Raw genomic sequence first — 72,089 nt, forward strand, 5'->3', positions numbered from 1 at the left:
TTGGAAAATTTTTACAGTGAAGAACGTAGGATAAACGTGATTTTTAAGTGGAGCACTCAAATTGAGGTTTAAAATGAGTTGACGGTCATCTAAGAAATTTAACCCAAATTTCCGACATAATCTACCCACACGTATATACAATCATTTCATCTTCAGTTCTGTACTAGTGACCCGTGAGTGGTGAAGTCACGAAGTGTCGGCAACATTAACGGTAGTGTAAATCATTGACGTCTAATTACTCGGGGACAAATTTTAAGCACTAGGCTTTCCTATCAAATATGCCTAAATCTTACTTGCTAGCTAGATAAACCTTAATTTAAATGGTCTTTTCATTTCTTTTCTCAAGGAATCTCTCTTCAGATCCCCAGTCATTGGAAATATATATACTACAATACAATGTATACTATAATATGTTATATGTATAAGGCTCCACAGAATCCACCAGGAATTTGAGACTTCTGTGGGGCTCGTGTACTATGGAGCAGTACAGTATAAAATATGGCGTCACCCATCGACTAAGAATATATTCAGTCAGAACCTTGATAAATAAATATATATATTCAACATTCAAAAAAAATTATTCAGTTATTCAAACTGTTCATTTATTGGTGTTGAGAATGTAGTTTCACTATAAATTGAGACCAAATAAGAAAACTTATTTGCCGAAAATTAAGATTATTCTATCATGGCTGCAAGAGTTTACTCAGTTAGTTAAAAAAAAAGATAATTATCCTCTTGGTCATAGATTCCAATTTCACAGGAGAAAAATTTATGACTATACTTTTTAAATCAGAGCATGTCGTTTAATTACAGTTTATCTTAGTTCACGTGATTTGCAGGCTATGGCGTGAATATGTGGGGTTTACCCGGTGCATACCGAAAGATAACGGCTGCGAGTTGCCTACGACTGAAAAAAGAAGAAGATTAGTATATCATATAAAAAATAGAAAATGTTTCTTGGAAAAAAAATTTGGTACAAAATCATGTGTTAAATTTTGAATGAAATAATCCGCTATATTTATAAAAATAGCATTAATTAAAATATCACATCTCATTTATCGTGTCATTTTGTGCACGTATCACTGTTTATAAAAAAGAAGATGGAATTTGAGTCAGGTTTAATACATAAACTTGGCAAAGTAAATGACAGAGTTTTTCTTCATTGATCTGATTCATTGATCTAATTGCACAACGGAGATTTCGTATTGCAAAAGCTTTGCAAAATGTGTACAAGAACTTTATTCTGCCTTTGGTACATTTTGATCAGAAGTTTTGGTCCGTTCTTTTCGATCCATAATCCTTCTTCTCATATTTTAGTCATTCTTCTTAAGTTGTCCGTCAATGTTAAACAAACACATACTATAAATCTGTATAGTAGAGCGACCTTTTGCTATGCTTGGGAGACTAAAACACTAAATACATACCTACATGCCACTAAACTCATTTTATTAATATGTTATAATGTGCATGCTACTACTACATATATAATTTGTTTGTTTCGTAAAATTCAGCTACAATATACCTGCAATACAAAAGTAAAAGTAAAAGGTAGTATTTTATAGTCCATGTCAATCTCTCTCAGCCTTAAACTAATATTTTAATCAACCGATCATAAGCCTAATTAGAGCTCGCAATTTCGTTTACGACATGATTAAAACGAAATGATACGATGTAAATGGACGTGTGTTCAGCTTTTTGGTACACAAATACGAAAATACACGACACGAAAGAATACGAAATCTAAACGGGTACGGATTTATATTATATACAACACGACACGAAAGTACACGAAATAATAATTTATTAATAAATTTATTAATATTTATATATTCATTAATATAAATATACATATTACTATAATATTATATGTATATATACATAAAATTCATATATATTTATAAAATTATATCCAAAAATATATTGTCATATGTATATATATATATATATTTAGGATATATATAAATATATATATGTAAAATTATATCCAACTATATAATATTTTATATATTTATTAATTAAATATTTTATTTATTTTTAGACACGAAATTTACACGAAACGAACACGAAACGATGAGTTACGGATATGTGTTTACCCTCAAGTAAATGAATGCTAAACGGGTCGGATATGTGTTTGTCATTCACTACACGAAACACGAAAATATACGACACGAAAGTATACGAACGACACGAATTGCCAGCTCTAAGCCTAGTGCATCTCTAACAGACTTCTAACTCACTTTTTATAAATAATATATAAAGTTTTAGCTTTTAGTAATAAAATATGTCATCATGTCCAACAATACTCTTTAAATTGACTTCCTAATTTTTTTATTATAAAAACATCTTGAATTTATAAAAAAACAAAGGTAAATGGAAAGATAAAGAAAGTGTTATTAAGAATATATAATAAAATAATAATTAAAAGTGAAATTTAGCTCTTATAATTGAAAAGAGAGATTAGACTCTTAAAATTAGGAATGGATTTAAAATATCTATTGGAGTCCGACGGAACCGGAAATTATCTTCCGGGGGATACCAACCATATTTTGTGACTACAACATAATATTTTTGAATTTTCGGGGGGTATTTTTATATATTTAAAAAAAATTAATGATAAAAAAGATAAAATTTTATTTTAGGGACCGTACCCCTTACTAGATTCTCCCCCTGATTGGAGCAACATTATAATTCAAGAACTTGAATTAAAAATGTGTTGGAGATGCTATCATGAGCTAGCTAGTTGTCATGCATCCCTGCAAAGTAACTCTCTAGTTCATACTTCTTCATTTCTAAATGTTGGAAAAACTGTGTGAAAATAAAGATATTTATATTTTGTGCAAAAAACTTGTACTGCTTTTTATATATATAAAACTCAAAATAAACTAGCAAAATTATATAGGTTTTACAAATATATTAAAACTTATTAAAACTAATCACCACTTAAACTACTCCACAACTCCACTACGCCACTACTAAATAATTCTAAAATAATATTAATCTATTACTAAATATTTCAAATATCTAATAATTAAATATAATTAACTAAATAATATTTGAAGTATAAATCTAACACACCCCCTTACTTCGAATATTCCTAAAAAATACTAGTTTTAAGCACTTCTCTTCAATTTTGTGATTCCCTTCTCATTATCAACATTTTTTATACATTTCTCATCAATACCAAATTTTTAATGAAGCACTTATCTCCTGATGCACATAATCACCCACACTTCTAAAATAAAATCTCTTCCACACCACTTCTGCCATAATTTCTTTCTCATTATCTTCAAAACTGCAATTCTTAGCAATATGCCCAAATTTCTGACATTTAAAACATATCGATTTTCCCTTGTGCCAACAATTATTTTCTTCATAACCAACTTTTTGACAATTGTGCAGTAGGGAGATTTTCCCTTCCCCTTTTGATAGAAAGACTTTGCTAATAGAGCACTTTCAACATTTGCATCATCTTCATTTCTCATGTTTCTCCTTTGATCGACGGCATAAAGAGAATTGATTAATTTTGAAATTGTTAATTTTGAGATATATTTAGTATCCTTAAGTGAAGAAATTTTAGTCTCATATCTCTCTACAAGAGCTACCAAAAACTTGTCCACGACTCTTTCATTTGAGAATTCTCCATCAAGTAATTTGATTTGATTGACAATAGACATCAGCATACTCCTATATTCTTTGACATTTTCATTAATTTTCATACCCGTCATTTCAAACTCCCTCTTGAAGTTGAGAATTTGCATAAGTTTGGTTTGTTGGTTGCCTTCAAATTTCTCCTTTATTTTTTCGTATACTTCTTTAGAGACTCGCAGCCTTGATTGTTGTGAAAAAATTTCCAGACACCTTCAAATAAATACATTAAAGTGCCTTTGGCTTTCTTACCGGCTCTTCTTCGTGTTTCTTGATCTGGAATAGTGTTGCATTTCATGGAAAAGGAGTGGGCTCAATGTCACTCTGAATAACATCCCATAAACTAAAAGTTTTCATTACCTCCTTTAAATGTTGGAATAGAAATGGACTCCTTTAAATGTTGGAATAGGGATGGAAAAATTGTTGGAAGCCATTGAATATAAAATATAAATAACTTATATGTGTATATACATTAAAAACTCACAAGTCCTATATTACACGGTTCTGATGTCATGTTGGAAAAACTAGTGTGAAAATAAAGACACCTGCATTTTGTGCAGAAAACTTGTACTGCTTTTCTCATATATAAAACTCAAACTAAATTAGCTATATAGGCTTTATAAAAATATTAAAACTAACCACTTTTTTCATATATAAAACTCAAATTAAATTATCTATTATATAGGTTTTATAAAAATATTAAAACTAACAACTGCTAAAACTACTCTGCTACCTCACTACTAAATAATTCTAGAATAATAATTAATCTATTACTAAATATTTAAAATATCTAATAATTAAATACAATTAACTAAATGATATTTGACATATAAATCTAACACTAAAGGTGTTCATAATTAAGATAAACCAATTTGCAAATTTTATTGTGTAAGGCGCACGAAAATATCTAGAATGTTTGTATCTTGAGAATGGTCAAATAGCGTTTTAAAGATCCCTGATTTAAAGGATCAATTTTCGATTAATTCTCTGTATGATATATGATCGATTCAATTTTTTAATCCGATTAATTCTTATAAGTTTTTCTTTATCGCAGTATATACAGTTATTTATTACAATTAAAATACAATATTTATTTAAATATGAATAATCATAAAAATTATGGTAAATTAAATATATATATTTATTAATAAATAATTATAATAATATTAATAATATTATTTAATATTATAATAAATCCGATTAATTTTTTGATTGATCTTTAATTTTTAATTAATTCTTTTGATTCCCGATTTTTACGCGACTTAGAAAAATTATCAAATAGGTGTGGCCAAAGATTAGAGCTGTTTAAGAGATGATGATGTCAAGCTTTTTTGCAATCATGCACACGTATACGAATGTTACAGGGTTTTAATTATAATTTTAAGTCAAATAATTAACAACTTTCTAAAAGAAAAAGCTTAAATCAAAAGTGGAAGTGGGCGGGGCGACCTCAATATCCTGCAGGTGCCTGGTGTGCTGCTCCCCGTGCCATGTGCCAAAGGCCAAAATCAATTTCGATAAACATTCACACGCAAATTTTGTATTTGAATTTCAAACTATTGAAATATTAAAGTGTCTGAAATATTTAGTGTTGGTACATAGATGAGGTAAAACACATGATAACTGTTAAAAAAAATCTCCCTCCCTCTCACTAAATTCATTAGATTAGGAGACATGGAATCCATGCTCATTTTAAGGCTCTCATGCTTCTTAAATAATTTTAAATATTTTTATTTTTTAAATAAAATATAATATTTAAACTTTTATACATTAAAAAAAACTCCAAAAATAAATAAAAAAATTATATTTTATATTAGCCCTAAAATACGTATCAAGTACGAGAAAAAAATATATAAAGAATCAGTGGGATGGAAGGAGTATAAGTTTTTGCTTGGGTTTTTCTGTGACATATTCATATTTTAGAGCTATGAATTACTTAACATTAAATCATAACTCAGTTTTGAGAGTAGCCTTGCAGACTTCAGTTATAATGAAATATATAATGTTAAAAATATAATATCTTATTCGAGAATTTCTCTACCATCTTAATATTGGTTTTAAAACATTGGTTACTTAATAATAATAATAAGCCGGATGAAATTACCAAATTTTAATCTTTGTTCTAGCTTGAAACAAAATTTTCTAGATTATAGTCCAGAAATGATCGTTGACATGGATTCTTTCTGCTGTGGTGTATAAAAAAATTGCAAACAACCAGCTGGTCTTAATTGTTAAACAAAAATAATCCATATTCACTCTTAATACATAAAATGAGATTTTAGTATAGATAATGGATATTATTATTGTTAAAAAATATAAGATCATGTTCGGTCTTTTTTCTACCATTTTTAGGTTTTAGTGTGACCGGTTATTTAATATGGTATCATAACTCAATTTAAGTATTTATTATTGGCATGAGTATTGGAATTAGTTATATTTGTTGTTGTCAATTATAGCGCGAAAAAAAATCTCCCGATTGAAGATAGTATGAAAGAGTATAAGATGATATTCGGAATTTTCTCTATTATCTTAGTATTTTAGTGTGACTGGTTACCTAACAATTATTTTTCTTACGTGATCAATGCACGAGCAGGTTTATCAAATATTTAAGCAAAGTTCAGCTTCATTAGTTGGACCAAAATAGGATTATATATGCGCTTAATTGATTGCGTCTCTCAGACTCCACTCACCAAAAAGATTTAATAAAAAGAAATCTGGCCGTATCTAATTCTAAAAATCTTGTCTGTATGTGAAGAGTTGTAAACTTTGGTCTCTCTAATTGTTGTTAAGCAATGTAATCAATTGGTTAGTGAAAGTAGTGGTGGGTAGATTAACAAGCAAGTAGAAAATGAATCGGTCACATGGCGATTGGCGCCTCTCTAATCTTAGTGGACGGTTAAAAAGCCTGGTTCTTACTTTAACTTATTTGATTGGGTTAAGACTTAAGAGAGATACTAATCATATTTAACGACCATAACCACAGCCACATGTAGTAGATGCAGTTATATGATTTAATTTAATGAGATTGTAATCCAACTATTTTTCGCATACAATTGATCTGATCATACAGCACTATGAACGTAATAATGTAGTAGTACCACTTATCGTGTCATGACAATGAGAGTTCTTAAGGTCCGTCGTTATCTTTAATTTCTTGTTAGTTGCTAATTACGTGCTTTAATTATCCACTAAACTTTGTAATCCCTAATCACACAAAACACGTTGTTGCTACTTGACAGTTGTAACACAAAACAACAGATATCCGAAGTTGCGGAACAAGAGAGGGGCTAGCCTATGGCAAAGCCTCGAATCAATTTTAAGGTTAAAAAAACACAGTAGAAAATGAGTTCCTACTGGTAGGGTTTTTCCTACAGCGTGTAGGGTTTTTTCATTGTTTGGTAGGATATGTTCCTACTGGCACTATGGCTCCTGGGGCTGGTCATACATCAAACAACAGATATCCGAACTTGTGCGCTCACACCCGAGCGTTTCTACATAATAAAAAGGGGTGTGTTTAACTAATTAAGATGCAGTGGCGAGCTAGCACAATGATGAACGATGCAAAAACCAAACACTCAGTTGAAGCAATTCAGAATTGGTATCAACATTGAAAGCAGAACAACAAAGATAAGCACTAGCCACTTAATATTACAAAACATAAGGCATACAAAGTACCATGGACAAGAATGAAATAACTTGTTGAGGAAGATGAGTACTCAATATCCAAATTACATATATACCAGGGCATACAATAAAGATCTGAATATTGTAATTGCTAATATTTTTATCTCCTGTAGAATGTTTTAGTCCTGTGTGGTATTTCCTTTGTTATTGCAGACTTGCAGTATTAGTATATGTGCTTCTCACTGTTCGGAAATGTAGTTTACTTTTATCTGTTGGAATGTTCATTTTGTTTCTTTCATTGCTCTAGAATCGAGATATGATGTCTATAAGATCGCTTTAAGATTGAAATCCTCTTACGCAAATACATTTTTTATGGGAATTTACCGTTAATAAGACAAGATAGGGTGTAGGGCGCTCTCTTGTGCACCCATTTTACCATTTTAGTCATCTTTTCGCGGAAAAAATCCAGAAAAGGAAAAAACAACAACATTTGACCATATAATTTTCTAGTTCTTTGATATTTACATTTTAATTATGACCTGGTTTATTATCTACTAATGAAACTTTCTCTCATGTATCAGCTGGATCTCTGTCGAATAGCTTTGAACCTATCTGGGGACAGGGTCTGGGAAGACTCAAGTTGCTGTTGTACAGTTATAACTAGAAAGACATATGCAGTTGATCTGGTTGAGCAGGTGACCCAATCTTCTTTCTGTTATCTGTCATCTTACATCTTCTTATATATTAATCAACCATGCCTGATCCAGATATTAGTAAACTGTGTATTTGATATGAAGTTATAATTTGAAGCACGCCAAAGTCATTGATGAGTCAATTGACGTCAAAGTTGGGATCTACAGTGGGATTTCTAATTAAGCAATTCAAGTCCCATGCCTATTGGGAAAAAGCATGAGGTTTTGCGTCGTTTCTATGTTAGCACCTTTTTATTCTCCCAATTTTCATTAGAATGGTCTTTTGGAAGTTACTTTATAACAAAATTTTAGGGGCTTATAAAAAAAAAGATGTGGTTGCTAGTGTTGTCAAACTTAATCATAAGGTCTCAGAGTGTATAATCTGTTTTTGAATGCCAGCTATAGATGGAAAGAGCATTTTGGACTGCTAAGAGGATGCAACACAGCAGTATTCCAAGGTGGTGCAGTTTCTGTGTCCCTTGTGGAGTTCCAAACAGTGGAAATCTTTACCTGAGTTGCATTATGATTGTCCCAGAGAAGCTTATCATGCTGGTGAAGATGGGCATTTCCTATGATACAGAGTAATTCATTCACTCGCGTGTGATTAGATCGTGGGAGATTCCAACATCGATTAGTAATGAGTTCACCGATTGTGGCCATATCAGAGATTCCAGAAATGGAAATTGTGAGCCTATTAAACCTCTCAATGTTGTTTCCTCCCTGACTAGTAAAATCATCTTATCCATAAAAGGTATAACTGAAATTTTCACACTTGAAAGGTTCTGTCCACGGATCACATCAATTGATTTAAAATGTGTAATGAAAGTAATTAACATGTATGAACTATGTTTCAAAACAATTTGAAATTGTGCCACCTTTGACTACATATAGTAATCTCAGATTTTTTATACTAACCATCATTCAAACCAATGGTGGAGACTTATAAGCCAATATTGTCATGGAAAGGATAACTTTGTTATGCTAAAAACTGACTTAAAATTAGATAACTTAGCCACTTCAGGGCATACATTTGTAGTAACAGTTACACATCCTCCAAGAGTACATGAAGATACCATAAAAGTTACAAGGACCATTATTGAAAGATCTCTATCTACAAAACTGGGTTCTGGTCCAGGGATAAGTTTACTGTATATGACTATAAGTTGCTAACAGAACTCCTGTTTTGCGCTTAAGCTGTCATTAGATGACTTGACCCTTTAAAGGGGAGCATGCACGAGTAGGTGACATATTTAACACTATCCAACAGCACAACAACAAATATCCTAGAGATGGACTTTGTCCCAATAGTACCATCAACATCAGCATCACCGACCTCTCTTGGATCAACAAGAACAGAAACAATCATTGGGGAAACTGAACTATTTCTGTGCAACTTCTCTTTCTGTGAATTACTTCCGTTGTTTTCTTCGCTGATGTTGCTGGCAGATCCAGTCAGAGGAACAGAGAGGCCATGGAGGATACGTCTGTTCCTTCCTTTAATTAGGTGTGTAGAGTTTTTTCTTTCTTCCGCGGACATGTTCCTACTGCCGGGAGTAGCTGGAACTATGGCTCCTGGGGACGGTGATACATCAAACTGGAATACTTCGGTGCACATACCGGAGCTTAGCATTGGCCCTACACAAATGGAAAAGGAAAAGAGTTTGTTTAAATAAGATATACTGAAGTGCTAAATTAACAAGAAGAAAAAAAGATCTGTTGTGGGCCTGTGGCTAGTAGAATGAAGAAAGATGCAAAAACTGAACACCAGCTCAAGAAACACCCACATAAATTCTTTACATTGTTTTTCCTGCTAGGACCATGCATATATTTAGGCATATTCTTTCTAACTACTGGATAATCTTTTTGACTTCTAAAATTGAGGAATCAATTATACAAAATACTGATATCACAAAAGATTCATTTGACACGTTTAACTAAACAGAAAAACTAGAGCCCGCGAGAATTTAACTTCAACACCACAGAAAGTAAAAAAGACAGCTTACATCCTCAAGGGGATCGATGGTAAACATATTACTAAAAAGGACACTACACAGAATAGGTATTAACATTGAATGCCACACAAGAACAAGCAGAGTATAATTTGATCACTCATTACGTGTCAAACAAGTTTAAACTAGAGCCTGCGATAATTTAACTTTAACACCACGGAAAGTAAAAAAAACCCCTTACATCCTCAAGGGAATCGAGAGTAAACATATTATTAAAAAGGAGACTAGACAGGTATTAACATTAAATGCCACACAAAAACAAGCACAGTATGATTTGACCACTCATTACGTGTCAAACAAATTTTCACAGGACTCAAACTAAGAAGAAAATCATGTCTATAATTTCAAAGCACAGACCAAGGAGAATGGACGAACTCCTTGAGGAATACAATTGTTATATAGCAAGGCATACAATAAAGACCTGTATATTATAATTGTCAATGCATATTACACCGTGGGATAACTACTACATATGCATGACGAGTAACAACAAAGAAAGTTGGGGCAGCCAATATAAAGAAACTAGAATACCATGCATTTAAGGTTGTGACTTGTGAGATTAAAATGGATACTAGACAATAATTTGGGTGAAGCAAGAAAGGTTCTGAAGATACAACTATGTAAGCACAACCTAATTACATGCCTGGACATAATAAGATCCAAGCCCAAATGTGAAATGGACAAATAGCTAGCAGGTATGAAAGTTTCCCAAAAATAGTTAAAATTACTAAATGTAATATTATAACTTTAGCCCGTCTTTCAAACAAATAGTATGCAAAATTGTTAAATTTGTTTACTGCGCCGCGGATATGGTTCATGAGGCAAACAGATAAGGATATTACCATTTACCCCCACATTAATGCAAATCTAAAATAAAGGAACACAGAACAACTTAAGTAAGCCAATATATATAGTAAGTCTAACCTGCAAGACCTTCCCGGAACCATTGTTGTAATTTACCATTGGGTGGCGTCGACTTCAAATTATCCTTACCCCCGGAACCTGAGGCAAGAGCCCTTTGTTGTTCGATTGTACTGCGGTATATATGTGATTGTCTTTCATCATTCTTGCCTGCTCCTTGAACAGATACATGAGGGGCCAAATGCAAGGCCAATGCCAAACTGGTCTCTCTGTCACTCTTTGCCTTTCCATCTTGATGTGATGCCTTGGCTTTCTCACTCGCTAGAACAGAATGAATTATTAAATTTCCATCTATCTTCACAAGCTTGTCATTTCTTGGAACATACAATGATGCAACAAGAGGGTCACTAGCATTTCCTGAACTAGCAAACTCATCAGAACCAGACTGCTTCATATTTGATTCTGCTCCTCCAACACGATCCTTCCGAGCATCAAACTTCTTATCCGGACCTTTAGCGCCATACTCGTGATTAGTTCCATTGACCATCAAAATCCTCTCATGACGCTGATCATAAACCCCGTTTCCAATATATCCAGAACCACCAGAAATCACATCTCGAATCCCTCCATATCTAACATTTACCATAGGAACTAGTCCTCCAAACAACAACATAAAAAACAATATACCAAGAAAGCTAACACTTGCAACCTTCTTAGTTTTACTTTTACCTACATTCTTCTTACTACTCTCTTTCTTACCAGGCTTAACAGCCGATTGTTGAGGTTTCAATCTCGGAATAGGAACTAAAGGCACCTGTGATCCCTGAGGCTTCAACATATAAGGAGGGCACGGCATCCATGGATAACCCATGGGAGCCATTGGCGGATGCGGATACATCCCCTGCATTGGAGGAGGAGCCACACCCACACCGCCACCACCATTCATCTGTTGCTGCCTTAAACTAGCATTTTCCGCAACAATAAAGGAAATCTTAGCATTCAAATCTTGTATGGTAGAATGCATTGATCTTACCTTATCCTCTAACTCCTCAACATAATGCTTCTTCCTCTGTCTCGAAAGCTGAGCACTTTCACGGTTCCTCATAAGCCTCGTCTTCCTCTTTTCGTCATCATCATTCATTTCACTAAAAACATTCGACTCATCCGTAGTAACACCGCCACCAGCCCCAGGACCATTAGCTGATCTCCTATACTTAATCGTCCTCGTAGACTCGGAAATAACATCCTGGTCCTCTTTCTTCCTCTTCAACACTTGACTATTCTTACCTGATTCCTCCACCTTAATCTTCCAATCAGTCACATTATTCACCAAATTCTTATCCAATTTCATCGACGAACCAACCGAACGCTCACAATTATCCGAACCCTGAGACGACGTCGGTCCAGAACACTCTGGCTTTCTAGCTTCAACCTTGGCACAATTGGAATCACCACTCACATTCAAATTCTTATCCTCAATTTCATTCGACCAATCGCGAGAATCTGAACACGAATCATTCACCTGACTCACATCACCACAAACCCTAACAACCTCAACCGAAACACAATCCGATACCTTCTGAACAGATTCCGATGAATTCTCACCGTCCACATTAAAATACCCGGCAACGTTGAAATTGGGATCATCAGACAACCGAGTCAACTCGTGCGACTCATTATTCGACCCGGACTCGTCCGGATCCGAAATAACATTCACCGGAACAGAATCAGGATCCGCGTAATTATCGGAAGGGAGGTTAACGACGTCGTCGAATGTGAAGTCAAAGTTCAAATCGTCGTCGTTGTCATTGAAGAATAAAAGCGAGTTTTTGATGTCGTCGGAAAAGAACGAATCGTCGAGCGGAGGAACGGCGAGGCCGTCGAAATCGGAGATCGGATCGGCGGCAATTGGGTCCGGCATTGGGTGAATGTTGTTTTATTGGGGTTTGTGAAGCGGATCAAGGGTTTTGACTTGGGTACTTAAAATAAGATGTGAAATGAGTTAGCACAGGGATTTTGGATAACGAGGGTATTTATTACAATCTCGCTCATTAATAACAACTCAATTCTGCCTATCTTTTGGATTTTCAAAATCCATTTAATTTTGTTCATATTCGATTTATTTATGATTTTCTACATTTGACATTAATTTTATAGATTTTAATAGATTTAGCTTTATAAATCTCTACCGAACTTGGATGAGATGTTTTTTGATTTCCCGTAAAATATTATTGTTAGATATATTTATGATTTCATGTCTAATAATGATTTGCGTTTAGTTTTCAGATCTTGACTAACATGACAAATCATGACTTAACTGAAAATCAGTACTTATACTGAAGTCAGAACTTAAGATATCAGAACTTAAGTTATCAGAACTTAAGATATCAGAAGATATTCATCAGAAGATAATATCAGAACTTAAGAAGACTTTCAGATATAAAAGCCGGCTGATTGAAGTAAAAGAAGATCAAGACTAAAACAAGAAGAGATATGCATGGAGAAGAATTCTATGAAGAATAAAAGACTTGGAGGAAAAGATAACTAATTGATATATGTTAGGATACAGAATTATATTCGATATCAATTAGAGATTATCTTGTAACTGTGTGGTATATAAACACAGCATAGGGTTTACACTAGAAGTGTTATCATTATCGAGAATATTATTCATTGTAACCCTAACAGCTCTCGTGATATTTGTTCATCACTGATAGAGAACGGTTTCATTGCAATACTGTTTTATTAATAAGATTATTCTTTGTTACATACTTGTGTTCTTAATTCGATTTGATTGTATTATACACTGTATTCAACCCCCTTCTACAGTGTGTATGACCTAACAAGTGGTATCAGAACTAATATGTTAACACGTATACAGTAAATATCCAAAACAATCATGTCTGAAGAAGAACAAACTTCAATCAAGCCCACCAAAATTTAAGAAACTCCAAAGACTCAAATTCACAGTCGATATGAGACTATTAGGGTTCCCATGCTGAGACCTACTGAGTATCCCATATGAAAAGTAAGGATGGCTATGTTTCTAGAAGCTACAGATCCAGAATACCTTGGCAGAATTAATGAAGGACCACATAAGCCAACCAAGCTCTCTGTTGTAGTTACAGATCAGCCAGCAAAGACTGTACCAAAGGAGAAAAGTGTGTATACAGGTGAAGATATCTCATATGTTGCCAAGGATGCAAAGGTAAGATATTTGTTATATAGTGTCATTGATAATGTCATGTCAAACAGGATAATTAACTGCAAGACTGCAAAGGAGATATGGGATGCCTTGGAGACAAGATGCCAGGGAACTGATGCAATTAAGAAGAACAGGAGGACTATACTCACTCAAGAGTATGAGCACTTTAACTTAAAACCTGATGAGTCATTAACTGGTTTATATGACAGATTTGTCAAACTCTTGAATGATCTGTCACTGGTGGATAAGGAATATGATCTTGAAGATTCTAATCTTAAATTCCTTTTAGCTCTTCCTGAAAGTTGGGATTTGAAGACAACTACTATAAGAGACAACTATGTTCTTGATGAAACTACTCTTGATGAAATTTATGGTATGCTCAAAACTTATGAACTTGAGATGGATCAAAGAAGCAAGAGGCATGGGAGAAAGTCAAGAACAGTTGCTCTTAAGGCTAAGGAGGAATCCCCCAAAGTGGCCGCCTCAAAGAAAGGCAAATGAAAGGCTCTCATTATAAAGTCTGATTTAGATTCATCAAGTTCTGATGATGATGATGAGTATTCAGAAACTGAAAGTCTATCTGAGATGGATGCTGATGAAGAGATGATGAAATTGTGTGCTCTTATGGTGAAGGGTATCACAAAGATAGCCTACAGGAAATTCAGAAAGGGAAATAAGGTTTCCTGGAAAAGTGGAAGTTCTGATAAGAAGAGTTTCAGAAAATATGAAGGCAAAGGAGGAAAGTCTGACAGGGGAGATTACTCAAATGTTAAATGCTATAATTGTGGTGAGAAAGGCCACATATCTCCTGATTGCAAGTAAGGAAAAGGTGACAAAGGCAAGGCACTTGTCATAAAGAAGAAAAGCTGGACATACACTTCAGATTCTGAAGATGAGTTGAACTATGCCTTGATGGCAAATGCTGATAGCAGTTCTGAAGCTGCTGAGTTAAATTTACCTCAAACAACTTATGCTTTTCAATCCAATGAGGATAACTGTGCTAGATGCTGACCTAGTAGTCTCTAATATACTAAAGATCTCATGTTTGAAGTAATTGTTTATGTGGAAATCTTTTAACACAAGCAAATTCTGATATTGAGCTTGGATAGGTTTACTTTGTGTATCTTATTACTAAGTCAAAAACTAGAATAGTGCTTCTTATCTGTTAAGTTCTGATGTTAGTAAATCTTATGAATATACTTAGTGCTGATAAGCCTCACTTATCAAAAGAAAAAGTAAAGAAAAGAAATAAATATCAGGTACTCCTTTGAGATCTAGAGAAAAATGTATGTGGAAGGGAAGACCCAAGTGCATTGCTGGTATTAAGTAATATGCATTAGAAAAGCAAAATAAAGTTTTCTTGGTGACTTTTCACATTCTCTGATTACTGGAGAAATACTCTGATAATAGTATAAATTCTGATAAGCAGTTGTGACTCACTTACACTGAGGAGCTCCTGTGAAAAAGAATACCAAAAGATGCACAAAATGAGCACAAAACAGTTGAGGTGGACTCATGCATGAACTCATTCTATAGTAGACTTCAGACTAATGACAAATTTTAAGCAAAGTTCTTAGTTATGTCTTATTTTTAAGATGTATTAAAGTAAATCAGACTTTACTCTTTGTATGATATTTAGCTTAAAGCACACACTTACACTCCATATGAATGAAGAAAATTACTGTGGTGATCAATGTTGTTTTAGATGAACAGTTTAACTGTCAGTTGCATAAATTCCGAGGACAAGTTCTGATGGAAATTCTGATGATTAAGTTCTGCGGAAACCATATCAGTATTTGTGTGAAGAATTACAGAAATAAACATTCACTTTTTGAGATCAGAAGCAATATTCTGATGACCTTTAAATTCTGATAATAGTCAAGTTCTGATGCTTACGTGGCAGTATTTATTTACTTTATTTATTTTTGGGTCAATACTTAAACGGTTATATTTTATCAGAATATTGGTTTAAGTGAGATAAAGACAGTCATAATTACTTGTTTAGTGGGAACATTTTTTTTTGAAAAACTGCATTTGCATAGTAATCATTACTTATTTCCCGTGCCCATTAACTATTGTCTTAACTACTGAATGGCTGACAGGTGTAAAGACTGTTCCAATTCGTCTTAACTGCTGTCAAGTGGTGTGTATAAGTAAAAGAGAGAAAATATTTTAAATCTTTTATCTACCTTTGTATTCAATACTCTCTTTTTTTCTCTTATTCTCTCTATATTCACTGACGGTTTTTACACAGGCATCTTACCAAACACCTTTCAGGCATTTTTATTTCTCACTTCTTTTTCAATGGTACCCAAAGATCTAATCTTTAATGGAGCAAAGTTCGTCCTCAACAACTACACTGCCATTCTAACCAAGAGTGATGCTCCGTCGGAACTTCATTTTGTTCAGGACTTCTTGGCTCACAGTGAAATAGGATTCGCTTTGACGCAGCCATCCACTTTATCTGGAACTCAAGTTCTGACGTTCTGGCGAACGGGACTTTATGATGATGGTGGTAAGGATGGAACTCCAAACATCATTTTTACAGCAAAGGAAGTGGAGTACGATGTTACTCCGGCAACAGTAAGGAAAGCTCTACATCTACCTGAGAACTGCCAGTTCAGTTCTGCTGTTGAGGAGCCATTGCTACAGCAAATGATGGCTAATTTAGGGTATGAGGAGAGTTTGGCAAAGTTGGTCCAACTTAAACGCCCACATATTCGAAGAGAATGGAGCTTTTTCTTCGATTGCATCACCAAGGCGTTCGCAAACAAATGCTCAAATTTTGACGCCATTCCGATTCTGACTCAACAAATTGGGTATGCTCTCCTAAACCAGTCTCACTTTGATTATGCCAAGATTGTGTTATGTTTTATAGGAGATAGAATGAAAGAGGACAGGAATGTAGTTTACTTTGCTAGGTTCTCTCAGTTAATTTACAGTTACTGTACATCAGATGAACCACAACTAGCAGGTGAACACATAGAACCTTTTAGGTTAACAAAAAGGGCTTTTACTGACCTTTTAACTGCTGATAACAAAAAGAAAGTTCTGAGGCCCCTTAGAATTCCTTTAGCAGTAAAGCAAGCCCTTGTAAATGTTGATGTTGCTACTTACTTTGTATTATATCCTGATGTTCCATAACAACAACAACAACCACAACCACAACAGCCATCAGAACCTACTACTGCCACTCAACAAACACACACATCAGAACATGCCAACCATCCATCAGCACATAATCAAGTTAAGCCTTCTTCTTCTAGAGCAAAGAGGACTAAGACAGCACCTCAGGCACAACATAAAAGAAGGAAGATGATTTTAAGAGATAAGTCTGATGATGAGGTACAGGTTCAACCATCAGAACCTGTTGCTGAAGTAGCTGAGAAGGTCTCTTCTCAGACAGCTCAAGAAACTGGGAGTTCTAGGCCCCTAAAAAGGCTTAGAAAGCTAAACTCTGATGATCAAGCTCCCAGGATGCATCTTCCTCTCCAGGACTTCGAAAAGGCACTTTTGGAACACCAATAGGCATGAAATGAAAGAAAAAGAACTAAGTACTAGATTTCACTTTGATGTGGAAACGTAAAATGTCCTTTATCGTATTTTATTCATAGATTAAAAAAATTCATAAAGAAATACAGAATTAATAAGAAAAAATTTCTTACGAAGATCAAGGAGGGCTGTAGAAGAATCAATCTCTGAAGAAGGAATGGAAGCAGCAGCTGTGGAAGGGGGTCAGGAATCTCTGATCCCACAAGAACCTACTGTAGTTAAATCTCTTCCAAGTGCTGATCCAGAACTTCATGAAGCTCACAAATCCCCAATCCAAGAGCCAGAGACTACTCCAATGCCTACACCTCATGTGTCTCCAATAAATTCTCCAGTACATGCTGAAAACCCAGGCACAATTGCTGAAATTGATATCAACAACTTGGATGTGCCTTTGGTCTTGTATCTGGAAGCTCCATCCACTTCACATCTTTCTTAGCACACTCCACCAACAACTCCATTGCTAGATGCTGATGACCATGAAGATGAATCTTCTATTGCTTCACATACAATCATTCTATCAAAAGATGCTGATACTCAAGATTCTACAAGTTCTATTGAAGAAAATACTGGTGAAGCTGCTACAAATATAAATGTTGATGCAGCTGGTCCTTCTGGACATGCACCTCCACAATAAATTTTAATTTTATAGATTATTGTCAGTCATCAAGATTTGTTATTTGCATTTGTTAAACCATGTACTGAATTTCTTTTATCTAAATTAAAAATTATTATAAAGTTAGAGATATTCAAAATAAATTAAATGCTAAGGAATTAATGAAAACATGAATTTTATTGAAATTTCAAATATTTTTGAAGTTGTACTCGAATTTTTATTAAATAAATTTGTTGAGTTTAAATTCAGTTCAATGCAATTAAAAGAAATTTAAAATTTACTCTTATTTTAAAATGTAAAAATTGAATTGTTAGTTAAAAATTCAATTTCAACCTTCGTAAACTCTGCATATTTTAAGTAGGCAAAGTTTCTGTTTTGCTTTTTTTCAAAAAAAAGGGTAAGTTCAACGTTTACTCACTAAACCCGATGGTTTTATGAAAACCAATATTTACTGACATTTAAAAAATTTATTTTGGTTTTACTCAAATTTGAAATAGAGATGTCATTTGAAATAAAGATGGCAACGAGACGGATTCGAATGGGGTATTAGAAACTCAAATCCAAATTTAAATATTTTCAGATTTTTCAAATTCAAATTCGTCGGATTTTGGGCGGGTCAATTTTTTTGGGCACCCAAATTACGAATAATTCAGTCAAATTAAATATTATTTATACATACAAACACCACTAATTACATTTATATAATATCTAAAATTAAAATATATTAATTAATAAGTAGCCAAACTCATTATACTGCATGAGTTGACAAAGTGATTATACAATCTTACATACGTTGATAACATTAAATTTAGTATTCCATCACAAATAAATTTTTATAAATATATAAAAAGTATAATTTAAATAATAAAAGTTGATATTGAAATAGTAAATAGTTAAAATTATATAAGTGTTGACAATCCTGATATTGATCTAATCCTACTCAAATAATATAATAAAAATATGTAAATTATATGTTTTACATTTAGAATATTATATATTAATATAATACATTTACGTGTCTGATTTTAATCGGGTTTCGAGTTTGAATTTTGAATTTTGAATTTCGGATTTTGGATAGAATATCAGTTCGATATCGTTGAAATGTAAATCCAAAACCAAATTCAAATTCAAAATTTCAAATTCGATATATTCAAAATTTTGAATTTTGAATTAAATATTTTTCGGAGTGAATTAATTTGTCTATCTCTAATTTGAAAAGTTAAACTCATGTCTTTGTATATTGTTGCACTTTGTCAAGGAAAGCCAGAGGGCATCATCCTTTCATCCATCAGTAGGTAAACTCGAGTAATTTGTCTGTTTCAAAGCAGATAAATTTTCACCTGTTTTTTTTAAAGAATAAAAATAATGTCAAACACAGCCTATTCTTCTAATAGAACATTGTTGGGTATTTTGATCAATAAAAAGAACTAGACTGGGTCAAATAAAAGGGGAGAAAACAATTAAGACTGAATAAGTGAATATATAGAGTATAATAAAAGTGGAGAAAAAAAAACAAATAAACACCGATAACAACAATTTTTTGTTAACCCCGAGTTTGAGAACAGTTGGATGCAATAATATATTTTTTATTTTCTCTCTCGCATGAGAGTCGGCCGCCCTAACTTAATCAAACCCTAGCGCCCTACCTTCTTCTTCACCCTTTATACCCATCTCCATCTCAATATTCATCTACATCTTCTCCTTTTATTCACTTTTTCTTTAATAAAATCGAGATTTGTTTTACAAAACTCGAAAAATCCATTACAGTTCTTCACTTTAGTTTTCAGATCTACTAAGGTAAGAGTCTGGATTTTATAATAAAATTCAGTTTTTGGATTCAAAATCTGCGGTCTAACAACATATTACAATTTGGTGTTATTCCGAGATTTTTGAATTTTGGGTTTTTTTCGTATTATTTTGTTTAAGTTATTATTTGTGTGTTTGATTGTCTCACTTTATGCGATGTGTCTCGCTTTGTGCGATGTGTTGGTTGTGTTGAAAATGAATTGGATGGTGTATTGGGAGATCTTGATATCTCGCATCAACAACACTTTCGGCAGGTCTATAGCTGGTGTCCGGCAGGTAGATAGCTGGGGTGCGTTTGGAACGGTGGTGAAAATCACATGTGCTCACCTCTCACAAAAAATATTTGTTCATAACATGAGGCCTCTAAACTCAGTTGTTGCAACTGAGTCCTCTGAACGTTGCAATATCAATCGAATTAATGTGAGGGTCAATTGTGAAACTACTGTTTTCGGGGGAGATGCGTGCTGGATTGTCCGGGAAACCATTACCTTCATTTTTAATTTTCAGAATATGTGTATTCAGTTTGTTAAGCAATCCGGAAATAAAACAGCTAATTATTTAGCTCTATTTGTTTTTCAACCTGATTGCATGATCAGTTGGGGGTTTGTCCCGATTGAATCTCATTCAAGTTATTAATGAAATCTGCTTTAAATTTAGAAAAAAAAACACCGATAACAACAGCGGAGAAGAGGAGACTAGAAAGAAAGACTTAAGCAGCATCAGCCACGTGTACTTAAAACGAATGAAAGGAAGATTGAAGGAAATTTCCTGGATCTCGACGCAAGGGAACAGGTACCGCACGCCATCCTCCCCACTACAAACCTTACGTTTACGCATCCTCCGCGTGTGCTAATCATTTTCCTTTTCTTTCTTTTTTCAGAAATGTATTAAAGAAAAACAATAACACTTTTTTAAATTAAATGACAAGAATGGCTATTTTTAATATTTTAATCATTTTGATCAATTGGTATCTCAAAAAGTTTTACTTTTTTATTTTATTAAGTAATATATATGTATTTTAGAGTTGAAATACCCCGTGATATTTGGGTATATATCTCAGAATACATATTTTAGTTTGTTTAAAAAAATTAAAAATAAGGCCAAACACCAGGCCTGAAATAACAAGTCTAAGAGCATCTACAAGGCTATTAGCTATCATTAGCTAAAATAGAACAAAATAGATATTATGTAAAATTTGTTGAACCTATAAGTAATTTTACTTTAATCAAATTAGCTAAAATGATTAGTTATATTTAAAAAGAGTTTTATTGTTATTTTTAAATTTCAAAAATTATATTAAATAATTTTTTTAACATATATAGTTGTGAATAAATTATTAATAACCAATTAATTATTTTTTTTAGTGAATATAAGTGAAACTAAAATATTAAATTGATTAAAATTTAGCTGTCACCTAGGTTTTATTGCTAACATGTGCATCCCTTTGAGATGCTTAGACATTTTTGTCACATTTTTCAAATTTGTTTGGCCATCATCCCTTCTAAAACTAAAATAATTTTAAAAGATGAGTTAACATTTTTTAAATAGTTTATATGTGTAGCATGTTCACTGCACACATTACTTCAACATGATATTATTATTTTGTATAAAACAAAATGTTATATAGATATAAATATGTATTTTAATCCAATGATTATACTTTTACGACATAAGTGATATATTATAATTTAATAGATCTTTGTTATAGGTAAAGTTTGTAATTAAAAGTAATGTCCCAATTATAAATAAAACCCAAAATTTATAAACCGGTATATGTTTAATATTGGAGATCATAAAATCTATTAAGTATTTATCAGGGAAAATACTAAGATAGTAGTTAGTTCATTTTTCAACAAGTACTACAATTTATCATTACTAATTATATTAGTAAATCATAATTTTTCATGCTAAATATGATGTTTGGTACGTAAAATCTATAATATATTATTATAAGCGAAACATGATTTCGTTTGATGGGTTGATTAACACATTCCTAAAGAGTATGTTAACACATTGCAAAACAAAGTTTAAAAAATATTATTTAGTTAAAAAAATTAAATCATATATATAATATAACTACATACTATGTAAATTATTATCCAACTTAATTTTTAATTGCACTCAACTTTTTTTTTACCTCCGGAATCAAATACTTTAAAATTAATTTTAGCAATTCAAATTATAATATAACAAAATAATTAATAAATCAAAAAAAAAATAAATAAATAATGTCATATTCAAAACACCTAATTTCCTACAGGCTCTCTACCCGCGCCGACCTATTTGCTGTAGTAGGAGGACAAATTAAGATTTTAATAATCTAAATTTTGAATTCATCAATAATATAATATATGTCAAATAATATGTAAATATTTTAATTTCATTAATCTCAATAATATGTTATTATTTTTTTATAATTTATTTATATAAAATAATAAAATAATAAATATGCAAATATTAAAGTCAGCCCGTGCATCGCACAGTTATAGGCTAGTATGAATTAAGTGAAAAACGGCTAATAGGGGTCACAAATTTTGTGAAAATTATATTTTATTATAGTATAATATTTGATAGGTCTTTCTCTGCTTCATATCAAGAGACTTATTGTTTTTTTTAAGTTCCTGCCTCGTTCAGCTTCGATTTCCCAGTGTTGTCCTTGGATTATTACATTGTGTTTGTTTTTAAAAGTTAAGTCTATGATTGGTCCGTATTTTGTAAAATTTTATCAAATTTTTATTAGAGGGATAATCATGGAATTGGACTAAATTTTTTAAAAAAATAATTCGTCCTTAAAATTTGAACTAGGATTGTTTTGCCCGCGCTACGTGCGTGCCATTATTTTTGACATTGTAAAATGAGAATTTTTGTTGTTTATTTGTTATTGTTTTTAAATTTAAAACTAAATGATAAAAAAAAATTCTAAGAATATCTAATAAAATAGTTTATTTTAGATTTTTGCCTTGTTCTCTTTGGTAGGTAATTTTTTTTATTTTATGTTTTTGTTATTAGCATATATAATGTTGAAAATATGTTAATTTGATTAATTTATTATGCTACATATTTTAATAATTTAATATAACATGTTACACTGCATGATGGTTGGATTGCTTTCGGCAATTTTTTCAATCTAAAGGTAGGAGGCACTTGTAAAATATAACGCAATCTTGTAAAATTTCTTATAGACGAAATGAATTTATATTACAAAATTGAAATTATTGGGTTTTTAATTGGAAATTACAAAAATATTTTTATATCATGTTGTACGATTTTATATAATTTCCTTTTGTAAAATAAAGTCCCATTAATATTTTTCTTATGTATAAAAGCAAGATACAGTATGAAAATTATGGATTAAAATGGAAGTTATAGATTAAAAATATTAGTGTAAAAAAACAATGCATTTAATTTACTTGAAAAATAAGTTGATATATTGCAATGAATGGTATACCATTGACAATTCATATAGTTGAATTTCAGCAAAGTAACAAAGCAAACTATGATAAATAATAGGACAAAGCAATCAAAAACTTAATTATCCAACAATAGACTTCATTACAAACCAAAGAGCAAACATAATTAAGTTCATTACAACCGTAATTTAAAAGTTTGACAAATCAAACTAAAACAGCAAAATCTCAAGAAATAAAGTTCAAAATAACAAAATATATTTGAAGCAAAGGCCCACATTCCTCATGGTTGAACTAATAGTAATTTTTCCAGAAACTTTGGTCAGAGTTCTTAATCCTGCATATTCATAGGCTTGATCAAGGTGATGGCAAGTAGTAAGATAATCAATGAAATGAAACCAATCCAAATTGTGCAACTTACATGTTCCTTCTTAATGTTTTTTAGCAGAACTGGACCTTGAACTTGTTTCCCACTCTCTTTCTGATCACCAACATCTTCCAGTTCTTGCATATTTTCCACCACCACATCTTCAATTTTCCTTTTGTTAGGCTTTGTAGTTGTTGATTTCTCAGTATCAGGAGTGAAAGAGTCAAGTGAAATGCTCTGATTTGTAGAGATGTTTTCACTTAACTATGAACAAAGTCAGATTAAATTCTTAAATATTACAGATACAACATAACAACGTAATTTTGAATTATATGTATAATCTTTACCTCCGAAATTCCATCTGCAAATTCAGTATTTCCAGTATGATTCTTTGAATACTCCACGGAGTCAACACCTTCCAAAATATCTACTGCTGTGTAGAGGCAAGATCTTTGTTTTACATTGTTTTCTATTATTTCTATTGTGCAAGTGCATTGCTTTCCTTCAATATTTTTTAACACTGCTGGGAATTTGTCCTTTTTTCCAGACTAAGCACATATAAGACAATAAATATGTTACTGAATACAGTTTTGAAGATTAGCATAGTTTGATAAATTTTGTAATTAATTACCTTCTTTTGCTCCATGAAAACCTCATATACATTTTTTCCAGAAATTCGTTGTACCTCACGATCATATAACAAAATAGCAGCCCCTCCGCTATCATCTTCAACATTCACACATAACTTGAAACTGTTATAGAAAGCATGTGTTAGTAATAACTAAACAATGTTTATAACTTAACTTTTCAATACTGGACTATAAAAGTGTATATAAAATAATATCAAACCTTTTTTCTGGTACAGGAACAATCCTCTTGCACTTTTCACACTCAAAGTCATGTTTCAGTTCTTTCACTGGTAGGTGACATTTTGTGTAGATGTAATGCCACCAGTTGGACTTTTCTTCCACATCAACAATTTTGACTTTGCACATGACATGTTTCTGTGAATGTAAATTTGAAGATTTAATATTTTACATAGCCAAGAAAAATAAGTTAATTTCATAATACCTTGATATAGTCATCACTTAATTTCTGAATGGTGGCCAAAGTGAGGATTTTTGGTTTGTCAATCTCAACCTGTGTTGGATCTTCAATCTTGAAATCTCCTTCATCATACCTATAATTATATTTGTTATTGTTCTGTTGATATTACTCAGCGTACCATTACAAATTTACTTTATAAAGCTATGACTATATACCTCTCACGAAAGTGTTCAACAGCCGGATGATCATAGTTAATGAAAAACCTTGTTGCTGGAAGATTTGATAATTGCACTTCCTCTATTTCATATAAAAAATAGTTGTGAATAATGAGATGTGAAACAATATGGTCTTGGTAACAAATTTATATGACTATGCATATTTTCTCACCCTTGAAAAGACCATATCTACAGCTTGATACAATAGCAATGATAGGTCTGACATGTTGAGCTTTTACTTCCTTATCAAAAGCTGTTGCAAAATCATCCCAGAAGCAAAATTTTACTGAAGTCCTGGTAAAATAAAGTGCGACATTACACACTGATATCTTTAAATATAGTTATGTTACAATTATTAAAAGAAATATGAAAAAGTAATCTCAAATCGACATAAATGATAGATTTTTATACCTTCCATCAGTCATTGTGAAACGCAGCTGTATTTGTTCTACATCGTTGTTGTTTGTTAGCTGCCTTATATTGTAATCTCCTTCAATTATGTAACCAATAACATCTGCATTATCAAATACATGTTACTACAATTCTTTGGACATGGATTTGCACAACATGACATGTATCGACTGATGAATAGTAACCTATAAGCTGTGACTTTGGCAAAGTAGTTGGCAAATCTTTGACATCAGAGAAGTTGTAGAAATCAAACACATTTCTTGGAATCATGTTATCATAATTTTCAAGTACTTGCATGTCCGTATGACTGGAAAACCATATTTGCTTATCGGACTGGATGCATTTTATTGAATAATTACGATAAGTCTTCACTTGGACATTGCTGATTGTATAGATCTTTCCTTCAACAATCTCACACTTTATATCTTGGATGTTGTTTGGCCATACAAATGCATGGATACGTGAATGCTGCGATATTTACCAAGTTTTGTTTCAGTGAACACAGTGAATGAGTTATGTGAGATATATAAATTTGAGAAAATAACTAACCCTATCATCCACTAAAAGCAAGTTCTTTCCCTTGAATTCTCTTCTAGCCTTTGAGCTGTAGCTATCCCATTCACGAACCAGTCTCACTCTAAGATTCCAGTCAAATCGTCCTTCATGCAAAGAATCAATGGAATCAAAGATCTTCATGATATCCTGCACAGTGAATATAATCGATATTACAGAAATTTTATTATGATTTAGATTAACTTATGATGCATTCATCGGTACATTACCTTGTGAACTTTAGTTCTTAAAGCTGCGCATAATATGTCGAATAGGGTTTGTAAATAAGAATATGTTGCATAGTAGAAATATATATATATGATAACTATATATATGCATAATTTATGGAGGTGTGTAGAAAGAAGCTGTCACAATTGACGCTTAGATTCATGTGCTTCATATCCCGTTAAATAATATAATATTGTATGGAGTGACATTTGTGATTGATTGTATTTACTACATACAATAATTATGATGAAGTGTTTCCTTGAAAATGTATAACTACAACTGTTATATGTACCATAAATTTGTTTCGAACTATATCAGCAAGATTGATTGTATTATTTATTTTGTTATATACGCAAGATTTTGTGATCATGACAGTAAGTCCAACAGTCAAGGAAGTAATTTTTGACAATAAAGAAAGGAAGTTATAATTATTACTTTAATTTAGATGAGTAGACATAACGTCATGTCTTGAAAGAATCAACACATTTTTATTGAGAAAGTAATTAATGTGAAGAAAAATAAAAGAAAGATCATTTTACTTTGAAAACAATTTTTTTGAAATAGAATTACTTATAAAATATACGTATTTTAAATATGAAGAAATAAGATACAAAAAACTGATGTATTTTATTATTAATAATTTTTTTATATAACTTATTCATATATCAAAATTACTATCTCTAATTATGTGGGTTTGAAAATAATTCACTCTCTTCTTCTAAACCATCTTAAACGACGCATTCAACTGTCATTGTGATTAATAAGGCATACACACAACACGTAAATTTAGTTTAGTATATTTCAAATTTAACAAAGGTTTCCATATTCTCACTTTGAAGACGCTCGTAGAAACCTGTCATGGATACTGGACATGATATAACTCCTAAATTTCTTGCATTTGTATCAGAAGATGTGATTCAATCAAACGAACTGGTAAGATTCATTCTATGCGTACACTGTATGATATAATTTCATTCTATTCTAAATTTTTTTAAAATAATGTTGTAGATTATCCCAGAAGTTTTCTTTGATAAGTTCAAAAACGGACTAAAAGATTTTGTAAAGTTTATTTTTCGCGATGGAAGTAAGATAGTGGTCGGAGTTAATGAAAGTAGAAAGGTTTTCTTTGGAATACAAAAGATTTTCAAGAACTATAATTGTGGGCTTGGGTTTTACCTTCTGTTTGAGTACTTTGGCACTGGACGATTTTATGTTTTCACGTTAAACAATGGTGGTTGTGAAATTGAAGATGCAGAACGATCGGGAAATGTTAACAATTTTCACATATTGCAAGGTATGATAAGCGAATTGAATTTTCAGTTTGAGTACTTTATGATCATGTTTGTACTACTATATTGAATTGTGAAGTCATAAGCTTTATCTGATGCAGACTGCTGTTCAATTCAAGGTGTCTGGAAGTTTCACACAAAAATTGATTCTTCAATGAACCTAATTGATATTGTAAGTATGTTTAATAAAATTTGATATGACATTGTAGTAGTCAATGCTTATGAAGTGTATTTTAATCTTTGATTTGTAGGACTTGTCTACTGCATTCTTGAATGAATTTGGTAGCAACATTCCTATGGTTATCTACTTGATTCCAAATAATGGTGATGTATATGAAGCACGTTACTGTGAGGTTGAGAAGAAACTACATGGTGTTTGCAGCATCATTCATTTCATTGGTTGTCGGCAACTCATTGATTGCATCATAACATATGATGGTAATCAGATGTTCTACTTCTCGGCATTCAATGAGAATGGAATAGAAAGATCTCTCATGAATGTTCACCTGCAATATCCTGGTAAGAAATCTCAATTACTATACATTTCAAACATAACATAGCCTCATCATGTGATATATTACATTGTCTATTCATACCATGCGTTATGACTTCAGATTGGAAGATGTCAGACGAAACAGAGTTCAAAGTAAAAATCACACAATCACATGTTTTGCCACATTGCTATGGTGTTGTGAGTCATTTCTATACAAAGATTCTCTCCCTTTCGAAAAATTCATTTTCTTTTCATTAATTGATGATCTTTGCATATGCAGTACAAACATATTGAGTTCAAACCATTAACAAATCATTGGAAAAATGGAACAAACATTATTCTTCATCATGGTTATTCTTCTTGGTTAGTGAAAGTGAAGAAAAGAAAGACAAAGATAACACTGCATGATGGTTGGATTACTTTTGACAATTTTTTCAATCTAAAGGTAGGAGACACTTGTTACTTTGTTATGAGAGAATGCTTCACCGAGTTTGATGTGACAATAATCAAGAAGGAAGACGTTTGATGTTGCTACTTGGTCATGTTTTATGAGTAGTTCTGTTTTAGAAGTTCTGTTTTAGAAGTTCTGTTACTATTGTATGACATTGGTTTAACCAAAACCTGTTCTATTTATTATTTTAGATTAATGTTTATCTATTAATTTCGAAGAATTGTTTGTTTATTAAATTAAGATTGTCAAGACACAATTTTAAGGAAAATGAATTTGCTATGTAAAAACTATGTTTCTAAAACATAAAAACTATATTTAACATACCTACACCATGTTCACTCTATATGATTTTTATTTTTGGATTTACATATTTTAAATATTGATTTATAATTATATACATAATTTTGAGATTTTATCAAACCTAAATAATAAAACATAAAAATCATATGTTGAACAATATTATTGTAGTAATTTAACTGAATTGAAGGTAAAATTCTAAATTTTTGATTGCAAAATTATAGATTTTGTATATATTTCATCTTATGTTGAATAAAATAACACATTTTTTAAAAATATTTAAATTTAGTTTCGTTATCATGTACATATAGCGATTTCAATTAGTAAAATCATATAATTTCCTTATTATGAAAATAATAATTTATTGGTAAAACAAAATATATGCTCCTCGGGAAATATATATTTTCAAATTATATTGTACTAATTTTTTTGCATATAAGTTAAATTAAATATCTTTAACAGTTATTAATGAATTTCCATATTAAGCTTTAAATATTCACATATAAAATTAATTTCATTATGATCAATTAAAATGCCCCAGAATATTTAAATTTAAATTAATTATGATCTACATGTACTGATTGAAAATAATAAAATTATATAATTGCAATATTAGGGAAGAATAATTCATTTATAAAATAAATATTAAGCAATATTATTGTAGTAATTTAATAGAATGAAAGTTTATTCTAAATGTTTGGTTGCTCAATTATAGATTTTGTATACATTTCATCTTACGTTCAAAAAATAACAATTTTTTCAAAAATATTTAAATTCCTATTTATATTAAGTTTTGTTATCATGTACATACAGTGATTTAAAATAATAAAATCATATATGGGAAATTATATGATTATAGTTTTATGAAAAATAATTATTTTTTACAACTTAACATATGTTACTCATAAAATGTTCAATTTCAAGTTACATTGTCATAATTTTAATTATTGGGAAGTAAAAAATATATTTTTTAAATATTTCTTAATCAAGTTACATAAATTGGTTATTATTGTAATTAAATTAATAAAATGTCTAAAATATTTAAATTAAAATATGTTTGTGATTAAATATATGAATTGCAAAAAAAATTGTACAACGAAATATATGTTACTCATAAAGTTTCAAGTTATATTTTAAACATTTATTGATTAATTTACATAAACTGGTTATTATTGTAATGATATTAATAAAATGTCCCTGAAAATTTAAATTAAAATATAAATTAAATTCATTATGATCTACATATAGTGATTGAAAATAGTAAAATTATATAATTTCAATATTATAGAAAGAATAATATATTTGTAAAACAAAATATTATACAATACTATTGAAGTAATTTAAATGAATGAAAGGTGAAATTGTAAATTTTTGGTGTAAAATTATAGATTTTGTATACATTTCATCTTATGTTGAACAAAATAACACTTTTTTCAAAAATAACACAAAATAACACATAATGATCTACTAAAATGTCCCAGAATATTTAAATTAAAATAAAAATTTAAATTCATTATGATCTACATATAGTGATTGAAAATAGTAAAATTATATAATTGCAATATTATGAAAAAATAATTTATTTGCAAAAAAAATATATGCCATATTATTATAGTAATTTAATTGAATGGAAGGTAAAACTCTAAATTTTTTATTGTAAGATTACAGATTTTGTATACATTCCATCTTATGTTCAACAAAATAACACATTTTTTAAAAATATTTAAAACTCATATTTAAATTTAGTTTCGTTATCATGTACATATAGTGATTTCAATTAGTAAAATCGTATAATTGAATTATTATGAAAATAATAATTTATTGGTAAAACAAAATTTATGATCCTTTTCAAATTAAATTGTAGTAATTTTTTTGCATTTAACTTAAATTAAATATCTTTATAGTAGTTATTAATGAATTTCCATATTAAACTTCAAATATTCATATATAAATTTTCATTGTGATCTACTAACAATAATATTGATCTCTAAAATTAATTAATTACAATATCATGTAAATAATGTTTTGGTTCAAAAAGAAATGCTCATATATCTGATTAATAAAAAACAACACATTACCTATAGAAAAAAATTAATGACAGACTAAAAAAAATTATCTGAAACAACGTTAGACGTTAAAAAAAAGTAGACCATTCTTTAATGTCTTTGTTAAATTATTGACATTAGAGGTGCTATACATAAGTAATATATAGTCAAGATTCTAGATCATAAAAAACTTCTTCATAAACTACATTCTTTGTAGTTGATGTTGTTCCTCCTTCTGGTTTCTCAATTAACATGATCAAGCCATCTGGACAAGTAACACGACTAACAGCTACATAATACTGTCCATGACAGAAAACAAATTCTGGAAGATACAAACCAACATGGTCTAGTGACTGGCCTTGAGACTTATTGATGGTCATGGCAAAACAAACTTGAACGGGGAACTGGACTCGAATGAGATTGAAAGGAAGGGTTGTATCAGTTGGGCACAGTTCAATGCGAGGGATGATGTGCCTAACTCCACCAAACTGCCCAGTCATAATCTCGCAAAGAATGGTATGCTTCAGGCATTTATGTACTATCATTCGTGTTCCATTGCAGAGACCTAAACTTTGATTCATATTCCTAAGCAGCATTACCACAAGTCCTTCTTTCAAAACTAAATCATGAGGTGGAAGGCCAGGTACCTTTATCGAGTTCAGGTACTCTACAGGGAATGTTGCACTCAAATCATCATCATCGTCATTAGTAACAGTCCTCACAGAATCTGCACTTTTGTAGGAATAACACTCTCCAGGAATTTTATCAAGAATCAACTTATTGACATGATCGACAACTTTATTCCTAGGAGTCAATATGGCTCTTTTTTGAAGATATATAAGGTCCATAAAATTTGTCTCCAAATAAGGATATGTATGTTTAATTAAATCATCAATTGTTGCAGAATCAGATAGTATGCGAAATTCTGGAGGAACATCAATCGTAAAGTCAGATTCTGTACAACTATCTACAACATTTCCTGCCTTCCCATCACCAATATCCAAAACCCACTGACAGAATTTGTTCCTCCGTATTTTCTCTTCATCAGTATTACCAACATTTAATCTCATATTTCTTACTAACTTAAACAATTTACATTGACACCACAATGGAGATGACGTAATACAGGCACCTACAATATCAGTCCTAGAACCTTTTGGAACAACTGGTAATATTTGCCTGAAATCACCACCCAATAACATGGTAATACCACCAAATAGTTTCTCACCCCTATCTACAGATACATATTTCATGATATCACGAAGAGTACGATCTAAACATTCAAATGCATACCTTCCTTGCATTGGAGCTTCATCCCATATAATAAGACTTGTCCGCTTCAATAATTCCGCAATATCAGAATTTTGGGCAATTGAACACATACTTGTATCATCTAATTTCAAAGGTATCTTGAATCGAGAATGAGCAGTCCTACCATCAGGCAACAAAGTAGCAGCTATTCCAGATGAAGCAACCGGCAACATAATTTTCCGATTAGAACGTAACTTTGTAATAATTGTATTCCACAAAAAAGTTTTCCCACATCCGCCACTTCCATACACAAAAAAAATACCGCCGACTTTCGTACTGATTGAATCAAGAATTGCATGATAGACATTCATCTGTTCTTCATTCAACTGGAAAAATAATTTGTTGTGCTCATGACACATTTCTACTATGTCATAACTCGTCTCCTCAACAATAAGCCGATTTCTGTTTCTCTCTAAATAAGAAGCAGGAGGCATTGGCATTGAAGGAAAGTATTGAAGAGACTTCCCTATCGAATTAAGTAGAATCTCAATCTCTGTTCAATATAAAACAGAGGCAAATTTATATGTTATACTCAATGATTTGTTTTTAAAAAATAGAACTACATTACTAAAAATAAAGATATTTACCTGCAAGAGTATAATATTCAAGTTCTTCTTGTGTCAATGTCAATGAAGGAACACCTGTTAGTTCCCTCCGTTTCCTCAATATATCATCTGACATAGGTTCCCAATGACTGTTCCAAAGTTTCCAAATGTCGGACACATTACAATTAGTTATGATATGAACAAACATATGTCGCAACTGAATAGGAAATGCAGTACTGGAATTTTCTAAAAATGCTTCATGCCATTCCTTATCATCATTAAGCAGTCCCAATGTAAAACATGCTTCCTAAAAAGTAGAATATGTTATATTCCCAACAGTACGCAAATCTGTGTAACATGTAGGACCACGAACTATTGATAATAACATTCGAAGGTACCACATTTCACCAGCGCTGTAGTGAGAATTGTACATTCTTCCATACATTAATCCTCTCTTTCTCATTATCCAAGCTGATTTCTCTGAATTCCAGACATAATACTTTGGAACTTCTTGATATGTATATTGTCTGGCATTAGAATCATGTTTACAGAGTTCAAAAAAAGCTTCCAACTTTGAATTTTTTTGTTCAGCTCTCTCACATACTTTCTTCAGATTGTCGGTTTCTTTAAATGATACACTCTTCTGATTAGGAAGATGGAAAGAAAGACGCTCAACAGGAACACTTCTATGGTGAATATCAAAGCCAAATATCCTGTGGCACGCTTCAGGACCACACACATACCTGAAGATAAAAAGAGTCAAATACATATCAGTGACAATAATCTTAAATGTTGAATACACTTTAAAAATACAATACAAACCTTCCATCTAAGTATATTTTAATTTCATTTCTTGCTTTTCTTACAGGCTGGCCATTACTATCCTGATCCGAAGATGATTTCATCAAAACAGTAGCCCTGTCAGAACCCTTTAAACAATATTTGAATAAATACTTGATACACCGTCCATGGTTACAAATCTCAATATTGATGTGACATTGGTACCGGACTAATAAATTACGGTTATATGGCACCACCCACTGGTTATCCAAATTTTCTCCTCGACATTTTACTGTATATCTTGTCTTTCTTCTTTTATAAACTGGGAAACCACAATCATCAAAAATGGTAGTTGAACAATACCTAATATAAAAAAATAATACATTTAGATATTTTATTGATGTGAAAGAGATATGACAATAATATATGAATGTATGAATTTAATAATCTTACTTTTTAGGAAAATTCTTGCTACATCTGCCACCTTTCATGCAAGGAGATTTTTCATGGCCAGCACCTAGAGCTGGCCAAATGGGCGGGTTTGAACCGCTCATTCGGGACCGGTTCGTACCGAATCCGTAAAAAATTCGGACCGAACCAGGCCGGTTCAAACCCGCACAGCTCGGTAAATTAGGTGAACCGAACACGAATACCAATTTTAGAACCCGGGACCGTACGAGTCCGCACGAGCCAAGCCCGCACGAGTCGCACGGCAAGCCAGCTCGCACAGCCCGCACGAGCCCGCACAGCACGCCCGCGGGTGGGGGTCACGCGCCAACGTCTTCCTCTCTGCTCCCTGCTCTTCTTTCTGCCATGGCTGCACCTTAAGTTGTGATGGTAATTTATGAAGACCAAAAAAAAACAAGAAAATATAAATACAATGAATAAGACAGCTAGGTAGAAGGTAAAGAACCGGTTACACCTTTTTTTAAGGTGCTTGCTATCTCCTATCTGTATGTCTAAACACAAACAAACACTTGTTAGTTGTATATATGTGTGTTATGTGAGGCCAACAAATCTTTCTCTTGCTCTTCACATTATCCTCTTGAGCTGCACAGGCTTTACAGAGGAGAGCAACTTAAATTTTGCGTGTCTTTATATATACATATTTATATTTGCATATTAGAAGCTGAGAAGTAGGCTTCTGTTATATCTTTAAGCTTCAACTGATATTAAAAAATTAAAAAATTACAAATCAAATTACAAATCTTTAAGTTCGTATTTCAACCCGTACGAGCCCGGTTCACACGGCTCGCCCACGGTCCGCACGGCCCGGTTCGTAATTCAACCCGCACGGCCCGGTTCACGAATTCGTTCGGTTCGGTTACGAGTCCTGTTTTAACGGTTCAAACCCGGCCCGAGCCCGGTTCGTAATTCAGCGGTCCGGTTCAGTGTTCAATTACCGAGTGTTCAACCCGTGTGCGGCCCGGCCCGGCACGCACGGACCGCACACTTGGCCAGCACTACCAGCACCACACGGGCCATGCATTATAAATTGTTTTACAGCGACATATCCATACTGATCCTTCTTATAGTCAGGAATTTCAGCACTGACAAACTTGTCAATGTTGGAATGGAGAAAAGACAATGATTTCTTATCAAGCCATACCAATATATGAGCATGTGGGAGGCCTCTTTTCTGATATTCTACAACATACATCACTACAGATTTGCAAAAAAAATAAATGAGAGAAAATAGAATAGTAATCAACCGCACTCACTAAATTAAACAAAACATACCTGAAATACATTTTCCAAAGCAATTTTTGTTTTTAATATCATCATATAGCTGATCAAGTTTCAACTTGAAAACTCTAGCCAACAAATCAGGATTGTCTTGGGGCTGTTTTGAAGGAACATGTTTTAACATTTCTTGAATCTCAACCCACTGTGAGTTACACGTCATTGTCAAAAAAATAGCAGGATAACCAATTTCACGACATATAGCTAGAGAGTCCATAAAATATTGTTGCATGTATCGCGCTGAACCAACGAAAGAAGAAGGAAGAACATATCCTTTACCAACAGAAGATGGTGCAACCAAATCATCTTTTGAGACAATGTCACGTAGATTATGATAAAGTTCACTTCTCAACTTATCTTGATTGAGGGATAACCAAATAAGTCTAGACTGTTCAACAGAAGAGAAAGCATCAACAACAAATTGTTGGAACAATCTCCCTCCATACCTCAATGTTTGGCCTGCAAACTTTAACATTAATTTATGTTTTCAAACAAAATTTGATAAACAAAATTCATGTTTATGGTCAAAAGGGTTGAAATCAATATTTACCTTCATCTGGCCTGACCTGAAACTGGTATGAGTAGAATTCTTTAATAGACACATACTCTCGTTTCTTTCCTTCAACTTTATTCTGATTGGAATATTTAATCTTTTCATGGAACCCATCTTCGCCACGCGGGAATAACAAAGGATACTGTAATGACATCATTAAAGGATGCAAATCACTTATTCGCTCCAAACCAAGTACTTTATTATGTATTAGAATGTCACGCTTTCCACACGTATAAGTGGGATCACCAACTATCAATGTAGCAACTTCATCACCATTACTCATACTATTTTCACGTCCACATTCAGAACGGTGAACCTTCATGAATATCTTCAAATCAACAATTTTATCTTCTTCAAACCGATCTCGAGCCATACGAAACTTTTTAACCAGAGGATTAACTTCATCAAGCATGTTAAGAATTCCCTGCAATACATCTCGATCAATAGAATTCCCATTCACCTGACCAACAACTTTGAGTCGATTCTCTATTTCATTTTGTGTGTCATAAATATAAAGCTGACAAAACTTTGGAGTTCTTGAATCATTAGGCATCAAAGTACCATACTGATGGTAGTGCAGTCCAAGAATTCTATAAACCCATGGTCCCTTTGATTTATTGACTGAATGATCAATCTGGGCACCATTAGAAGTCATACATACCATGGAGTTGTATGCACGGATATTTTGCAAAAATTTAGGACCTCGTACTGGATCATGGTACAATTCATGTAAGTACTCCGGCGTTGGTTGTATCTTTGGAAGTGTAACTTGTCCTTTGCAACAACAAATAGAAAATAAAGGATCCGCATTAACATTTCTCTTGTTTACACGCTCCTCATTCCACATCAGTGCATTGCAAAATTTACATTTTATCGTGGCAGGACCAAGACTATTGTATTCAGGGCATAGTGGCAAACTTTTTAGGTCAATAGCATCCGTACCATAATGACTTAGATTACTCGGTTGATGATCTTCCTCAGTACCATCACATTCAGCAAATTCATAAAACAATTCAGCACTATCAAAGTCGTCTTCAATGTCACAGTCCCAAAAATTATTATTCTGCATTTCATCTGCATATACAACATCATAAACATTTAGATAACATTTCATAAAAAATGTATAACACATAGGTACTTAAATATTACCAAAATTTTCATAGTCATCACAATTACGCTGGTTCCAGTCATCAACTACATCCGTTTTCTTTGAACGGCCTCCATAATCTGCAGAAATATAAAATAATTTCATTCAATTTATTACTTTTACACATAAAGTTAAATTTCTGGTTTCGGAGGTAATTACAATACCTTCACATGGAGTAGATCTCTGAAATTCTACATTCAGATCACGAGGACTGGCATTATACATTCCCTTTTCACTCTTTGATTTATTCTTCTGGTTTGTGGGATTTAAAATTATGGAATCAGCTGAAACAACAGAGTGTTCAACATATTTCAGTGGCCTTCCGCGGTTTTGTTTTGGAGGACATTTCCCTACTCAGAGATAAATAAAAAAATATAGCGGCACAATCAACAATCTCATCATAAGTACAAAATCTCAACAATCAACAATCTAATCATGCGTACAAAATTTGAAATCAAAATTCTTAAGTGTACATATAGCGTTTACCTTGTACATTCGTAATATCCAATAATGGAGTATGGTAAAAACTGTTGAAATGAGCACCTACAATACAAAATTTTATTAAGATTACACATGCATCACTACATATATCATTATGAAGATTCTACCTTGTATATTATAGATAGTAAGAAATTCACCTGAATTACTTCCATTGCCACTATAATTTTTTACAATAGATTGAGGAGTATTTGAAGAGTCAATTGAATATTTTCTTGGTCTTCCAGGTGTTTGTGGATCAACTAATTCAAGTGGAACCAAATTATCATATTTTTTAGGTCTACCACGCTTTCTTGTGAACTGTAAATCTTTGCCACCTACATATATTTAAGTAAAACAATTTCTAACATCATGTGAGATAAATCAAAAATCTTGATAAAAACATACATAACTGAAAATATCATCAAGCCCTCACAATTATGTAAACTCCTGTCTACCTGCAATATTTTCTACAGTAATATCTTTTCTTGATCTTCCCCTTTTTCGTGGTATATCTCCATGGACATCATTGTATTGATTCTGCAACACATTGAATGCAAACATGTAATAATATGAAGACATACCACTGCAAAATATATGGTAACATGAAGACATACCACTGCAAAATCAGATGTACCTAAATATGAAAAAGAAAGAACAATCAGCATACAACATAAGTCATAAACTTTATTAAACAAACAACATCCCAAATACTCACAACGATTTTCCTTCAACAACACATCTTCACTTGCTGGTTCTAACAGTTTTCTAGGTCGACCCCTTTTTCACGGCAAAATATCATTGTAACTATCTGAACACAATAACAACAGCCTCTAATGATTACATTATACTAAAGATAGTAGATGTACAAATGCCCAAATCATAAATGGACATACCATATGCCTGCAACACCTGAGATTGCATGTTCCCACTACAATTCACATGCCTAGCATTACAATTCTCCTTATCCTAAACAAATAACATATACAATATTAATCTCACATGTTATACAAAAAAATAGAGGAAACTCTTCAGTACACCAACCATATCCTTCTCCGTAGATACAAACTTTGACTCCAATGATGTATATGAAACCCAAATCGTATACAAAAGCTGGGTGTTAAAATAAATTTGAAATTTATTATTGAAAAAAATGAAGGACCACAAATCTGCAATAAGGAGCAAATCAGAAATGATTGTTATTGAAGATGATTGAATAAACACGATGAATTATTTATGATTTAAAAATCTAATTGAATATGCAATAGAATAATGAAGAACAAATTTGAATTGATAAACTTACGGAAGAAGTTTGAAAAGGGAGAAGAGAGTTAATGGTATACAGCTGTGAATACTGAATTATTTATGATTTGTGACATAATACTGACATCATTATTACATCACTTGTGGAAGGAAAGTACCACCTTACCCTTTTTACAATAGAAAATAGGAGGGGTAGTAGGTGTCATTGTGTGAAAAAAGGATCCAGGATTTAAGATATATATTGATTATTAGACTTATTAGAGGTATTAAATGATACCTTAATAATATTTTTTTAAATGACTTATTAGAAGTATTAAATGATACCTTAATCAGTCAAGTACCAAATATAGTTGAACATCATTAAAGTAATAAGGTTATGACTGAGAAAAAATATTATTTTAACGAGTTTATTTCTTTATCGGGAGTTAAAATACAATGTGTTCATTATGTTGGAATTGTAGAAAAATATTATTTTAACAAGATCATTAATTTATCAATTATTAATTTATCGAGGTTCAACTATAGTATTATAATTATATACCCCACTAACTATAGTATTATAATTATATACCCCAGTTCAAGATCAAGTGGGTTTTTATATCATGTATTTATTTGGTTGCGTGCTAGAGTGAATATGATTGATAACTAATATTTTTTATATGAGTTATTAATAAAATTTTGTATTAAAAATAATTGTAAAGAAAAATTATATTAAAGTCCTCATACCACCTCCCCTTGGTTATCAAAAACCCAAATCTTTGCTAGTTAATTTTTAGGTTTGGATGGAAAAATTCTTCGACCAAACATCTCTTAGTATCATTCAAAAATAAATATCGTGTGTTAGGTATGAAATGCACAGGGAGGGGGTGAATATGCGTTTCTTGATTTTTTTTCTTAAAAACATTTTGATCTATTTTAAAGGAATCAACTTATGTGTTTGGCTTACTTGAAATTCACAAACTAAATACATTGTATTGATAATTAATTGACTGTATAATGACAGAGACAACAATTATCAAAACTCACTTTGTTTATCGTAGCGAACCCGTAGGCGCTACCCTTTGGGGGCGCTCCGTGTAAACCCCACGGGCTCACGCAATAGCCTACAAACCACGTAAACCAAGATAAACCGCACTTAAGCGACAGGCTCTGGTTCAGGAGGTATAATCATAGATTCTCCTCCCGTGGAATTCGCCACGGGCTAACGCAATAGCCTGCAAACCAGGTGAACCAAGATAAACCGCACTTAAGTGACAGACCCTGGTTCAGGAGGTATAATCATAAAATTTCCTCCCGTGGGATTCGAATCTGTGACCAAGAGGATAATTATCCCCTCTTTAACCAACTGAGCCAAACTTCTTGAGAGAATACAAGAAAATCTAGACTTTTATGTTACAACTTGAACTAAGGACCCGCGACATGTTTTATATATCAACATGCACAATTTACGGAAATTGCGCTAAAATAGATCAACATATTTTCTAAAGACCTTTTGTCTATTTCTTCCAGGTCTGCTACACTCCTTTGTCTAGTTTATCTTTACCCTTGATCTTGCACACTTCAAACTACATTTGTAGACTTTCTATTTTAATGATAAAATGGTTTATTGACAGATAATTTTGAATCTTCAGGATAGATGCATTCTGTAATTGAATCTGTTATCGATATCTTTAAAGTGTATAGAGACTTTTGTATCACAATGTAGAATGACTTGTTGATATCTCCACTTTTCTACATGTGTAAATGACTTGTCGATATCTCCACTTCTCTACATGTGTAAATGACTTGTCGATATTTTCATTTCTCTACACGTGTAAATGACTTGTCGATATCTCCATTTCTCTACATGTGTAAATGACTTGTCAATATCTCCACTTTTCTACATGCCAAACTGACTTGTCGACATCTCCACTTCTCTACATGCCAAATTGATTTGTCTACAAGTAAAGTGATTTCTTTACAAGTAAAGTGACTTTTCTACAAGAGGAATGACTTCTCTACAAGTCAAATTGACTTCACGATAAACTTGATTAGTTCTTGCTATACTTTTTGACATTTTTCAATTTACAACATTATTCTTCACCAAATTGTTTATCTTCATTATGAGGCATGATCAGGCTTGATTTTCTTCCAGAGATTTATTCCTAACTTGTTGACTGAAATACTCCAGTCTAGTCTTCTTCAATATTTTTACAGACTAAAAAAATCATTATAGATTCATTAAAATTACAAGTCAACTAAATCTTAGGATTGTCAATATGACTTAGTCTTGGTATGTTAAGGCATGTATTGCACAACAATCCCCCCAATTTGTGAGAAGATCACTTGTCACAAATTCATGCCTGATAACAAGACTAGTCCCAAGCTAAAATTAAAAAGAAACAGATATACAAAATACATTCTTTTATAGATAAAAATCATCTAACAATTACAAATGAAAATTGAGTTTACATAATCAGCTAAAATTTTCATATCCTGGCTGATAATCAAGTCCTTCAGCCTTCAAGACATTCTAGTTATTTGATGATCTTAGTTCCTCTTAGTGCTTCCACAAGTTTTAGCCATTCACTTATGAGTAATTGTCAAGATACTGAATTCTGAATCTTGAAAATATGTGAGTCTTGAAATTCAAAAATACACCATTTTCAGAAACTCTGCTCAATCCGCTAGCCTTCAGTTTATTTAATCTTTTCTCCATTCTTTTTAACTGTATAGCCTTTTTGATAGCATTTGCTTATCTCTCAGCCTTCTCCCTTTCTCTTCCTTCATCTTTATCTTTTAACCTCTTAGCCAGATCGACCTTTCTTAGTTTTGTGAACACATCATTCTCAGTCATTAAACTGATCACTCTCTCAAGCTCACTGTTGAGTAATTTTCTATTACATCCTTATTGAGTAGGTTGAATGAGCCATCTTTGAAGTAAATCCTCACCACTCCCAAAGTATCAATAGATACTTTGACTATGAATTCAGCTTGTTGATCATTGTAGTCATCTTCTGAGATATCTTCTAAAATTGGTAGAAAATCTTCTTGATTAAAGCAAGCACAGTGTGCTCCCATTTCAACCTTTGTTTTCTTTGACTTTCTTCCATTAGACTTGAAATGTGTTTTGACTGGTGGCTTAAATGATGGAGTTTTTGTGGCGCCCTCAATCTCGGGGTTAGAAAATGAGGTCCCACACACCATTAAACTAAAATAACAACAGAGGATATAATAAACCCTGATTCAGCACTAACATGATCTAAACAGGATTAAGTTTGAGACAAGATTACAACTACCAACCATCATAAATATATTACAACCCAAAATAATAATAAATTTAAATTTATTTGATTCCGACATGGGACCGACAGATAACCCATTATATCTGAACCAACTAGAAAATCCCTTCTAATTATCTCGCGTGTTCACACACACATCAGCTACCTACTCTGGCATCTGGAAACCAACGACACGGTAGGGACCACCAGGAACGCTCTTGCGAGCGGTGCGCCTAAGTCTAGCCATCTTCTTTCTTAACTGCCATGGTTAGATCAAGGCAAATATATGAGCAAAGAAGCTCAGCAAGTAACTATATAAACAGTTCTACAATTCAATACCATTTAGCAATATAAGTATCTGAGGCATTCTACTTTAAAAATTCTAGGTGGCAATTCTCTATCTTTGCCGAGGAAAAAGGCTATGAAGAAAGATTTGGGCTTTCAAGAATCAAGGCACAGGATAGGGTGAAAGGCGACATTCATCACAAATCATTAGCAGGACTTTAAAGTGTTCCTCAACAGAAGGAAACTATAAATCAAACTTTGAAACTTATTATCAATATAAAGTGACAGGGTTCAAAACATTACAACCAAAATGAAGACTCGAGTTGTTCCATTTCAGTTTACTTCATTTTTTAAAGAATAAAGAGCAAACCGCTCGAAGAATGTAAACATTTTCATCTTTATAGAATATAAGGGAACCCTTGATTGGAATATCTATCTTTTGATTATAATACCGGGTGATCAACCCGTACCGACCTCCATCTGGTCATTATGGTACCTATGGCATTATAGCCATACATTGGACTAGCCTCGCTAGCCTCTTACGTGACCGGACTAGTCCCACTAGCCTCTTACGTCTCTATCCAATTCATCAGGAATTTATTTGGAAAACCTTTATGTTGGAAGAAGTAAAGGAGTTGACTAAATTCATTTTAACATTACCAAGAATGTGAAATCATTTGGACTCATACAAGTCTGAAATCATTCTTAAGTTCAATTCAAGATTCGAAAGAAGTGAACGAATCAAAAGTTAATAAAAATCAATACCAAGGTCTTTGATCAAATGATAAACAGGGTACACTAGCATGGGAATCAAAATAGTTCTAACGATCAATACATGACAAGGTATATAGATTATCGAAGAATATAGGTTTATCAAACTATTACATGAGAAAGTTTATAAGGTATTCTTCGGAACAAGGAATCATAAGGTTATCGAGGAACAAGAGTAAAGTATTAAGCAATAGAAACAATAGGGTTACTATTAAAGTTCGTACGGGAATTGATAACAAAGTGTCAAGGAAACAATAACAGGGTTTCTCGGAAGCCAATAATAGGTTCATCATAAGGTTTGATAGCGCATTATAACCATTTCTACTTTATCATGGCATCAATAATATTCTCTCTATAATCAAATCAAAGATAAGGCAGAGTTACTTGCCTTAAATCGTCATCCTGCTTAACGGGAGTCGAGCTACTGCCACCTAAGATCGCTTTTCCTTTCCTAGCCTAAATGCCTCCGCTATCCGAATATACAATTCAAACAGAAATTCCTAATTAGAAACTTATTTTATACTCGACATTTCTAAGAACGTCTACCGATTACCCCTTATCGCAATAACCCTTAAAGCATATACTCGACCATATTCACATATCACATATTACGATATACTGGTATACTCCATATTTACAAGTAATCATCGAATCACATAGTACGACTAAACAATATCACATCGCATATTATACCTTAATACTCCAAACCCTAATTATACAACCTTATATCGAAACGACTCATTTTTCCTTTTAATCCATAAAATTTGGACCAAAATCACATAATAAACCAAATAATTTCCTAATAACTCGACATGCATTCACTTAATCTTACATGCAACTTTATAAATCATATATCACTTAATAATAATCATCTTGCAAGTTCAAAATCAAGCATACCCTATAGTTCAATCCAGAAACCACTCATTCGAGTCATTTTCTTCAAAAACCGAGTCTCGCTATCTAATTTTCGAACTAAAAATCCCTTGTAAAGCTTGAAATCAAAATCAATCTCACTTTAAACATACTAATCCATTACAACCCATCTTTTAACCCTTTTTAAGTCTAAATAATTGCATGCAAAGCTATAACTTGACATGTATGTGGCAATTCATCTAAAACTAAATCAAATCATCCCTAAAATCCATTTAAACACATAATTAGAACCTAAGCATGATTGATTATCCAACTTAACACATAATTCAACTTAATTTCTTAAAAAAATCAAGAACATTCAGAATTTCCAAGAACCATAACATGCATGCATCATATTTACTCTTTAAATCATAATTCAAATTTACCCAAATCTAATTATAGTCATTCAACAATTTCCCAAAGTTAATCAACCAACTTTTGAACTAATTTCTAAAATAAACAAGAACAAACTTTGAACTTCAAAGATTCTACACGTGCAAACATAAAGATCGAGTTTCAGGACTTTTAGAGCTCAGTGACGACATCATAACTCACCACCGGTTCACCGGAGTTCATCACCGGTGGTGGTGGTTGTCGGTGGTGCCCCCTTTCCAGGGTATCCAACCAAAACCACCGATTTTCATACCAAATACACATCAAACATCACATACAACACTTAATCAGGCTAGAAATCAGAAAAATTAAACTCATCCTTCAAGATAATCAAGAACCCGAATGGGTTTCTTCCTCCCCACAACAAAACACACACATGCAACCACATATACACATATATAAGTGAGAAGGAGGTTTGTTATAGGCTTGAGATGGATTTTTATCCAAGAATCATGAAGAAACAAGAAGAATTAATGGAGTTTGAAGAGAGAGAGAATATACCGAGGAGGGAGAGAGAGAGAGTGGGAGAGAGGGAGAGAGAGAGAGACAGAGAGAGAGTTCGGGAGTGAGAGAGGAGAAAGAGAGATGAGAGAGTTCGGTGGAGAAGAGAGGAAAAGAAGGGGTGGGTGTTGGTTTATTAATTAAATTATAGTTCCTACTGCCGAAATTGTACAGTGACTTTGGCTAAGAAAATGAACTAAACCTCTGAGTTCTGTAATATTACAAGAATGCCACTGCTAGTAATCTATTTATAGCAGCTTATTACAGGGTGTTTACGTGGATTTCGGTTTCCGTGCGAGTGCTGTAACATGTGTGGTAGAGGCTGTAATTGAGTTGAAGCTTCTGAGAGAAGTTTAATGAAATAGTTTTAAATTGTAAATTCAAATTGCATAGAAAGTAATCCCAAATCCCAATACAACCTCTTTCTGATTAGGCTTTGAAAGTACTAGTGGTTCATTACAGGTTGTTTAGTTGAGGGTTTTTTACTAATTAAAGAAGAAGAAGGTAATGGCTGATGAAAGGCCTGACCATTTTTTTTCTAATGAAGATCTCATGGCAGATTATGGCAGGAAGTATAAGAGAAAGAAAGTTTGCCCAAAAAATCAAGAGAATGTAAATGTAAATAGGAATGTTGTTGATTGTCATAGATTGTCTTCTCTGTCTGCCATTAATACGAGTTATGGTAATGTTCTTATTACTTACTATATATCATTTTTATACATGACTAACAGCTTAATTTCGTACTCATATTATTTTGTATGTGTGTATTTGTGTGGTAGGTGGTTTGTCTAATTCTAGGCCAAATTCTGTTCATTCTTCCCAGACTAAGTACCGATCACCCATGTCAACGATAACGAATTTATGTACCCCAACCAGTGTGATGAACATTAGAGAAACACCTAAAGGTGATGTTCTTATCTCTAACATTTGTGATTTTGTTTACGTACTGAGTTTTGAAAGTGTAATATGTATTGACAGGAAATACTATTCCTGTGTTTAGGCCTAGATTCGATACTAGGAGCATCTTTGGTAGTACTGTGCTTGGAAGTTCTTTATCTAATATTGCAAACTTTGATAACTCTTCACATTATGCCGCAAATCAGAGAGAAGAGGGAGGTCAGCACAGTACTCATGATTCATTTTATGTTATGAATTTGTTTTTGTTACTTTCTATGTGACTATATGAATGAATCAGGTTGCAGTACTCAGTTTATTCACTTAACTGGGCGAGGAAATATGACTGCAAAGAATAAAGTTGTGTCCTTAAACCGACACAAACCTCTGCCAAGAAAATCCAAGGAGGTGAATCCTGGGTTTGGTCGAAAATTATTTGAAGAAGAGATTGTTACCGATGATGAAGAACTAAGTAATGATTTCAACGAATGTCCTAATGTTGTTTCTTAACCTTTGTGGTCTGATGATTCTGATGGTTCTGATTATGAAAATAACGGTTCTGGATGCAGTGGTTAAATATACTAATATTAGTAGTAATATGAACTTGGAGGGAACATAGTTTGTGAAAATCAATTTTCTGAAATTTCATGTTTTTATGTTGCAGATGAAAGTGACTGTGGGAGTATGTATGGTCATGTTATTGATGAAGACCATGATATTGACGACCCTCTGTTTCCTCTTCAGCAAACAAACCCACGTGTCCGTAGACGTGTGGTTCTGGAAGAGTATCAGTCTCTGGGTGGGCCTACTGCCATATGTTCAAAATGTAATGCTCGGATGTGGAAAGAGGAAAGGGTTAATAAAAATGTCATGAAAGGCACACCAATATTTTTTATTTGTTGTCTCAAAGGTGCAGTGAAGTTGCCTTCAATCCCTCATACTCCTCCTTACTTGCTAGGTTTGTATAATGATCCTACTAAAGGTCCAAATTTTCATAGATTGAGTCGTCTATACAATGCCATGTTTGCCTTCACGTATAGTGGTGGTAACATAGATCACTCCATAAACAATGGTAGAGCACCTTACATGTACAGATTAAATGGTCAAAATCATCATGTTTTGGGATCTTTAATACCGAATAACAAAGATTCCCCAAAATTTTGCCAGCTTTATATATATGACACTATTAATGAGGTTGATAACCGTCTTCGTTGGGTGAATGTACAAGATAGGCAGATTGTTGACAGAGAGGTTGTGCAGGGTCTTATAACCATGCTAGATGAAACAAATCAGTTGGTGGATCAGTTTAGGCAGCAGCGTGATCTGTATGAAAGCGAAGAAGTTGTTGATCTTGAGATTACATTGAAAGTAATTAGATCTGAAAGCGGTAGAGATTGTCACATATCCAGCACCGATGAGGTTGCTGGGATTATGGTTGGCGACACTGAAGATACGTGCGGGGAACGTTACATTGTTGTTCACGATAAAATCAAAGGTTTGGTTTGTGTCTCTTATGTACATCCAAAGCTGACGGCTTTACAGTATCCTTTACTTTTCCCTCGAGGAGAAGATGAATTTCACCCTAAAATCAAATTCCAGAAGAATGATGAAAGTAAAGGTAAAGCTCGTGGATTTTTATCAATGAAAGACTACTACACGTATTCTTTCCAAGTTAGAGACACTGATGGTAAACCATTTATAATATTACTAGGATTTCATGTTGTATTAAAATTACACGTCTTATTGAAAGTTCCTTAATATTTGATCTTTTATATTTTTATTTAAATTCCCCCCCTCCCTATAGGTTTGACTCCGAGGCTTGGTGGAAGACTATTCCAACAGTACTTGGTAGATGCATTTTCTTCTATTGAGCAGACACGGCTATGGTGGTTCTGCACTCATCAAACTACCATACGGAATGAATTATACAACAACATATGTGATTTATTAAGTAGAGGTGATGTTGATACCTCCAATACCGGTAAAGGTATCATATTTCCTGCTGGGTTTATTGGTTCAAAACGGTACATGCAACAAAATTTTCAAGACGCCTTAGCTGTATGTCGTTTCATTGGCCACCCGGATATATTTTTAACAATGACATGTAATCCATTATGGGATGAGATACAGAAGATGATGGAGTATCTTCCAGGTTGTATTGCTCCTAATTGTCCTGACATAATTTCCCGTGTTTTTAGATTGAAGCTTGATCAACTGTTGGTAGATATTAAGACCAAAAAATATTTTGGTGTTTGTAATGGAGGTAACGATACTACATTAATATATGTGTCTACTTAAATTATGTACTAACCAATGTCAACTAATGTTTAACACTATTATCAACTAATTTGGATATGCAGTGATGTATGTAGTTGAGTTAACATATGAGGACTCCCACATGTCCACATGTTAATATGGCTTGACGCAGATTCAAAGAAAAATCTAAAGCAGAATGTGGATAAATATGTCTCAGCAGAAATACCAGACCCTTATTAGATCCGGTTGGTTATGCAGCAGTGAAGGAATTTATGATCCACGGTCCATGTGGTTTGCAAAACCTGAAATCTCCATGCATGAAAGGTTTTAATTGTATACGTCATTTCCCAAAGAAGTGAGCCTATTTTATTTCTATATGTTCAATATACCTATGAATACATAATTAATATAATTACCTAATTACACTAAAATGATTTAGGTACTGTGCACGAACTACTTTTGATGATAGTGGGTTCCCGATTTACATGCGACGCAGGCAAGACATTACAGTTGAGGTGCGGAAGATTGACTTGGACAACCAATGGGTTGTGCCATACAATCTTGATTTATTGGTTAAGTATCAATGCCATATGAATGTGGAGATATGTTGTCATGCGCGGAGTGTCAAATATTTATTCAAATATTGTCTCAAAGGCCATGACCGTGCCACCGTATATATTAATAAGAAAAGAAAACAAAGCAAAAATGACAATGATGATTAGGGCATTGATGAGATAAATGCATATTTTGATGGAAGATACTTATGTGGTGCTGAAGCAGTGTATAGGATTTTTGGATTTCCTATCCATCATAGAAGTTTATCAGTTGAAAGGCTTCCATTTCACTTACCAGGTGCTAAGAATTGTATTTTCCGTTCTACTGAGGTTTTGGGAAAGGTTGCTGCCCGAGAGAAGGATAAGCTAAGCAAACTTGAAGCTTTTTTTCCTGAACTCTATTGATATCAATGCACACAAGTACACATATGATGAAATCCCAAGATTTTATGTGTGGAATGATGGTCTGAGGAGATGGACTCCTAGGAAACGTGGTTTGCAAATTGGGAGGCTGTGTTACACACATCATAGTAGGGGGAACCTTTGTTTCTTCAGTTGTTGCTGACCAAGGTACATGGTTTTACCTCCTTTCAGTCTTTAAGGACTGTTAATGGTGTAATACACAGTTCTTTTCGTGAAGCCTGTAAAGAGTATGGTTTGTTGGATGATGATAAAGAATGGCATAAAGTATTATCTCAAGCATGTACCGGTGGCTTACCTCCCCAAATTCGTCAACTCTTTGTCCATATCATTGTTAATTGCAAAGTAACTAATTTGAAGAGTTTGTGGTTATCCCGCTGGAGAAGCATGGTTGAAGACATTTTATTGAAGCGACGCCAATTGTCTGGGAATAGCAAATTAACCCTTATTGACACACAATTGCAATTCTATGCTCTGGAAGGTATGATAAAATAATGAGAAGTATATGTTAGGATTTTTAGAAGGTTTACTAATGTTTAAGAAACCTTGTTCAGATCAAGTTGGCATATAAGTTCCTGAAAAAATTAAATGTATGCTTTATTGCAGAAATAGATGACTTGCTTAGGTCAATTGGGAAGTCTTTGAAGAAATATGACCAGTTACCGCAACCTCCCAGCAGTTATTTGAACAATGGAGCCAATAACTTGATTATCGAAGAAACAAGTTATGACATTCACGAGATGGACTCTGAGCATCGCAAATTACTGCGTGATTGTACTGAAGAGTAGAGGAAAGTGTATGATGCAGTCTTGGAATCTGTTGAAACTGGTTCAGGCGGTTTATTTTTTGTTTATGGGAGCGGAGGCTGTGGGAAGACTTTTTTATGGAGAACTCTTATATGTAAGTTACGTTCCCAAGGTAAAATTGTTCTCCCTGTTACTTCCTCTGGCATAACTGCTACATTGATGTCTGGTGGTCGGACTGCGCACTCACGTTTCAAAATTCCAATAGATCTGGATGAATTTTCAACCTGTAATATTTCTCATGATTCAAACATTGCTCAACTTATCAAGCAAACAAACCTTATTATCTGGGACGAGGTGCCTATGCAATATAAATATGCTTTTGAGTGTTTAGACCGATCATTAAAGGATATTATGAAAGCTATTGATCCAGCACGCTATGAAATGTCATTTGGAGGCATAACGATTGTACTCGGTGGTGATTTTCGCCAAATTCTACCTGTGATAACATATGGTGATCGTGGAGACATTGTAGCAGCATGCATCACTAGGTCCAAGCTTTGGTTAATATGTCATACTTTCCTGTTGACACAAAATATGTGCGTAAGATAAGGTCAATCTGATCCTGACAGTGAGGATTTGAAACTGTTTGCTCAATGGGTACTTAACATTGGTAATGGTCAAGTACCTCCACCTCCTAATTCGAATCCTCTGATTGAAAATCAAATTTTAATTCCTTCAAGATTCTGTGATTTGGCGACTGAAAATACTGTTGAGAATATGATATCAAGCACGTTTCCTAATTTCTCTCATTATGGCACCAGTTCACAGTATTTAAGTGAGAGAGCTATTCTGACTCTAACCAACCAAACTGTTGGGCAAGTAAATTCAGTTATTGTGGACATGCTTCCAGGTGAATCTGTATGCTACCTCAGTGTAGATTCTGCTGAGGAATTTGGTGGGACGGATGAAGACCCGAATCAACCATTCCCAGTGGAGTATTTGAACTCTTTAAATGTTACAGGATTGCCATATCATGATTTGAAGTTGAAAGTTGGTGCTGTTGTTATGCTTATACAAAATTTGAACCAAATATTAGGTTTATGTAATGGAACCAGGATGATAATTACCAAGTATTTGAAATTTTGTGTAGAGTGTGAGGTGATATGTGGGACATTTGCAGGCACTAAGCATTACATTCCATGAATGGAGTTGTCTCCGACAGATACGAAGATGCCGTTCAAACTAGTAAGGAAGCAGATGCATTTATAATTATGCTACACAATGACAATTAACAAATCCCAAGGTCAATCTCTTAAAGAAGTTGAATTGTACCTGCCTAAATCAGTTTTCACTCATGGCCAATACTATGTAGCTGTTAGTCGAGTTACATCCCCGAGCGGGCTGACTATTTTTGTGGATGATGAATCTGGCGTAGCTATAAATGTTACCCAGAATGTGGTGTACAAAGAGGTGTTTTATTCTTCGCCACACAGTTAGTTGTGTAATGGTTTGTAAATTTTGTTGTATTAGCCTTTTATTGTATGGTATAGTAATGGAAAGTCTAAGTTCTGATGTAGTAGTATAAAATTTTCAAGCTATTGCGCATGATCAAATATGTCCAATAAGATACACTCTTATATATATGCTTTTCCTCAGTGTTATTGTATTTGTGTTTTTATGTTATCTTACCTTTTGATTACTTTGGTATATTGACCTTAAAAGAAATATAGGTTCAGGCATGTTGGACAACTTATATATTTACTAAAATGCTGAAATTAAAGAAATGGGAAAAACTAATAGGCTGTTTATAGTTATAAATATTTAAAGTACATAATCTTGAAGAACCATTACAACTGAAAGTGCAGATTGAGATAAGTTTCACAAAACAGACATGACAGAGGTAAAATATCTAATTTAGAGAAACAACTTTGAAAGTTAAGTTATTTTGGTAGATGAAGCACAGTGTTTGGCCTTCTACGAAATTGTTGTCTTAGGTGAAATCATTCTAGCATAATCCAAAGCGACAAATTTTTTTCTTGCGGATCAGAGCAACGTACCACGTCCTGTTTTCATATAAGAGCTTCATAAGAGTGTCGTTTTTCCATGGTCGATAGATATTCAGCATATGTCGTGGAAAGTACTGTCCATTGCAGAGAAAAAGTAATTAGTAGATATTAAAAAGAAGTACTAAACTGTTTACAACGTAGTGTATAATTGTTAATACCACGCCATGTCCTCTTTGATTGACATGTGAAGGCAACAAAGTGACTGTAAAAGAATTGATATTTCCCTCCTCCATGAGGTCTATTTCCACATTTTGGTCTATGTTATCTAAAGAACAAATAAAAAATAAGTTACCCAATCGTACAACCTATTAAACAAATTAAATCTTGAAAAATTGATGTACCTTGCACTGTATTTTGAGCCACATGAACATTTGGTTGGATGTCATCTACATATGTTTTGTAATTTAAGAAACAGAATGTATGAAGTTGTTAAACGAAATAAACATTAATTTTAATGTACATTCCACTATATTTGGAACGCTATTTTCAGGAACATCTGGAACTAAAGTAGAGTCCTCTGACAAAATGATATTATGCAGAATTAAAAAAAACCGAAATATAATGTAGATATTCTAATATGGTTGTTTAAGTAGTTAATTGAAACTACTAAAATTAAATCCAAAGAATTGAAGGAGGACCTGTCATGTGTGTTGGTATATTGTCCGACTCATCATCTACAAACAAAATTATGAAGTAGTTAAGTATATTCAACATTTGCAAATGAATAGGACTTATAGAGGTCATAATAAGTGCCTTATGATAACAGTTGTATAAGAGAAGTAAATATGTTTTCTCAAGTAATCATACCTGAGGAATATGCAGTGGTACTTGAACTGTCTGATTCATAGAAACATATAGCCTTGCTAAGGTCTTTCAGTCCCAGCTTCTTAGGTAATGAATTGAGGATGTCCAGGTTGTTTGTGCCAAAAACAGTTAAGTACAAAGTTGAAGGACCGACGTATTTAAAGAAACCCAAAACTCTCCCTCATAGAATACTTATTGAAGAGATCCTCCAAACCAAACAAACAGTTATTGAGGCTAGAGAATTGAGCTTGGTATTTGGTACCGTCTTCCATGAATAAGTATACTTTTGGACGTAGCGATGAACCATAACATTGTACGAATTTGGTTGGTAGGTCCTACACAAAAACATTTTGTATATTATAACAAATCTTGAACATTTTATGTATTATATTAAATTATTTGTTAGACATGTAAATTACCACAATTCCAGCTTCCAACATGTCATGGCTAAACATTTTGAAGCATTTTTTCTGTGACTTTCCACTTTCATGTACTGCACCAATATGTGGGATCCTATGAAGACATTTTGGTAATGTAGAGAACCGAACAAGTATAATCAATTAGGGAATTTCCCTTCTTTCTAAGTTTCAATTATATCCTCCTTTGGGATGATACACATGGTGAACCTCTGCATTTCAGATGTACGTGAAATTACACATACATCGTCTTCTCTTAAGTTTGCGTCAACACAGAATTTGTTCCATTCCTTGTTAAAGAACAGAAACCCATTTCCCCACTTCAAATTTATAACCCACTTACATTTGTTCATGGAAAATTGAATCCATGTCATTTTTTCATGTAAGCCTAACTGCCGAATACTGTCTTTCGAGAACACCTAAAGTACAGATGTGACATAATATTATGAACAAATGTAGGCTTCGAGTGTTAGTAATTTTCTTTAACAACATAGGCTAACATAAATTTTAGATAAGAAGATAGATTACCAGTATTTTAGTAGCTTCCTCAAGTAGGTGCTTATTTTATATGAAGAGTGTTACTGTATCGAGAGATACCCATTGCATTGTAGAAGAACTTGGCGGCCATTTTCTCTAAATCCAAAGGACTGAAAACAACTCTTTTTTGTGGGTCAATAACATTTCTATGATAGTTAACAGGTCTCAGTGGGTAATCAATTTCCACAGTATTTTCATCAAATATCTCTACATTGAAAAACCCATGTTCTCTGCACTCCAGGATACATACACTATAGGGTTGGACCTCATAAAAATTCATCATTGAACCCACATTTGTTATGCATGCATTATCCGCATTATAATAACAACGCCAAGTATCACAATTTTTAACTCGAAGATACAAAGTCTGGGGCAGTCCTTTTCCAAATTCACCCACAAATTCATCTGACAATGGCTGATTACGAAAAAAATTAAAATTAGGTCATGTAAATTTATGAAAGGGGATTTTAGTACCAAATAAAACCAACATCTTACCAACTCTCCTTTGTTAAATGATTCAACAAAAAAAGGGGAAACACATTTGAATCCTTTCATGTTTTACGTCAATAAAGAAACCTATGAATTAGTATTCCTAAATGAAGAAACCTATGAATTAGTATTCACCAAAATAGGGCAAGAAAATAATAGCAATGCCTACCGTACTATATCATGTACAGGGTATATAATCTGAATTGAAGGTGTACAGTTAAGGAAACGTACCTTTTATAGAGTACACATCAGCGGCTCAGTGAGATGCAAATGAAGACTTCAAATTGAACTTGGAAGAATCAATTGAAGTTGTGAAAGATAACTGTCATAGCCTAATAAAAGAAGTGGTCGAAGTAATTAATGAATACAATTTTTTCTTAATATTTGAGGGGTTACTAAAAAGTTAATGGACCACTATAATGAATATCTATAATTTATATTGTACAACATACGACTAACATTTTTTTTAAGACCTACATAAATAATTTTAAAAAAGTAGTTTACTATCAATTTAAAGCTTTAAGCAACATAATTTTCAATTAGAGAAACAGTAATTGTATGTATTAGTCATACTTATTTTAATTGACACACAAATCAATAATTTGGGAACAAAAACAGTAAAAAATATACCCAGAACAGGTACCAAAAAAATGTTTCTAACGTGGGAATATGATGTTGTTAACCTTTATCGTATGAAAATTATATTTAATTTTCGGTCACCCTATGTTAATAAATATTGAAATATGATATTGTTAACCGAAATATTTTCGAAGTAAATAAGTAATAAAATCTTATTAGCATTTTCCGAAAATCAAATATATATAATCGATATTGTATGAAAATATGACTATCAATCTATTTTTGGAAGTACGTACGTAAATCATTTCAAAACTGTAAGTTACTGTTCTAAATATATTTATGTACAAAAGAAAATCATCCATTTCAAGAATTTAGTGACTTTAATTTCAAGAATTATGTGACTTTAATTTTGATGGTGAAAAAATGAAGTATATTCAATTTACCTACTTCTTTTATTTGACAAATGAATCCACCATGTTGGAAAAAAAATACCTAAATAAATAAACTTATTTGAGTGTAATGATACGACTAAGATACGACTAACATTCTCTTTTTTTAAGGACCTACATAAATCATTTCAAAAAAGTAGTTTACTGTCCTGAAAAATTTATTTATAAAAAACTTTGTTCCATTTCAAGAATTAAGCTACATATATTCAATTGGAGAAACAGTAAATGTATGTATTTGTCGTACTTTTAATAATTTACAAACAAATCAATAATTTGGGAACTAAAAAAGTAAAAAAAATAAACCTAGGACGGGTTCCCAAAAATATGTTTCTAATGTGGGAATATGATGCTGTTAACATGTATGATTTGAATATTATATTTTATTTTCCGTCACCCTATGTTAATAAATATTTAAATACGATATTGTTAACCGAAATACTTTCGAAGTAAATAAGTAATAAAATCTTATCAGCATTTTCCTAAAATCAAGTATATATATATATAATCGATATTGTATGAAAATATGACTATCAATCTATTTTTGGAAGTACCTACGTAAATCATTTCAAAAATGTAACTTACTGTCCTAAATATATTTATGTATAAAATAAATTCATCCATTTCAAGAATTTAGTGACTTTAATTTCTAGAATTATGTGACTAATTTTGCTGGTGAAAAAATGAAATATATTCAATTTATCTACTTCTTTTATTTGACAAATGAATCCACCATGTTGGGAAAAAACCCTAAATAAATAAACTTATTTGTCGTGTAATAATACGACTAAGATACGACTAACATTCTCTTTTTTTAAGGTTCTACATAAATCATTTTAAAGAAGGAGCTTACTGTCCTGGAAAATATATTTATAAAAAACTTTGTTCCATTTCAAGAATGAAGCTACACAAATTTCAATCGGAGAGACAAGAAATGTATGTATTTGTCGTACTTTTTTTAATTTACGAACAGATCAATAATTTGAGAACAAAAAAGTAAAAAAGGTACCCATAACGGGTTGTAAAAAAATATGTCTAACGTGGGAATATAATGCTGTTAACATGTATGATTTGAAAATTATATTTAATTTTCGGTCACCCTATGTTAATAAATATTGAAATACTATATTGGTAACCGAAATACTTTCGAAGTAAAAAACTAATAAAATCTTATCAGCAATTTCTCAAAAGAAAATATAAGTAATCGATATTGTATGAAAATATGACTATCAATTTATTTTTGGAAGTACCTACGTAAATCATTTCAAAACTGTAAGTTATTATCCTAAATATATTTATGTATAAAAAAAATTCATCAATTTCAAGAATTATGTGACTTTAATTTTGCTGGTGACAAAATGAAATATATTCAATTTACCTAATTCTTTTGTTTGACAAATGAATCCACCATTTTGGAAAAAAAAACCTTAATAAATAAACTTATTTGTCGTGTAATGATAAGACTAAGATGCGACTAATATTCTCTTTTTTTAAGGACCTACATAAATCATTTCAAAAAAGTAACTTACTATCCTGAAAATTATCTTTCTAAAAAACTTTGTTCCATTTCAACAATGAAGCCACAAAAATTTTAATTTGAGAAACAATAGATGTATGTATTTGTCGTACTTCTTATAATATACAAAAAAATCAAGAATTTAGGGAAAAATAGTAAAAAAATATACCCATAACGGGTTCCAAAATTTGTTTTTCTAATGTGGGAATATGATTTTGTTAACATTTATCATTTGAAAATTATATTTAAATTTCGGTCACCCTATGTTAATAAATATTGAAATACGATACTCTTAACCGAAATACTTTCGAAGTAAATAAGTAATAATATCTTATCAGCAATTTCCTAAAATTAAATATATATAATCGATACTGTATGAAAATATGACTATCAATCTATTTTTAGAAGTACCTACGTAAATCATTTCAAAACTGTAAGTTATTATCCTAAATTTAATTATGTATAAAAGAAAATCATCCATTTCAAGAATTAAGTGACTTTAATTTCAAGAATTATGTGACTTGAATTTTGCTGGTGAAAAATTGAAATATATCCAATTTACCTACTTCTTTTATTTGACAAATGAATCCACCATGTTGGAAAAAAACCCTTAATAAATACACTTATTTGTCGTGTAATGATACAACTAACATTCTCTTTTTTTAAGACCTACATAAATCATTTCAAAAAAGTACCTTACTATCTTATAAAATGCCTTTATAAAAAAACTTTGTTCCATTTCAACAATGAAGCTACATAAATTTCAATTTGAGAAACATTAAATGTTTGTATTTGTCGTACTTCTTATAAATTACAACAAATCAATAATTTGGGAACAAAAATAGTTAAAAAATATACCCATTACGGGTACACAAAAAATGTTTCTAATGTGGGAATATGTTGTTGTTAACCTGTATTATTTGAAAATTTTATTTAATTATCGGTCACCCTTAGAGCGGGCAATCGGGTCGTGTTGTATTCTTTCGTGTCGTGTAATTTTGTGTTTCATGTACGTAAACATGAAACCCATATCCGACCCGAAATGATTTCGTGTACCCATATGTGAAACCCATATCTGATTCGAATCGTATCGTGTACTTTCCGTGTACTTTTCGTGTACATTAAATAAAAAATTAATATAATATATATACATCTAATATATAAAAAAATCTATTTTAATGTATAATTTAATGAAATATGGAGAGTGTATATACAAATATATATATTTTTACATAGTATTCTATAAAAACTTGTAAATATTTATATTATATACATAAATATATGCATGTGTTATATATATTAATTTATAAATATATTTATTTCATGTAATTTCGTGTACTTTCGTGTATCTAAATTGAAACTCATATCCGACACTAAATCTATCATGTAATTTCGTGTTCGTGTACATTCGTGTTTCGTGTACCAAAAATTAAAACCCATATCCGTATTTTTCGTGTCGTTTCGTGTCGTGTTCACATGTCATGTAACAAATTGGCCGCTCTAGTCACCCTATACTAATAAATATTGAAAGATGATATTGTTAACCGAAATACTTTTAAAGTATTTAATTAATAAAATCTTAGCATCATTTTCCTAAAATGAAATATATATAATTGATATTGTATTAAAATATGACTAACAATCTATTTTTGGAAGAACCTACGTAAATCATTTATTTCCTAACACTGTAATATCTCCAAATATTTATACGTAGTGAAAGAAGATATTTTTAACGTTAATAGTTTGGAGACAATTCAACCAAAAAACCTTATTTATTTGCTTAGTTTTAATGCTTTGTCTAAGTAAACCATAGATGTTTCTTGTATAAATATATTGATTTAAGCGGTTACATGGTATACAAAGTAGAACCTACCTTACTCAATAACAGCCAACTCAATATATGTACTTAAGTTCAAGATAAGATCCAACAACCACAGTTAGGTGAGACATAATTGAAGAAGAAAGCACCCACTTCAGGTAAATATCCCTAACTACTCTTTGCTCTCATTGACTATGCCTTCGCTTCATTAATGGCTAACATTTACTGATACCTGCACAATCAGGAAATCTGCAGAACTTGATATCAAAATGGAACTGCACAAGTACGATAATTTAATCGATGTCAACAGCTCCTCCTACGACTGGAAATGTAGAGTTAGAACCCAGTCCGTGTGGAAAGGGATGAACCGAACCACCCCCGGAATTTTGGGGTTTAAATATGCTTCTGATTGATGATACGGTTAGTAGCAGCAATAAATTATAAAAACTTTAATTTTTATTTTCCGTTCTAACAGATTAATTTTTATAACATGTGTAGAACCATCGTATGCATGCTTATGCAAATGCAAATTTGTGCGCTGATTTAAACTGTGAGTTAGTAGAAGGTCGAATTTACATAATACAGAACTTTAAAGTGAAAGATTTCTTAGGAGATGAGACCTATCGACCAGTCAAAAATAAGAAACACATATTATTCACAAAAGAAATGAAAGTTGTGAAAGAAAATGAACCAGGTTTGGTTATTGAGAAATATGCTTTTAATATGTTCCATATGACTGAAATCGAAAAATTGGCTGACAACTGGTTCTTAGTTGGTAAGACCAGTTTAATTTAACTTTTTAAAATTTTTGTTGTATTACAACTAAACTTTATGACCATATAGACATGGTTGGTTACTTGAGGAATCGCAGACCACTTATTATGACCAATAAAAAAAATGAAGATAAACAAAGGCTCAAATATGATTTGGTGGATGACAGGTGTGTACCTTTCAAGAAGCCTGATCTTACAATATTTATGTATTTAATCAGTTCATCAGATTCATTTTTTAAAGTAGGAATTCAGTGCCCGTTACTTTATTTGATGAGTTTGGCATTTTGATGGACAAGGCTTTGGAAGGATATGAAGATGAAAATGTCATAGTAATATTGTCTTGTGCTAAAGTTAGCCGTTACGAAGGTTAGTTAAATTTTGAATTTTTTTTACGTCCGTTATTTCCAATGATAATGCTAAAAGGTACTACTGATTTCACATTCTTCACTCTGTACTTAGGAAAACCACATCTAACCAACTATCCAGCAACAAGATTTTTTATAAACCCCGACCACTATAGTGTGTATATGCTAATGAACAGGTATTCGTTCGTACTAAAGCTATATCAATAGCAAAGAATATTGTTGTAATTGGATTTTTTTTTGGTAGAGAGGAAGAAATGAGTGACTATTCAGTCTCTGATGTTGAAGCAATAAGATAGGCCTTAACTTTGAAATATATTTTCGTGTTAAGTGGGGCACACATTGAGGTTATCTCATTCTCTTCAAACCACGTTATGTTGCAAATAAACTATCTTAATAAAATGCTTTTTCATGTATAATTTATGGCAGCGAGAAGTTTGTTGTGAAGGTCTAATGAACAAAGTGATTGACTTGAAGAAATGGTACCTAACTAAATGCACTAAATGCCTTAATGACGTTGAGTATGAAGGAGAGAAGTTCAAATATAACCATTGTAAAAGGATTATACCTCACCCGAAAAGAAGGTGAATGGGTATTAGAAATTTGTAGCACATAAATAATTTAATGGTAACTGCTAATAACATCCGGTTTTTACTATTTTACGTAGCTTCTGCTTGCAAGCTCTGTGCTCAGATGGAACTGGTACAGTTACAGTTACTCTACCACATTCAGATGTAAGCCAACTTGCTCATAAAACTGTGGAAGACTTATACTGTTCTCAAAGAAAGGTACTTTCCTGGCAAAGAATAATTTTTCTCTATAAATTAATAGCTTACATGTTTCTCTAATATATTTACTTTGTTGTTATAGAACTAGGAGAACAAGTGTTCCCCCCATATCTGCGTATGTTTGAGAACCAAAAGTACAGACTCACTCTACTTATACAGAAGAAAATGTGTTGAATAAGTGCCACGTGTAAGAAGCTACATCTTTTGGTAATTTGAATGAATCATGTGGTACTTTCTGTGACGACTGAGAATTTTTCGATGTAATTAAGTCAATAAAGTATGTTTTATGTGAAGTGATTATAATTATGTGATTAAGTGTTGGTTAATTGTCGTTACTGTGTATTAGAATCTAGGAGCGTAAGTAAAAGCGTTCCAATTTAAAGAGTCAGCTTAGGAGTTAAGCTGTGTTGTCGGGCCGTCGGGTAGAACGTAACCCATCCTGATAAGGATTTAAAAGTATATAAAATGTGAAATATGTATGATTGTGTGAAATGGATGTTTAAATAAAGTATTTCGTCCTAGTGACGTGTTGGTCGATAATGATAACGAGAAGGGTAATTGAAACGCTGAGCGTCGGGCCGTCAGGCAGAACGTGACCCGGAACGCGTAAAAAGGGATAATATTAAAGAAGGATAATTTCTATGATCAAACATGAGTTGTGATGTATTCGTATATGCTCTTGCTTGTCTGTATGCATGATTACGTGATCTGTTGACATTCTTATGAATTTAAGGGAATTGTTTGATTTAAATAAAGGTTTATTTAACCTTCGCGCATTTTTATAAAATTATCTGAGTAAGATAAAGGTATGAGATTTGTTCTGTTATCTTCAAAATAACCCTAAAGACTTTCTAAAAATGGTGGACGAATTTATTTGGTGATCGTTGCATTTTAAATTGATTTTTATGTGATTAAGTGTTATTATTAGCACAAACTTGTAAAAATCATATAAAATCAACCGTACGCTCAAAATCTTATTATGAGTAATGGTTGGAAAGCTAATTTCGAGATTCATGTTTTAAAATTATCATTCATATCAAATTCATCTTTTCCGAGAGAGATATTTGCAGAATTAATTCGTTTTCTTTTAAGAATAAAAAGTGAATCAGAAATGAGATACCTAATTACCATACTACCCCTCCCTTGGTAGTATATAATCACACCCACTTCCTCTTTTCTTTCTTTTTCACCCGAGCTTCTCTCTTCTCTTTCTTTTTCTCTCATTTCTTCATCCCTCTCGGGATTCTCTCTCTCTCTCTCACTCTCAGTACACTCTCTCTTCAATCTCTCACTTGTTCTTCACTCTTTTTCGGTTATAGAACCATGAGTGTGTGAGATTTTGTGTTATCTACCTATATACATACATGCATGTCACTATCTTCAAGTTTTTGAGAAAATCCAATGTTGGATTTGGTGGTTTTGAATTCGGTTTTCATGAAACCAAAAGGGTTTGTGTTTTTAAATGATTTAGAGTGAAGACATGTGTTTGCATGCGTGTATTACTTGAGAAAATTGGTGGTCGATGGTTGGAAACCCCCGAATGGGGGCACCACCGAGATACCACTGCCACCGGTGATGAACTCCGGTGAACCGGTGGTGAGCAATGATGTTAAAAAACTGAGCTCTAGTATCTTTAAATCAAATATTTGTGTTTGCATGTGGTATTTTGATAAAAGACCGAATGGTTTTGTAGTTTACAAGTTACTAAGTTGATTTTGTTGGAAATGGATGTTAATCTAGCTTAGTAATTAAAAGATTAGTGTGATTAAGATGCAAAAGTTTGAAATTGAGTTTGCAGGTGAGGATTCTTAGAAGAGGCCGATTGGTTCATATTTTTCTTGGAAAATCATGTTGATTTTGTTGATGTGAATGACTTATTGATAATTGTTTTTATAATTGGTAGTGTAATGAGAATAAGTTATGGCTAAAAGTCCAAATTGATGCATGCATGTTGTGATTCTTGGAAATTTTGAATGCTTCTACTTGATTAAGTTGAATTAAGTGATAAATTGAGTGATCATCCGTGATTACGTATGAATTATGAGTTTAAATGAGTTGTAAGAATGAAATTAAACTACTTTGGAACGATATACTTCATGCATGTCAAATGAGGGTTTTGCATGTTTGATTCTTGATTGTGATAAGTGTTAAGGCCGAATAGGCCATAGGAATTAAAGGTCAAAATATAATTTTTGGCAATTGATAGAATGATTGAGTGTTTATATGTGAAAATCTTTAATTTTTGCTTGTTGGATTATTGTTTTGGTTCGAATTAAGGATAAAAGAAAAAGGGAAAATGAGTTGATTGATTTTAAAAGCTATAAGTGATAAATATGGTCGTAAGTAATTAGCTATGAATGAAATTGAGTGTTCGTATAAGTTACAAATGTTTGATTTGGAGAATAGTCAAGATTTAGCGAGTATAAGTTGGTGATCGAGTATATATAGAGATATAAAGGCTATGAGAAAAGAATGTGTTATGTGCTATGTGCATGTGTGTATATAAGCTACACTCATATAGTTCGAGTCAGAAGTATAATCGGACTATCGTATTGAGTGAACATTCCGGGAACGAGAGTTGAGAAACTAATTGAGGTTTTGGTTTTGATTGTAGATTCGGAACGTGAGGGCATTCAGGCTAGGAAAGGGAAAGGGATACTAGGTGGCAGTAGTTCAACCTTTGTGAAACAGTAAAGCGAATTCAGGCAAGTAACTCTAATTACTTGTGTAAATGATTATAGCGAGAATGTTGTTCATACCATGTAGAGTATTGAGCTGTTAAAATAACGAAACCCTGTTATTGATTTGAGATACCCTGTGTTTGATCTTGCAAAACTGCTATTGAGAAGTTTATTGATTCAACCCTTTGGTAACCTATCCTTTCTGCTCAACTTATTTGTTATGCCATGAACTGTTACAAACCCTATAATTACCTTTACGAGCCCCTTGTAATGATTCCATATTCTTTGATCACCATCTCCCCTTTGATCCTTAGAACAGTCTGATTCTTTTAACTTAAGTACCTTGTTATCATTGATTCAAAACCCCTAGAATTACATCTTGTTTATCCTTGATTCATTTCCTTAACTTTGAATTCTTGAAATTGAATCTAAGAATGAGTTTCGACTTGAAAGAGTCCGAATGATTTCATATTCTTGGTAATGATAAAATGAATTTAGAAAACCTACTTTTTCCAACTCAAGGTTTTCCAAACGAATTCCTGATGGATTGGATTGGACGTAAGAGGTTAGTGGGACTAGTCGAGTCATTGTAAGAGGCTAGCGGGGCTAGTCCAGTTTAAGGCTGAAATTATGTCGTATGGTACCTTAAAGACCGGATGGAGGTCGGTACGGGCTGATCACCCGTATTAAAATAAAATGAAAAGATAAAGTGGTCCAATCAAGGGTTCTATATTGATTATTTAAAATGAAACTGAAATTTCCTGTTCAGTAATTGATTCTTGAAAATGAAAAATGGTTTATATTGTTGTTTAAAGAGTTGGTTGTGATATTGTGAAGCTTAAAGCTCGTGAACCCTGATTTTGATCCATTGATCATATAATTGATTCCATATAGTGAGATATTGTTGCTTTCCTTTCTGAAAGATCTGTTTTAATCCTTTAATGATTTGTGATGAATGTCGGCTTTCACCCTGCTTCGAGCCCTATTCCTTGAAAGCCCCACATTTTTCCTTCATAACCCTTTCATAACCTGAAAGATAGAAATCTGCCACCTAGAACTGATAAAGTAGCATGCCCTGAGTTTGGTAAAGTAAATTATGGATTTCATATGGTAGTTATGCTTTATAGTTACTTGCTGAGTTTTATACTCATATGGTTTGTTTTAATCTAACCATGGCAGTTAAGAAAGAAGATGGCCAGGCTTAGGCGCACTGCTCGTAAGAGCGTACCTGGTGGTCCCTACCGTGTTGAGGGCTTCCGGTTGCCATAGCAGGTAGTGGTGTTTTTGAGTGAGAAATCGCTTAGCCAGAAAGTTGTAAAGATACAATGGGTTATCTGTCCGTTCCAAGCGGGAATCGACTATGTATATTTAAAATTATTTTGGGGTTGTAAGTTATATTTTTGATTGGTAGTTGTAATTTTGTCTCATACTTTATCCTGTTTGATCCTGTTAGTAATTATCGAGGTTTATGCTTGTTTAAATATTAGATTAAAGGTGTGTGGGTCTTCATTTCCTAACCCTGAGATTGAGGGCATCACAAGTTGGTCTCAGAGCTACAGGATCTAGTCCCTGAGACAAGTTAGGAATAAAAAGGGGTATTTTGGGTATATTTATATCGCGAGAGAGTTCGACTCATATAGAGTTGAGTTAGACTATTAGGTATAGTCTAAGGAAAGTGTATATTAGTTAAAGTGGAAACTAGAGTTAGGGTGTGAGTTAGCTGGAAGCTTTATTTAACCTTAACACTGTTTCTTGGTTGCTATTTTGTGTTTTCTCTCAGGATCCCAGTAGTGGTAGTGACTCAGATTCAGAGCTTAGTTTGACCGGTACCCCAGTGGACCCCATTCCACCCACTCTGGAGGAGCCTGTGTATGTTAGTTCAGACCCAGAGGAGGACCCTTCTGATAGTAGTGAGATCCCTATGCAGATTTCACCCTTGAGTCCAGATTCAGAGACCCCTGCCCCTGAGCCAGAGTCTGAGATGCCTAAGACTGTACCTGTCAGTGTTGGTGGCAAGTTAGCCCAGGACCGAGATTTTGTTTACTCCCGTATTCCTGAGTTGGGAGCTTTGGTGGATAGGCTAGCCCGAGAGTCTAGGCAGAGCGCTTTAGTTATGGATGATGAGTGGCGAGTTCGGGTTAAGATGGTGGAGCAGGTTGCCCGGAGGAGATTGGATGAGGGACCTTCCACTAGTGATGCTGATGCTGAGGCCCGGAGGCTGCATAAGATCATTCGCTGGATGTTGGTTGTGTTGAGAGAGATTCTGGATAATTAGACGGGACTGTTGGTTGAGCCCGTAGTTGTTGCTTTTCAGCGCCAGTAGGCTTTGGGATACTTGGTCAGATGCCAGGATCCCTTTTTCATTTGTTTTGTTGTATTTCGGATCACTGTAGTAGTAGTTGTTAGAAGTTAGGGGTATATAGGGGGATATTTTCCAGTTTTTCCTCTGTTTAACCCTGCTATATTATTGTACCTTATTTCAGGACTTGTGATAGCCATAATTTTCTTTATGTACCCTTTGTTTAAATAAATCCATTATCTTGTTTGCCATTGTGCACCCTAAATATCTCATAAACTGTTCTAAATATCATGTTTCCGTACAACCATGTTTAAAATTCGTAATACCCTATTCCGTGCCATGATAAAATAACACTGATATGAGAATTATGTAGTAATAGGATTGCATGTGCAAAATTGGGTAAAGCTTAAAACCCGCAAAAAGATTTCATAATAAAATGTTGTTATGCCATGCTATCGTATTGCTAAATAATTGCTCAATCAGGTTTGTAAGAAATGGCCAACTCACCAGATCACCAAGAAGAAGAAATACCAACCCAAGACCCATAAGTGAACCCAGAAACCACCATGATGAGCAGACTTGCTCAGCTTTTGCAACAACCTGTGGCCCTTAAAGTTGGAAATTTCAAACACTTTCAATCTGTTCATCCCCCAGAATTCTTAGGTTTGCCAGACCCGATTAAAGCACAGTCGTAGTTAAGAGAAATGGAAAAAGCTTTTGAGTTAGCAGAAGTTAAGGACGACAAGAAAGCTCAGTATGCGAGTTATTACCTTAAAGATGAAGCGAGTTTCTGGTGGGAGTCTTCGAAAGCGTTGTTGGAAGGAAAAGACTTAACATGGGAGAAGTTCACTGAGATGTTTCTGGAGAAGTATTTGCCGAGCTATATGCAAGATCAGTTGGAGATGAAATTTCTGGACCTTAGGCAAGAGGATATGACGGTAGCGGAGTATGAAGTGAAATTCTCGGAGCTGTCCAGATTCGTACCTGAGTATGTGAATACGGAGACAAAGAAGGCTAAAAGGTTCCAACAGGGACTTAAGCCATGGATTAGGAGTCAAGTAGCGTTGTTGGAAATCAAGAATTATGCTGCCTTGGTACAAAAGGCAATGATAGTGGAAGGTGAGCGTGAAGCTACAAGGAGAGAAAATGAAGGAAGAAAAAGGAAATTTGAAAGCTCAGAGCAAGAGCAAGGAAGTTCAAAGTTTAGAGGGAAGTTTGGCAAGAATGATGGAGGTCAGAACCAAAAGTTTCAGAAGTTTAAACCCGGTAACGGAGCTCAGAAGAACCGTTTCCAGAAAACAGGACAACCGGGGAAGGATAACAGACCTCAGATTCAGGAGTGCAAGAATTTTGGGAAGAGACACCCGGGAAGGTGTAATAAGTTGGATATGACATGTTTCAAGTGCAACTAGAAAGGGCATTATTCTTCAGAGTGTCCAAGTGGAGCAAGGAAGCCTGACTTGGCTTGTTTCAAGTGTGGTAAGGTGGGCCATATGGCCAGGAATTACAAGGAGCCTGTTCAGAAGGCCAATATTCTTAGGATTTCTGGACCGCCGTCTCTCCCAGCACCATCAGCTCAACCCAGAGCTAGGACCTTTAATATGACAATGAAAGATGCGGTGCAAGATGTGAACGTGGTAGCAAGTATGCTTGTTATTAACTCAGTAGAAGTAAAAGTATTGATGGATTCTAGAGCAACCAGATCTTTTATCTCTGAAAGTATTCTTTATAAGTTAAATTGTGTTGCGTACTCTCTGAAACCTAGTTTGATTATAGAGGTAGCAAATCAAGAGAAAGTTATTGTTAATAAGATTTTTCCCGATTGTGATGTGACTATAGAATGTCGGCACTTTTCTGCTGACTTAATTCCCTTTAAGTTAGGAGAATTTGAGGTTATACTAGTAATGGATTGGTTGTCAAACCATGAAGTGCAAATAGAATGTAAAATTAAGAAGGTGAAGTTGAGGACCAAGGATGGTGAGGAAGTGATATTCAAAGGAAAGAGGCAAGAGAAGAAATTCCTAACAGCCATCAAGACGAGGAGATTAATATATCAGGGATGCGAAGTTTATTTGGATCATGTTATGGATGTGGAGAAAGAATCCGTAAGGATTGAGGATATTCCAATAGTAAGAGATTTTCCGGATGTGTTTCCTGATGAATTGCCTAGACTACCTCCAGATAGAGAGATCGAGTTTACGATTGATTTGGCTCCTGGAATGGAACCAGTATCGAAAGCTCCCTATCGTATGACGACAGTCGAGATGAAGGAATTAGCAGCTCAGTTGCAAGAATTATTGGATAAAGGAGTAATTCGACCGAGTGTATCCCCGTGGGGCGCACCGATGTTGTTTGTAAAGAAAAAGGATGGAAGTATGAGGTTGTGCATTGATTATCGCGAATTAAATAAGTTGATGATTAAGAATAAGTACCCTCTACCGCGAATCGATGACTTGTTTAATTAGTTAAAAGGAGCTTCGTGTTTCTCCAAGATTGATTTAAGATCTGGGTATCATCAGTTAAAGATTAAAGCGGAAGATATACCCAAGACAGCGTTTCGAACGAGATATGGACACTACGAGTTTTTGGTAATGGCATTTGGTTTGACGAATGCGCCAGCCGCATTTATGGATCTTATGAACAGAGTGTTCAAGCAATATTTGGATAAGTTTGTTATTGTGTTTATTGACGATATACTGATTTACTCCAAGTCGGAAGAAGATCATAAGGAGCATTTGAGGATTTCCTTGGAAATTCTGAGAAAAGAAAGGCTGTACGCTAAGTTTTCAAAGTGTGAATTTTGGCTAAAGGAAGTGCAATTTCTTGGTCATGTAGATAATAAAGAAGGGATCAAAGTGGACCCAGCCAAGATAAAATCTGTAATGAATTGGGAAAGGCCCAAGACTCCTACAGAAGTCAGAAGTTTTATGGGATTAGCTGGATACTACATGAGGTTTGTGCAAGATTTCTCTAAGATTGCTGTCCCATTAACGAAGTTGACAAGAAAGAACGAGAAGATTATATGGACGGAAAAGTGCGATGAAAGCTTTCAAGAGTTAAAGAAGAGACTGGTAACCGCCCCAATGTTGGTGTTACCAGATGAAAAGGGAGAATTTGTGATATTCAGTGATGCTTTGTATAAAGGACTTGGATGTGTGTTAATGCAACACGGGAAGGTAATAGCATATGCATCAAGGCAACTCAAGCCGCACGAGCAAAAGTATCCAACACATGATTTGGAATTGGCAGCAATTGTGTTTTCCCTTAAGATTTGGAGGCATTATTTATATGGGGAAAAGTGCGAGATTTATTCAGATCACAAGAGTTTAAAGTATGTCTTCACTCAAAAGGAATTGAATATGAGACAAAGAAGGTAGTTAGAATTGATCAAAGATTATGATTGTGCGATAAACTATCATCCTGGAAAGGCAAATGTGGTAGCAGATGCTCTAAGTCACAAGGAGAGGTTGAATATGTTAACGTCATCGGAAGAATTGATCAAGGATTTTTAAAGGATGGAAATAGAAGTGTAGACTCCAGAATTTGGAGGTGAAGCTATATATGCGATGTCATTTCAACCCGAAATTTTGGAAAAGATTCGATGTTGTCAAGAGCAAGTGATGAATCGCGAAAAAGATAAGTTAACAGGAGAAGAAATTAAAGCTCAAAAGGATGGAAAAGGAATATACCGTGTTAACTCACGTATTTGGATACCTAATGTTGTGGAACTAAAGCACGAGATTATGCAAGAAGTGCATAGCTCGAGATTTTCAATTCACTCTGGAAGTACGAAAATGTACCAGGATCTAAAAGAAAGTTATTGGTGGCCAAACATGAAGAAGGAAATTGCGGAATGGATAAGTAAGTGTTCTACGTGTCAAAGAGTAAAAGTGGCACATTATAGGCCAAGCAGATTGCTTCAGCCCCTGGATATACCAGAATGGAAATGGGAACATATTGCGATGGATTTCGTGGTAGGATTACCTAAAACCAAGTCCAATCATGCTGCAATTTGGGTGGTAATCGATCGGTTGACTAAGTCAGCACATTTCTTGCCGATAAATGAAAGATTTTCATTGGAAAAGTTGGTCAAATTGTATTTGGATGAGATTGTGATGCGTCACGGAGTCCCTGTATCTATCATGTCTGATAGAGATCCAAGGTTAATCTCGAGATTTTGGAGACAATTCCATGATCATTTGGGAACTAAGCTGAAAATGAGTACGGCGTACCATCCGCAGACGGACGGACAAAGTGAAAGGACAATTCAGACCATTGAAGATATGTTGCGAACCTGCGTAATAGATTTCAAAGGAAATTGGGACGATCATTTGCTGTTAATTGAGTTTTCCTACAACAACAATTGTCACTAGAGTATTGGTATGCCGCCTTATGAAGCATTGTATGGAAGAAAATGTAGGTCCCCTACATATTGGGATGAGGTTGGTGAGCGCAAATTAATTGGCCCAGAGCTGGTTCAACAAACAAAGGAAAAGGTAGAAATGATTCGAAAAAGATTAGTTGCAACCCAAGATCGACAAACGAAGTACGCAAATCAAGAACGAAAAGATGTGTAATTTGAAACTGGAGACAAAGTCTTGCTAAAGATATTTCCTTGGAAAGGTTTAACTCGATTCGGAAAGAAAGGAAAGTTGAGTCCTAGGTATATTGGACCATTTGAAGTACTGTGACGAGTTGGGAAGGTGGCATATGAATTGGCGCTACCTCCGCAAATGCAACATCTACATAATGTATTCCATGTATCTCTTCTGAAGAAGTATAATGCTGATGCGAGCCATGTGATCGACTTGGAACCAGTGGAAATCCAACCAGATTTATCTTATGTGGAACAGCCAGTTCGAATTTTGGACCGAAAGGAGAGGACACTTAGAAATAAAGTTGTACCTCTAGTTAGAGTATTGTGGAGAAATCCATTAGTTAAAGAATCGACTTGGGAATTAGAAAGCGAAATGAAAGAAAAGCATCCCCATCTATTTGCTTAAACTAGATTCTGGGGATAGAATCCTTTTATGGAGGGTAGATTGTGACGACTGAGAATTTTTCGACGTAATTAAGTCAATAAAGTATGTTTTATGTGAAGTGATTATAATTATGTGATTAAGTGTTGGTTAATTGTCGTTACTGTGTATTAGAATCTAGGAGCGTAAGTAAAAGTGTTCCAATTTAAAGAGTCAGCTTAGGAGTTAAGCTGTGTTGTCGGGCCGTCGGGTAGAACGGAACCCGTCCTAATAAGGATTTAAAATTATATAAAATGTGAAATATGTATGATTGTGTGAAATGGATGTTTAAATGAAGTATTTCGTCCTAGTGACGTGTCGGTCGATAATGATAACGAGAAGCGTAATTGAAATGTTGAGCGTCGGGTCGTCAAGCAGAACGTGACCCGGAATGCATAAAAAGGGATAATATCGAAGAAGGATAATTTCTATGACCAGACATGAGTTGTGATGTATTCGTATATGTGATTGCTTGTATGTATGCATGATTACGTGATCTGTTGACATTCTTATGAATTTAAGGGAATTGTTTGATTTAAATAAATGTTTATTTAACCTTCGCGCATTTTTATAAAATTATCTGAGTAATATAAAGGTATGAGATTTGTTCTGTTATCTTCAAAATAACCCTAAAGACTTTCTAAAAATGGTGGACGGATTTATTTGGTGATCGTTGCATTTTAAATTGATTTTTATGTGATAAAGTGTTATTATTAGCACAAACTTGTAAAAATCATATAATTACCATACTACCCCTCCCTTGGTAATGGTTGGAAAGCTAATTTTGAGATTCACATTTTAAAATTATCATTCGTATCAAATTCATCTTTTTCGAGAGAGATATTTGCTGATTAAATTCGTTTTCTTTTAAGAATAAAAAATGAATCAAAAATGAGATACCTAATTACCATACTACCCTCCCTTGGTAGTATATAATCACACCCACTTCCTCTTTTCTTTCTTTTTCACCCGAGCTTCTCTCTTCTATTTCTATTTCTCTTATTTCTTCATCCCTCTCGGGATTTCTCTCTCTCTCTCTCTCTCACTCTTGGTACACTCTCTCTTCAATCTCTCACTTGTTCTTCACTCTTTTTCGGTTATAGAACCATGATTATGTGAGATTTTGTGTTATCTACCTATATACATACATGCATGTCACTATCTTCAAGTTTTTGAGAAAATCCAAAGTTGGATTTGGTGGTTTTGAATTCGGTTTTCATGAAAACAAAAGGTTTGTGTTTTTAAATGATTTAGAGTGAAGATATGTGTTTGCATGTGTGTATTACTTGAGAAAATTGGTGGTTGATGGTTGGAAACCCCCGAATGGGGGCACCACCGAGATGCCACCGCCACCGGTGATGAACTCCGGTGAACCGATGGTGAGCAATGATGTTAAAAAACTGAGCTCTAGTATCTTTAAATCAAATATTTGGGTTTGCATGTGGTATTTTGATAAAAGGCCGAATGGTTTTGTAGTTTACAAGTTACTAAGTTGATTTTTTTGGAAATGGATGTTAATCTAGCTTAGTAATTAAAAGATTAGTGTGATTAAGATGCAAAAGTTTGAAATTGAGTTTGCATGTGAGGATTTTTAGAAGAGGCCGATTGGTTCTTGTTTTTCTTGGAAAATCATGTTGATTTTGTTGATGTGAATGACTTATTGATAATTATTTTTATAATTGGTAGTGTAATGAGAATAAGTTATGGTTAAAAGTCCAAATTGATGCATGCATGTTATGATTCTTGGAAATTTCGAATGCTTGTACTTGATTAAGTTGAATTAAGTGATAAATTGAGTGATCATCCATGATTACGTATGAATTATGAGTTTAAATGAGTTGTAAGAATGAAATTAAACTACTTTAGAACGATATAC

The 72,089-nt window shown here is 33.2% G+C and overlaps 4 protein-coding genes across 4 annotated transcripts; 1 reads left to right on the forward strand and 3 right to left on the reverse strand.

The window, feature by feature from the left end:
- Positions 1–8,914: 8,914 nt before the first annotated feature.
- On the reverse strand, positions 8,915–12,848 carry LOC141712571 (bZIP transcription factor 17-like). The gene is made up of 2 exons (XM_074515558.1): positions 10,895–12,848; positions 8,915–9,596 (listed from the first exon to the last, which is right to left on the reverse strand). Exons 1-2 carry the CDS (start codon positions 12,750–12,752, stop codon positions 9,151–9,153), a joined length of 2,304 nt encoding a protein of 767 aa, XP_074371659.1. The 5' UTR covers positions 12,753–12,848; the 3' UTR covers positions 8,915–9,150.
- A 10,897-nt stretch (positions 12,849–23,745) lies between these two features.
- Positions 23,746–26,150, reverse strand: LOC141714423 (replication protein A 70 kDa DNA-binding subunit B-like). The gene is made up of 11 exons (XM_074517943.1): positions 26,004–26,150; positions 25,640–25,922; positions 25,455–25,557; positions 25,216–25,337; positions 25,044–25,125; positions 24,853–24,961; positions 24,631–24,785; positions 24,413–24,533; positions 24,129–24,329; positions 23,836–24,045; positions 23,746–23,751 (listed from the first exon to the last, which is right to left on the reverse strand). The coding sequence occupies exons 1-11, from the start codon at positions 26,148–26,150 to the stop codon at positions 23,746–23,748; spliced, it is 1,539 nt and encodes a 512-aa protein (XP_074374044.1).
- A 4,826-nt stretch (positions 26,151–30,976) lies between these two features.
- On the reverse strand, positions 30,977–41,688 carry LOC141714424 (uncharacterized). The gene is made up of 16 exons (XM_074517944.1): positions 41,560–41,688; positions 38,262–38,334; positions 37,950–38,002; positions 37,824–37,905; positions 37,527–37,703; positions 37,375–37,431; positions 37,053–37,238; positions 36,891–36,968; positions 35,739–36,815; positions 35,186–35,647; positions 34,849–35,092; positions 33,671–33,808; positions 33,488–33,583; positions 33,270–33,408; positions 32,708–32,972; positions 30,977–32,613 (listed from the first exon to the last, which is right to left on the reverse strand). Exons 1-16 carry the CDS (start codon positions 41,686–41,688, stop codon positions 30,977–30,979), a joined length of 4,893 nt encoding a protein of 1,630 aa, XP_074374045.1.
- A 3,569-nt stretch (positions 41,689–45,257) lies between these two features.
- Positions 45,258–50,823, forward strand: LOC141714425 (uncharacterized). Its single transcript, XM_074517945.1, has 12 exons — positions 45,258–45,432; positions 45,530–45,655; positions 45,729–45,866; positions 45,946–46,116; positions 46,309–47,331; positions 47,449–47,907; positions 48,005–48,008; positions 48,340–48,472; positions 49,049–49,355; positions 49,481–49,648; positions 49,709–50,168; positions 50,250–50,823. Exons 1-12 carry the CDS (start codon positions 45,258–45,260, stop codon positions 50,821–50,823), a joined length of 3,738 nt encoding a protein of 1,245 aa, XP_074374046.1.
- The last annotated feature ends 21,266 nt before the right edge of the window (positions 50,824–72,089 follow it).

Source organism: Apium graveolens, chromosome 3 (genome assembly GCF_009905375.1).
Source record: "Apium graveolens cultivar Ventura chromosome 3, ASM990537v1, whole genome shotgun sequence".
NCBI lineage: Eukaryota > Viridiplantae > Streptophyta > Magnoliopsida > Apiales > Apiaceae > Apium > Apium graveolens.

What these genes read in the sequence shown, in the direction of transcription:
- LOC141712571 (XM_074515558.1), bottom strand. Translation starts at nt 12,752, where the DNA reads ATGCCGGACCCAATTGCCGCCGATCCGATCTCCGATTTCGACGGCCTC. An exon ending in GTTCCGGGAAGGTCTTGCAG is followed by an intron (nt 9,597 to 10,894) that starts GTTAGACTTACT and finishes CCATTTGTGTAG; the next exon opens with GGCCAATGCTAAGCTCCGGT.
- LOC141714423 (XM_074517943.1), bottom strand. Translation starts at nt 26,150, where the DNA reads ATGAAGATCTTTGATTCCATTGATTCTTTGCATGAAGGACGATTTGAC. An exon ending in TGCTTTTAGTGGATGATAGG is followed by an intron (nt 25,923 to 26,003) that starts GTTAGTTATTTT and finishes TAAATATCGCAG; the next exon opens with CATTCACGTATCCATGCATT. An exon ending in GTTGAACACTTTCGTGAGAG is followed by an intron (nt 24,962 to 25,043) that starts GTATATAGTCAT and finishes ATATAATTATAG; the next exon opens with GTATGATGAAGGAGATTTCA.
- LOC141714424 (XM_074517944.1), bottom strand. Translation starts at nt 41,688, where the DNA reads ATGGGAGCACACTGTGCTTGCTTTAATCAAGAAGATTTTCTACCAATT. An exon ending in TTACCATATATTTTGCAGTG is followed by an intron (nt 37,906 to 37,949) that starts GTATGTCTTCAT and finishes AATGTGTTGCAG; the next exon opens with AATCAATACAATGATGTCCA. An exon ending in TACTGTAGAAAATATTGCAG is followed by an intron (nt 37,704 to 37,823) that starts GTAGACAGGAGT and finishes AAATATATGTAG; the next exon opens with GTGGCAAAGATTTACAGTTC.
- LOC141714425 (XM_074517945.1), top strand. Translation starts at nt 45,258, where the DNA reads ATGGCTGATGAAAGGCCTGACCATTTTTTTTCTAATGAAGATCTCATG. An exon ending in CATACAATCTTGATTTATTG is followed by an intron (nt 48,473 to 49,048) that starts GTTAAGTATCAA and finishes ACCTCCTTTCAG; the next exon opens with TCTTTAAGGACTGTTAATGG. An exon ending in TCGCAAATTACTGCGTGATT is followed by an intron (nt 49,649 to 49,708) that starts GTACTGAAGAGT and finishes AAACTGGTTCAG; the next exon opens with GCGGTTTATTTTTTGTTTAT.